Source organism: Erigeron canadensis, chromosome 6 (assembly GCF_010389155.1).
Source record: "Erigeron canadensis isolate Cc75 chromosome 6, C_canadensis_v1, whole genome shotgun sequence".
In the NCBI taxonomy this organism is placed as follows: Eukaryota; Viridiplantae; Streptophyta; class Magnoliopsida; order Asterales; family Asteraceae; genus Erigeron; species Erigeron canadensis.
In genome coordinates, this window is record NC_057766.1 from 38,001,970 (window position 1) to 38,064,623 (window position 62,654).

Consider the following 62,654-nt stretch of genomic DNA (forward strand, 5'->3'; position numbering starts at 1 on the left):
GCAAAAGCGAGTCAGCTCTTGGGATTAGTCTGCTCGCAAAGCGAGTGAGACACCCAAGGTTATCAAAAAAACCAATAACGATACACATGGATTGAAGAACTGTCCTAGAATCAGAGATGATAATCCAGAGTATCTCGACGAGAACAAACTATATAAAAGGAAAAAAAGCCCCTTACCAACAAAAAGACAGAAAGCATAGGTGACTCATAATTAACGAAAAATATTGACGTATATGAAAGAGTAAAGATTTACTTGCAGATGTTAAGTTGTTCTTGAGAAAACTGAGTGTAAATCTATAAAAAAATCTACACAAATGAAAGGGAGAAAGCAGAAAAAAGACAGAAAGGAAAGACATAATCATACTCTTGGAGAAGACATGTAGAAACTGGGGGAGTGAAGAAGACACATAAAAGTTGGAAACTAACAGCCCAAGACTACTTATGTCCTCATGGACCCTTTAAAAGACACAGCAAGACATGTTACTTCTATTCATGAAGTTTCATATACAGAAAAATGCCTACATAGTACATACGCATAAATACAAGAAAGTCAGTGAATTTACTTAAAATTAATTCATATTCCAATTAATTTACAAAGAGTAGAAAAGTTACTTGTCATCACTGCGACTATATGCATTGTTTCAATAAAAGATCAATAAGAAATGCATAAAAAGGGACTCAAGCAATAGCACGTTGTCCATCGCCATTCTCCCCTATATTTCTTCAAAGAGGCCACACTTTTAATGATCATGTCTAATAAAATGAATCCAAATAAACTACTGAACGGATTCCCTAAGCATCCAATTCTACTATGGATTTGAATTGACTCATCAGCCTCAATCAGTTTAAAAATTAGTTTGGATTGAGACAAATTGAAGTGCAAAAGCATAATTGGAGTAATATATAACTAAATTGATTATAAAGAAATTGAAAAATTGCTTGTGCATCTTTTAACTAGAATACAAACCAAAGTATGATGAAAAGAGTGACGCTACACTCAGAAAAGATTTACAAAAAGACTCTTACAAAATAATGTCATGAAGTAAAATTATTATGTAAACAGTCAACTTCTTTTGCCACATTATATTGTAAGTGTAGAATTCTCAGAGCTAAAGGTCACCGAGGGCAACAATGACATGTACAAAGTCAGGGGAATAAATTTCAGATGATAAGTAGGATCCACTGGATGTACTCCAGGTATGCAATTAGGATTAAGTTACTAAACATATGTCATCTTTGGAAAAACGATAGGACCAGGTGACAATGCAGACAAGTGTTACATACAGGTGGCTAGTGGTATATTATCTTTTATTTAGAAATTCTAGAGTTCTACATACAGTAGGAAGAGTTAGTATTGACTGCAAGTTCTTTTAGATATACCGATCCAATCAAAGTGAACATCTAATACATCTTTACTGCAGTAAAATAAAAATAAAAAACTATTGCTTTTCACATAGTTGAAGATAAAAATAGCTGGAACCAGAGAGAACCTTCTGAATCTGTCTCTTTGTGAAACTTTAAAGTTTCCATGTCTAAACAATATATGCAGCGCTGTCTGGCGAGTAACGGTTCGATTACAAATTAGTGTTGTTGGCTTGCAGAAAGCTAGATAAAACTTTGCTTTCTCCTTCCTCTTTTTGCTACCAAAAATCTGGCATGCATAAAGTGAGGCTTTCCGTATCTGTTGACAAACATATAGGTTGACCCCATATCAATAATGGTGGAATTAATAGAAAGCCTGTATCTAGCAGTTATTACCGTTACAAATACAAAACAGGAAGAAAAAAAACTGACCTTCATCAACTAGATTCACGAAGACGACTGAATTCTTCAATCAATGTTTCATTTTTGTTTCACTTATGTTCTTCATCAACTCGACTTTATCTGCCCAGGCCACTCGCATTTTATGCTGAAGCTGTCACTGAATATATCAACCATCAATGGATATTTCTCAATTTAAAGGTTGGAAGAACATTTTAGCCCAACAGTGGATAGAAATCTATTTAGCAAATTCTTTGCATCTGCAGAAATACTGGCATCATGTGGTCTATTAAGAAACTCTATAGCCCTGGTCGTGTCATTCGCTTTGAGAAATCCCTGCACCATAATCTTATAAGTAATCTCATCAGCGAGGCAGCCATTTGCTTTCATTTCTCGAAACAACATATCTGCTTTACTAAGATCACCCATTTTACACAACCCATCAATCATGACGTTGTATGTACGGACATTAGGTTTCAAGCTTCTAGCAGCTACACTAAGAAAGATCCCATATGCGGCATCAGTTTTGCCAGATTTGCACATACCATCAATAAGACAATTGCATGTAACAATATCAGGGGTAACACCCTCACCATCCAGCATGTTGAACAACATTATAGCCTCGTCTAACTTTTTATATTTACAAAGGGCATCTAATATAGTATTGTAAGTGAAAATATCTGGATCCAGACCATTAAATTTCATTTCGGGAGGAAGCAAACGGGCCTCATCAAGTCGACCCACATGACACAAACCACTAATAAGGGTGTTATACGTCACGAGATTAGGAGGAATACCTTTCTCAGACATTTTGCGAAAAAGACTTAGCATATCATCTCCTTTATTGTTTTCAGAGTACCCCTTGATTAAGATGTTGTAACTGATAACTGAAGGCTTGCAACCTTGATCAGTCATAGAATCAAAAAACTTTAGGGCTTCATCTAGTTTTCTATTCTTACAGAGGGCATCTAATATAGTATTGTAAGTGAACATATCTGGATTCAGACCATGAGATTTCATTTTAGAAGGAAGCAAACAGGCCTCATCAAGTTGGCCCACATGACACAAACCACTGATAAAGCTGTTGTATGTCACGAGATTAGGCTCAAGACCTTTCTCAGGCATTTCACTAAAAATACTCAAAGCTTCATCGATTCTTCCATTTTCAGAGTACCCATTGATTAAGATGTTGTAACTGATAACCGAAGGTGTACAACAGTGGTCAAACATAGAATCAAACAACTTCCTAGCAACATCTACTTTTCCAAGAAAACAGTAACCATTTATCAGTGCATTGTATGTTACAGTATTAGGTTTCACACCTCTGCGGATCATCAATGACAGCAAACTTTCAGCTTCAATTATCCTCCCTTCCTTACATAATGCATCCAATAAAACCGTAAACGTATGTACATTTGGTGAGATATCCTGAGCAAGCATCTCACTCAACAATCTCAATGCTTCTTCCCACGACCTTATATTACACAAACCATCAATTAAGCAAGTATAAGTCACAACGTTAGGCACAACGCCTTTCCAAATCATTTCATCAAAAAAGTTCAAAGCTTCCACAATCTGTTTATCTTTACAAAGGCTATCTATGACAGTACTATACTGAATAATCCCCGGAGAACAATCAAACATTTCCATCTTCTTAAACAACATGACACCACCACGAGTATCTCCCGATTTACAAAGACCATTTATCAACGTTCCATACGTAACCACACTAGGTTCAAACCCATATCCCAATAGCCTATCAAACAACTTAACCGCCTCATAAACCTTATCATTACTACATAATCCCCTAATAAGTGTATTAAAAGTAGCACAATCCGGTTCGTAACCAAGTTTAACAACTTTCCCTAACACCCCGAACCCGATATCCACTCTTTTCAAATGACAAAAACAATTTATGGCAATATTGAAAACATAGATTGAAGAATCCAAAATAGGGTTGACTCCCAACAAGTCAAACTTTTTAATCAATGACAATGCAGAATCAAAATGTTTAATTTTAACAATAAAGTTTAAAACTTTAGTGAATTCCGGAAAAGGGGGGACAGGGTTTCTATACACCATACGATTAAAAGTATAAATAGCATCTTCCAATTTTTTCAAATCAGTAATTTTCTTGAAATTTTGATTATGGGTATTGGAATGATAGTAAGAAACAGAGGAATGAGAGTAATTGGAGAAAAGGGGTGCTGTAAAAAACTTACAGGAATCAAGGAAGGTAAAAAGAAGGGGGTAAATTCGAACACCGTTAAAGGAGTGCTTCAACAAGATCATATTCTATAAACCCTGATGGCATGGCCTCTTAAACCCTAGCCTTATCAAAAACCCTAAATGTTAGCAAGTCCTGATTCTCAAGGGAACGCTTCATTGGTTGCCGCGGGTTTTTGAAAGTGTTTTAGGGCAAGTCATTGGTTATAATCAATTTTCTCTATTTATCTCAAATGTTTCCTTTTCTTTTTTTCTTCTAAAACACGTTTGGTAAAAAGATTGAAAAGGTAAAGAAATGAAATGGAAAAAAAAATGAATTTTCTCGTACAGCAGAAACCAATTTTTGTGTTTGATAAGAAAATCTGAAAAATGTGATTCTAACATATATTAAACTAGCGTTGTACCCGCGCGATGCAGCGGGGAATAAGAAAAAAAACGTCGGTGGTTTGTGGGGAGGCGGCGATGAAAAAGAAAAAAAAATAAGCCGGCGGCAGTGGATGGTGGTTTGATGATGGTTTTTGGGGCGGTGGTGGATGGTGTTTATGGGGGATAACGTATATAGAAGGTGGATTGCGGCGGTGGATGGTTGTGTTTGGGGCGGTGGTGGATGGTGTTTATGGGGGAGAAAATCAGAGAAGGGGGAGGGAGAGAAAATTAGAAATCGGATGAACGTATGTGTGTGTAATGAGCATGATGGAGAAAAAATAAGGTAGTGTAAATTAGAAGGACATAAAAAACATTTTAAAGGATAATTACAAGACATAGGTTATGTTTGTCAGGAGTTTTTCAAAAGCTTTTAAAGAGCTTTAGCTTTTAGTTTTAAACCAAAAGCTCCTACAATTTTAAAAGCTTCGTTTGGATGTACAAGCTGTAGCTTTTATTTTAATACCAAAAACTTGAATACCAAACGCTAACACAAAGAACATTCTAATTACAAGAGCTTTTAACCTTCAAAGTTACACAACTATCTCTTAATCTTAATTAATACGAGTACAACTCTCTTTTCTTCGTAATGCTTTAGTTACCCGCCTATATACAAATAAAGAAATCATATTCAAGCAAGAATCTCTGATGCTTTTCTATTAGTTCCGGTAAGTACACGAAAATTTCGTAACTTTATTTTTGTGGTTTTTATTTACAAATCCTGTGCATGTTTTATGTTTGTTTTTACCTTTTGACATTTTTATAATAATGCCATTTTATAATAATGCCATATATACATACATATATATATATAACTTTATATGTGGTGAAATTTTTTTTATATGTTTGTGTCTTTTTTTTGTCATTTTATACTTTTAATTTACAGCTACAGCTAGTGTACCAAACATTTCTAAAAAGCAAAACTCATGCTAACAGCTTTGATGAAAAGCTACAGCTTACAGCTCTAACTAAAAGCTACAACTTACAGCTACCGCTACCAGCTACAGCTATTTTTGTCAAACATACCCATAAACTCGAACCCGACATTGAATTTAACATCCCAAGAGTTACCAATATACTTATGTAAACACATGATTAACCAATGTACTGCAAAAATATAAAATACCAAACTTTGATGGTAAAAATACTAAAATGAAAATTAAATAGGGGATAATTAAAAAAATGTTAGAAAGTTTGGTTCAAAAACTGTATTATTTATCCAAGTTAATGAAAAAAATGCATATGTTATATGCTACGTTCGGGTGATGACATGATGACATTCTAGTAGACCGTTTTGATCCAAAATTGTTGTTAGCAAATAAAGAGGTTTTTATCTTTCAAATGTATTTAGTAGATAAAGGCCTATGAAGTTACAAGATACAAGGAGGTGATTAGAGAGCCGGACAAAGAAGTAGGAACTGCATCAAGAGCTACCAGCGCCGCTCACTTCAAGCCAGTGCCGCTAGCCTATACCCAACGCCGCTGGAAGGCCCATTCAGCGCCGCTGGGTGGCCCAGATCAGCAACTGACTTATTTCACTATTTAAGTCGAACTAACCCTCAAAACCATAAGAGAGAGCCGATTCAGCAGCCCTAGCCGCCCATATTCAACCCTAGGTCGACTTTGCATATTCCAAGGAGGTTTTGGAACTTCCAACACCTTTCAATCTTCATCCTCAGTCTAGATCTACTCTTTTATTTTACTTTTAGTTGGTAAACAATGTCTTTCATCTTTTCAAACTTTTTTATTCTTTTAATAATGTCAGGCTAGTAGGCTGAATACTTGTTTGGATCAATGTGATCATGTAGACGTTTATTGTTTTACTTTGTTTGTTACATACTGTTGGAGTGTGTTTTACTGTCTATCGTAGATCCATGTTTTACTAGTTCTTCACATTATTATCAGTTCTATATCTGAATATATTAGTTTAATTCTGATGGTTGTCTATGATCATACACTAGGACTAATATGCTAGGATGGAAAACACTAGTCGATCTATAACTAGTTGTAAAAGTTGATTCACTTGTAACCGAGGGATCCATAACCATAGTAAATAGGATGAGTAGAACATGATACTTAACAATGTCAGACGCGATCTTTTGACTTGGAAATGAGCAGTGTGATCACCGGAGATAATTATTATCTGATCATGACTTAAGAGCCAGGTAACTAAAAGATTATTGGTAACACAAACTTTAGGTCATTAAAGCTTAAACAATGAATTTAACAAGAATTTGTTTATAGGGTAGTGTGAGTCTAGCGACAACACTAGTAATTAGGCAAAGTGAATCTAACGAGAGTTTGAGCCGTCATTAAGTTTCCAACAGCCTAGCAAATTGGTATAATAGTATTTGGTCATACCATGAGATCGGAGATGCCAAACAAGTATTTTAATTTAATTATCGTTATTAGATTTTTCCAATATTTACGTTGTTTCTTTATAAACGGCCTGCCCCGGTAACACCGGATTTGCATTTTATTTTTAATTAGTTATTAGGGAATCGTGACAACCCTAACAACTAATAGAATTACATGCATTGATAGATTAGGTAAAGAAACTCGTCTCTGCGAACGATCATGTAACTCATCACTTAAACTATACTATACTGACCGGGTTCTCTACTCGTAAGTGTGTGTGTGTTTTTTCAGATAATTACTTGTACAACAATTTTATAAATTTAAAAGCAAAAATAAAATCACCATCAGGTATTTGTGGGGAAAGGCCACCCGGTCTCGATTAAGAGGGACATCATTTTAGATCAACCTTGAATAAATTAGAAGGGCCTAGATTTTATATTTTCAGAGTGACAGACGGTAAAACGCAAAAAATAAAACCTAAATTTCGAAAATTAAAATATATTTTTACAAAATAGATGATGTCTTTCAAAAGTAAAATGGGAATAATCGAACAGATATAATTTATTATAAATACTTGCTAAGTAATTCTAAAATATAAAACTAACCATACAGATTAATAAACAATGAAATGTTGATTAAAGGAATCAAATTCCTACAGATTAATAATGTCAAAACCCAACGAAATCATGAAAACCATTCGGTCTATCATAATTTTGTTCGATTTTTTCGCCCATATTAAAATAACTTGTAAGGTTATTTTTTTTACCAATCAAAATAGAATTGTGAAAACATTTTAATTAGGTAGTAATATATATTTATTGCTACTATTTATGTTAAAACATATTTTCGTACAAGTAAAATGTTGCTTTTGTTAGAAAACAAAAAACAAATATTAATATTTATAAGAACGTAACTATAATATCTACTTGAAATACCAATAATATCTTTAATAATTTACAACATATACCCTTAAATCTTAAATAACCATACACTCATTTTACATCAATAACTTATACTAATTGTCACCACCACCGATCCCCGTATCCACCACCTCCACCTATCCACCCCATCACCATCCGTCACCCCACCGGATCACACAAGTACCTATCTAGCACTAATAAGTTAAATGGACCTTTAAATTCAAAAATTGCGACGCTTGTAGAAACTAAAAAGTACATTAAAGCTAAATATAAGTTGTTTTAAGTTTTAGATTTCTTTTATAAATGATGAAGTAATACTGCTGACCTTAAATTTGCCCTTTTTTTAAAAAAAGAAACTTAAAATTTTTCATGTCCAACAAGATTGAAACTCTTGAAATTTTGTAGCATCATCTTGATGGTTTACGAGTATTTCTCATGTCCTAAGATTCAAATCTCAAAGAAATTAATTATCAGGCCGGTAAACTAGATCAGCACGTAGGACAATTGGACAAAAGTCTTCGTTGATCATTGAAGTCACGTTAGCCATCAGACGCAAGTGTTTACAGATTTTGTGGGAAGATCGATGACAATAAAGATAACTCACAAGATGATGAGGTTCTTGTTGAGGGTGGTGGGGGTCCAAAAGCCACCGGAGGGGCAGATGAAATAATGAAATGAACCACTCCTTCATTTCACGAGATGTCGCTAGCATTGGTTTACTGTCCATCTATCAACCAATTACTTTTATTCATTTTTTATAAATAAATAGAGCTAAAGAATAATGAATGGTTTATCATCATCATCCAATAGAATTCAACAAACACATGCATTTAATATGATTAATTATTATGCGTCATTTTGGTATACTTGTACTTTTTACCTATACGCGCTCCATCAGCCTAACGGCTTTTCACGGCCTTCATTTTCATCACATGCAACCGTATTTAATTCGGCTCTAAGCGAGTCGAGTTTCTAACGGGCCACTCGATTTTGATCTTGTCTAAACTGAGTTCGAGTATAGTAGTTTTTGAACTCTAGTCGAACTCGTACACAAACTCACTACAAGTACTTGATTAGTTTCACAAGTCGAGCTTAATCATGAACTAATATTTTGTTCGGCCAGTTCAGAAGCTTGTTTCGTGATTCAAGTCGAACAAGTTATTTGAGCTTCACGGGTCACATGAACCCTTGGTTAAAGTGAGTTTTATGGATATATTAGTTTATTCGCGTTTTTTTAATAAAGATCATTCGAGCTCGAGTAATTAGACAATTTTATCGAGTTTGAGGCCTTGTAATGTTTGTTAAATAGAAATAATAAGAAAATATATACAAGTATCGAACTCTAGCCCAACCAATAACAAAATACTACCATGTAGCGTCTCTAATACTAATTAATTGGTTTGGTATTATTACAGGGTTAAAGCAACCATTATATATTCTTATAATTGTTGGTATTATATTGTTGTTACTGTAACAAGAATTAAGTCTTCCCGGCAACTGTCCACCAATTGAATAAATTTAAACCACCAATCTGAAGCACGCTTTATCATTGATGGTCCTTCGTCTTTACAACTGTGACATAGCTAAAAGTTACATGATGAATTAATTTATAATTTTAGTTTTGAACATCTTCTATATATACATCGATCACCTATTACCATATATATGTAAGTATCATCATCATCATAAAGAGTTTTGTAGTACTCAATTATTGCCAACAAAATTATTCATGGCTAGTTGTACAATTTATGGTGTTTTACTCAACATAATTATATTGGTTTCGGTATTGGGAACTTATTTTCCTAGGGCCAACGCTCGTGCCTTTTTTGTGTTTGGAGACTCGCTAGTCGATAGTGGAAACAACAATTACTTGGTTACATCTGCTCGGGCCGATTCACCTCCTTATGGCATTGACTATCCTACACATAGACCAACGGGCCGTTTCTCCAATGGCCTCAACTTGCCTGATATTATAAGTAGAGTTCCTGATATACATTTTTACGGGCATATAGTATAATCTATTTATATATATGTATATGTATGCATCTATTTTAGTTTGATATTGATCGACTTTATACGTGTGATGCTAGGTGAGCAAATGGGGGCAGAGCCCACAATACCTTACTTGAACCCACAACTTAGGGGACAACGGCTACTTGTTGGTGCTAATTTTGCTTCTGCAGGAATTGGAATACTTAATGACACTGGAGCTCAATTTGTATAAATACTTTTTAACATATATATACATACTCTTTTCTTTCATGAAGCTACAATTGCAACATTTTAAAACAAGATAACCAATGTTTTCAGGTGAATATTATTCGAATGCCCTTGCAATTTGAATACTTTAGGGAGTACCAACAACGAGTAAGCGCACTTATAGGAGAGAGCCAGACTAAAAAACTTGTAAAGAACGCGCTCGTTCTCATGACTCTTGGTGGCAATGACTTTGTCAATAATTACTACTTGGTTCCCTATTCGGCACGGTCTAGACAGTATTCCATCCAAAATTATGTCCCTTTCATCATATCAGAATACAAAAAGATTTTAATGGTATGCAAACATACAAAAAAAATTCGATTTTAAGTATATAACTTAAATTTCCTAAACCAAAACCTTAACACTTCATCATGTGAATGCAGAAACTATACAATATGGGAGCTCGTAGGGTTCTTGTAACAGGAACCGGCCCTTTGGGGTGTGCTCCAGCCGAACTGGCTCAGCACAGCCGGAACGGTGAATGTGCACCTGAACTTCAAAGGGCTGCAGAATTGTATAACCCACAACTAAGCCAAATGCTGAATGATCTCAATAGCAAAATAGGCAGTCATGTATTCATTGATGTAAACTCAAAGCAGATGCACTCGGACTTCATTAGTGATCCAGGAGCTTTTGGTACATAATCCTCTTTTCTTTTCAGGGCAATTTTTTTTTTCTTTGGTTCTATCATCTTGAAAACTTGATTGATGTGCAATTTAGCTCAAGATACCTCGGTGCATTTTTGCAGGGTTTGTGTCATCAAAGATAGCATGTTGTGGGCAAGGACCATATAATGGGCTCGGTCTATGCACTCGACTGTCAAACTTGTGTAATAACAGAGATTTGTATGCGTTTTGGGATGCATTCCATCCGTCAGAAAGAGCCACCAGGATGATCGTTGACCAAATGATGACTGGATCAACCGACTACATGTATCCCATGAATCTAAGCACCATTTTGGCCTTAGATGCTCAGAATGAGTTATGAGTGACCATTTATATATTTCAATAACAACATTTGTTATATATTGTTCATCTAGTACGTTTACAGTTTTCATTATTTTGTCTAGTAATTAAACTAAATTATATAAGTGCACATTAGCTTCTACTTTTTTATGTATAATTGTCTTTAATCATAAGATATAAAATCTAATGATTACATTTATGATTTATCCGCTTTTTATATAACAATAACGAGTTTTTAATCTGTTTATTGTACTTCATATCAGATACATCTTTTTGGCTACATTCGAATCAAACTACATAGCAACCTAATTAGGAAAATCAACCATACGGAAAGGCACATTTAGATTAATAGAGAACACCTCAAAACAAATAGAAAGTGATGATCTGTTTGAATTGATAAATTTCTAAGAAGCATTGAAAGCCAGGAACCATTTAGTGTTGTAAGTTCTCTTTCAGTCCTTTTGGTTGAGGCATGTGCCAGTTACTTTAGTACTAAAATGGTTTTCAAGGACTTTGTAATCACTCCATACAGATATTGGGATCACCAACATAGTATTGCTCATTGCTTTTGGGCATTACATGTGCCATGAATTGTTAGCTGACACTCGAAACAACTATAGTAGTAGTAATGATCCAAGGCCCGTGCCTAAATGACTGTGTCACTAACTACATAACCAAATTCACCTTCCAAATTAAATATCATAACTCTGTCCAACTTGCTTCACGCCTTAAAGTCACGCTTAATTTGGGTAACATGTGAAAATACATTCAAGTCTAATTAAACAGCTTTTTTTTTTTTTTTCTTCTTTTGCTACTTTTGGTTTGGTATCAATTCAGCTGTTCTTGTTGCTGTTTTAAAGTTCTGCTGATTATTCAGCAAGTTTGAGCAATTCTTTGTAGTGTTTCATTGATTTTTTTGTTATTGTTACACTGATGTTTTGTCGATTATTCCTACAGTTGTGTTGTTGCATTTTTGCTACAGTCTGCAACATTGATCAATGATTAAATTAATTTTTTCGCCTCCTCTAACTTAAACTCTTGGAGCCGTCACTGTATGTATGAATCTATCCAAATGCTAAACATTAAACAACTAAGACTCGGCAACCTCCTTGCGAATGTTACCAAATAACTGAATTCATCCGAATGCGCTCTAAACAGTAAATAACTATCTCCATAAACTCTAACCAATGACTCTAAAATGAAATATAACCCAGACATATCAAAATACATTTATACTTACTCATTTTTGTTGTACTGAATATACAGTAAATGGAATCTTACTTGATCTGATCACCACAATGAAAGTCATTTCAATAACAATGTCAGTTTTAGAATGTTGATGTAACTACTTTTTACACTCCTGAACTTCACCACTGGAAAACTAAAACTGAGGTGGAAACTTAAATTAACTTTAGTGAAATTATACACCATCATAAAGAGTAATATACTATAAATGAGTATATAATGACCTCTTGTCAATAAATCAACCGTCCAATTCAATAGTATTCAACTACTTTCATTTACCACCATTTGAGTACACTATTATTGGTCCTCATTTATCCCCACAATTTACTTTACCCTTAGACTTCCATAGCTCCATGCATTAACCTTTTTCATATAATGACAACTCTATAAAACCCTCCATCATTTCTTTCCTTCACAAACCAGCCATTTGTTTTCAGTATCTCTAAATTTAACTTACTCATGGCTGCCTCATTAATCTTTTTTACCATATTTTTAGCATTGGGAGAGTTTGCTCCTCAAGCCGAATCTGCACCTCGTGCATTTTTTGTGTTTGGAGACTCGTTGGTTGATAGTGGCAATAACAACTTCTTGGCTACTACTGCCCGAGCCGATGCACCACCTTATGGTATTGACCACCCAAGCCATCGAGCTACTGGACGTTTCTCAAATGGCTACAACATTCCTGACCTCATCAGTTGAGTTTGTTTATTTTATTTTATAAATACCCGTCTTTAACCATCACATTGACTTGAGTTTAACTGCTTAATTAATTACCACAGGTCAGCGCATAGGGTCTGAGCCTACATTGCCATACTTGAGTCCAGAACTCAATGGGCAAAAGCTTCTCATTGGTGCCAACTTTGCATCCGCGGGCATTGGGATTCTGAATGACACCGGGATCCAATTTGTACATTTTCTAATACTCCCGTTGTCCCATTTTAGATGTCCTAGTTTGACTTTTGAGTCTTTTTCTTTTAACTTTGACCATAAATATTTTTGTTTGTGTTATATAACAATTGATATAAAATATATGAATGGATTGAGTCTATAATATACTTTTCATTGATATAAAATTCATCAACTATTATATAGTACAAACACAAATATTTAAGGTCAAAGTCAAAACAAAAAGACTTTGAAATTCAACTTTTTCCATACATTCCTGTTAACCAACTAGTATCGTGTAATGTTTTCTGTAGGTGAACATAATTCGGGCTCCAATGCAACTCGAGTACTTTAAACAATACCAACAACGAGTTAGTGCACTTATCGGACCAGCAAAAACTAAGGAGCTTGTAAACAATGCGCTCGTTCTCATTACACTTGGAGGAAATGATTTTGTTAATAACTATTACTTAGTCCCATTATCTGCACGTTCCCGTCAATACAGTCTTCAAGATTACGTTCCTTTTATCATATCGGAGTACAAAAAGATTTTGTTGGTACGTGTTCAAATTTCTAATCATCCACAAATAAAGATGCAAATGTGGAATATTTGATTTGTTCACATTTTCATTGAATGCAGAGGCTCTATCACTTGGGAGCGCGCAGGGTACTTGTAACTGGTACGGGTCCATTAGGGTGTGTGCCTGCAGAACTGGCTCAACATAGTCAAAACGGCGAATGTGCAACTGAGCTTCAAAAGGCGGCATCTTTGTACAACCCACAATTAGACGATATGCTTATGGGTCTTAATAAAGAACTCGGTAAACATGTGTTTGTTGGTGTAAACACAAGGAAGATGCACAATGATTTCATGAGCAATCCAGGGGCATATGGTCAGTCACTCAACAAATAACTTATTAAAAACAATAAAAATAGTAACAAATATACAAAACAATGGAAAAAAAAAACTTTTGATATAACTAATACTAGCATGTTATCATGTTTTTATGGAAATAACAATTAACGTTTGTTGGATGATAATTTGTGTGTTGTAGGATTTGTTACTGCAAAAGTAGCATGTTGCGGACAAGGGCCATACAACGGGATTGGGCTATGTACCCCGATGTCAAACTTATGCCCAAACAGAGATATTTACGCGTTTTGGGATGCATTCCATCCATCAGAAAAGGCAGGTAGGCTTATCGTAGATCAGATTATGGTTGGAGCAAGCGAGTACATGAATCCCATGAATCTTAGTACCATTTTGGCCTTAGATTCAGATAATTTGTAGCTTTTAATTTGTGTGTGTGTGTGTTAAGGATTGAGTATCCTAATTAATGTTTGAATTTTTTGGAGTGGACGTCTCATGATCTGAGATGAGGATGTGTGGCGTTTTGATTATATTTCAGATGTAATAAATTATGATTTCAAGATTAATGGCTATAGTTGATATTTATATCGATATTTCACTTTCTATCGATTTGTACTTGTGTTTATAAGTAATAAAGTTGCCAGAAAAACAGCATAGGTGCCTTGGCCCTTGTGGACCATATATGCACCACCACCCAAACAAGTGAAATTAAAGTGACATATTGAGACAAATTAATGACAATGAAGACATAGAAACAAATATACAATGATATACAGTATATGTTTATATGACAACACAATCCAGAATAATACTGATGCCCCCCAATTAAGACTAGGGACTGTGTTTGAGCGAGCAACCCAACCAAATATCATGCAGACCAATATTAACCTTTCATTCAACACCATGAGACTGCTATGATCCAACTTTTATGGCTCTTAAAGAACTACAAAATTAAGTTTCAAATTAATTTCGTGTCACCGAACTATATATATAACCATTTTAATTTGGATACATGATACAATAAAAATATATAACCATCCAATAGTAATTTTTTGTTTTTAAGTGTCTTTTGATAAATTAACATCCGATAGGCCCTCCCAATAAGGGAAACGGACGTCCTTTATAAAAATTTCTCTGATTAAGTGGCTATGGTATAGGCAGTTGGTTACTTCCTTTTTGCAGTAATCCACGTACACTAGTTTTTTTTTTAGTTCACATTTTGCTTTTGGGCATGGAGTTTAATTTGGTTCACTTCATTCTTCACCACACACTCATGTTGGGACGTACCTTGATAATGATATTGTCTTTTATTTCTATCTTTTATCATAACTTTCCTTTAGTCCGTCCATTTAAAACCTGTCCATCCATTTCATGTGCTAGCTATTCGTTGTGGACTCAAATCCATTAGACCTAGCTCGGCACACACGTGCACTAAGTTGATCCGTTCATTTCATACACACCCGTTTAAACTCAAACCTCAAATTAAATCTGCTACAAACACGAACACACATATATATTTTGTGCGTCTACAAATTAATTACTCGGCAATTAAACAAAAGAGTGATATCAAAGAGATCGAGTTTTAGTTTTTGGAAACAAAAAGGATAGATGGCGATTTCATTCTTGCCAACAATCATTTTTCCACCACCATCTTCGTTGTTTGTTACAACAATGTCGATATTAACCTGTGTGTCGCTAGCAAATGCAGGCTACATGGAAGCCAAAGGCAAACACATGAAGTATTCTAAGTTCTTTAATGTTATGGCGTCGAAGCAACCATCATCTAATAATAAGCAGGAAATTAAGTTGTCTAGTAGAAACGGGATGCTATTACTCTATACACCAGCATTCCTCGTGGGTCTTGTTGCCTTTGCGTTTTTCAACAATCAAGATCTTAGATTCGTGATGCTTATTTCCACTCTCACTGTTCATTTCTTCAAGAGGATTCTTGAGGTATAATGTCTTTCTCACTTTCTTTAGTTATAGTGAAGTTGCATATATGATCGACATAACGATAATTTGAACCATTGTTCGTTTTTTTTTTTTTAATAATAGAACTGCTACTTCGTCAAAATGATAACATGGAACCATTTGATATATGCTACTTTAATTGCTAACTTTGTGTATCTACTACCAATTCCCTATGAAATAGGTGCTAATTAAGGACAATGAGTAAGAATAGATACACATAGACTTAAAAGTGATATATATGCATGAGTTTTAGCTAAAATAAAACAAGTATTAAAGTAAGACAAATAAAACAATAGTTTTTCTTCACTGAAAATCACCAGATATCATGAAAATCAGCGTGCATCAATTACCTCGTGAATCTTCATGCATCAACTTAACCATGATCTAAGGGTCAAGATCTTGTTTTAATTGTTTTATTTTAATACTTGTTTTACAGTTCGCAACTCGTATATGCATATTAATTATTGCTAGTATTATTTTGAAAAGTAAAGATTGGACATTAGACATGTTTTTATAAAAAAAAACTAAGTGACATACACATACTAAGATGTTAAATGTATTATGAACAGATAATTATATCTTCTTTGGTTTTGTTTGTTTGTAGGTCCTATTAGTTCACAAGTATAGTGGCTTCATGGCACTTGAAACCGCAATACCTATCAGTCTAAGCTATACCCTCTCTACCGCGACCTTGATTTATGCCCAATACTTATCTCAAGCATTTCCCGAGCCTACATTAGATCTCAAAAACGTTGGAACTGTGTTGTTTTTTGTCGGAATAATGGGAAACAGTTACCATCACTTGATTCTTTCTAATTTAAGAAAGGAAGGTGATAAAGAGTACAAAATTCCAAGAGGAGGATTATTTGATTTGGTCATATGCCCACACTATCTCTTCGAGATTGTTGAATTCATGGGAGTCTCTTGCATTTCTCAAGCAACCTTTTCGATTTCTTTCACTCTTGGTACGATATTCTACTTGACGGGAAGGAGTTACGCCACAAGAGAATGGTACAGTGCCAAGTTCGGGGAGAAGTTTCCCAATGATGTCAAGGCTTTAATTCCATACATATTTTAAATAATGTACGTCTCTAGCAGCGAATTTAAACAAGCTAGCTATATATATATATATAGTTATTCTTATTGTTGAATTCAATCAGAACGTACGGTATTAGTTTTTCATTATGTGAAGAATTGTGAAACACTTAAAGACCGAAGTAGTAAGCCCAACGACAATCATTCTTATCTCCACGCGATTATGAGTCTCATCAGTATATGCCCCCAATTAGAAAAAGGGAGTCGATTCGAATGCAACACGTCCTCTTTGCGTTTTTGAGATTCCCAACACCCCCTTACGATTTTGTGGGTATATAAAAAAAACACTCAAAATAATATTAGAAATTATTTTCAATAAAAACTCCGTTATATATTAAGTATCCTAGTTTGAGGTTTTGAGTCTTTTTCTTTTAACTTTGACCGTAATTTTTTTGTTTGTGTTATATAACACTTGATATAACATATATGAATTGATTGAGCTTTAAATGCATGTACTTTTTATTGATATATCTTTCATCAACTAATATATAACATAAACAAAGATATTTACAGTCAAAGTCGAATAAAAAAATCGACCAGTCAAAATAGGACAATTAAGATGAGACGGAAGAAGTAATTGAAAAAAGGACATAGGTGCGTGCAACTTGCAAGACGATCTAAATTTGGACCTTATTTAAAGCCCAATAGTTTGGCCCATCAATGCAGAGTTTTTATTTAACTTTAATTTGGTACACTGAGGGCCTGTTCATCCCTAATTACAAGATCTATACCTGGAAAATATTGTCTATCCCTAATTACTATGAATTAATCAGATAGCTTTATGTACATTACAATCTAATAATAAGGGTTACCATGTGTGTACACTCTAAAACGTAAATATTAAAGGTCAACCGTAACATATAAATTTTTGATAAAACATTTTCAAACTCTCCAATATTGTTATTTTATATTCAATCGAGGCCTTGAGGGTTGTTTCAATTTAATATTAAAGTCGAAGGACTTAATTATAATGCCAGTTCAATCATCCGATTCATTGTCCTATAACGCTGGACTTGATGTAATATGCGTTAGAGCACCAACATTATGGCCAGATTTATCCCTTAACGGTAAGGCATCAGCTATATATTCAGCTTTACGGCATTACGGCATTACCTATATATGGTCAAAGTGGGGAAGCTAATGTGTACGTACAATTAATAAACTTGAAAGGGCAAATTTGAATGTGCTCTTTTCACAGAACTGTTCTAACTATTATTTTCCCTAAAAATAGTTGGTCGATCAGAAGTTTTTTTTTTTTTTAAAAAGGTTAAGTTTGGTCTTATGTTTAGTGTTATGTAGGCTGACGTGACAATATAAGACAGACATATTTTTGATAAAAGTAAGTTTTGGGTTCGATGTATGGGTCTTGGAAGGTGACATATACATTGTTCTAGCTACTAGCTTAATTTGTAGGACTTACTTGGCTAACAATAATAACTTAATTTTACATGGTGTTCCAGCAATTCAAAGTAACTTTCTACCTATAAGGCTAACTAGAACATTAAGTTTTTCTATAAGAGTTAGGCAAACCTACCAAACATAGTCATACGTACAGTGATTAATTAATATACGGCATTACATACTCGACCACATATATGCCGCTCGATCATGACTTCAATGTATACGCATTTTTTTTTTTTATCAAAACACAACAATATATATAATTGAAATCATAGTAAAAACTACTCCCCAAAAAACATAGATTTAAATGGTGATTTCCTACTTCTTACGAGTAGTATTTCCACCACCACCCTCCTTGTTAGTCAATGCAGTTTCCATTGTAACCTTGTTGTGTCTTATTGCCGGTGGATACATGGAAATTGGGGGGAAAAGCAAGCAGTATGCCAAGTTTTTCGATCCAAATACTAATAAAATTTCCAAGGTAGAAGAAAATCGTAAGCTGTTGCGTAGTAGACATGGAATGCTCATATTCTATACACCTTCGTTCATCGTAGGTCTTGTTGCTTTTGCCATTTTTCCATATCAAAATCTTCGATTCTTGATACTTTTATATGTCCTTAACATTCATTTCTTTAAAAGGATCCTTGAGGTATGATGATACGTCGATTAACATATATTGTTTTAGAGTATGCAATCTAATATCATTATATAAATAAAGAGAGTTGTGTGAATCCCATGCCACCTAACATGGGGGAGTGTGAGGAAGGTTATGATATTTGGGTGGCGATTCCCTGCTGGTAACCGTATTATGTATACGGTTTTACGCCATCCAATCCTATGAGGGTAGTGATTATGTTAACAATGATTTGAGGGACGATAGTCCAATTGTTTTCTCTGTTGTTTGAATGGAGTAAGCTTGCTCTCTTGTTTGAATGAATTCTTTCATCCTCGTCTGTCACTATTTATAGTGAATATCCAGAATCTTTTGGATAGATTTTATTCCTTTGGAAAGATTTTATTACGATTTTATTCCTTTTGGATAGATATTATTCCTTTAGAAAGATTTTATTCCTTTTAGATATATTTTATTTCTTTAGAAAGATTTTATTATGATTTTATTCCTTTTTGATAGATATTATTCCTTTAGAAAGATTTTATTCTTTTTGGATAGATTTTATTCCTTTTGGATAGATATTATTCCTTTAGAAAGATTTTATTCCTTTTGGATAGATATTATTCTTTTTGGATATATATTATTATTTTTGATATCGTATTATACTATTTTATCGTATGTATACTATTAAAGTACATTTCTTATTTATGTACGTAGCTTCTAGCTACATGTTCTATCTAATATTTCACAACTAGCTAATTTTGATACTCCGTATTTATAAATGTACTTTCGATTTGCAGGTTGTATTTATTCACAAATTTAGTGGTTTCATGATGCGCAATGTTGCAATAACAATTGGTTTAAGCTACACTGTGTCCACCGCCACAATGATCTACGCCCAATATCTATCTCGGGAATCTCCTGAGCCTTGTGTTGATCTCAAATATGTTGGTGAGGGTATGTTCTTAATTGGAATAATTGGGAACTTTTACCATCATTATATTCTTTCTAAACTAAGAAAGAATGGAAACAAAGAGTATAAAATCCCGACAGGAGCATTATTTGATTTGGTAATCTGTCCACACTATTTCTTTGAGATTGTGGAGTTCATAGGAGTTTCTTGCATTTCCCAGACCATGTTTTCGTTTTGTTTTACTCTCGGCACAATATTTCTCTTGATCGGGCGAAGCCATGCTACACGAAAATGGTACATTTTAAAGTTTGGAGAAACGTTTCGCAAGGACATCAAGGCAATAGTTCCGTACTTCTTCTAGATGCGTGCATAACATGTAGGGCTGTCAATGGGTTCGAGTTCGGGTTGACATGTTGATGGGTTGAAAAACTTTGACCCTAACCCAACCCACTAAAAGTTTTAGGTCAGAAATTTCAACCCTGGCCTACAACCCGCCAACCCATGACCCAACCCATATGACCTGATAAGCAAATATATATATATATATATATATAATGGAATAAATCAATCAATATAAAGCTCTCTATCATTGATGTGTACTTACCGTCTCACCCAACATCAGTTAACATCTCATAAAATTTTAAATCCTCCTATTATTTTAGAAGCGAAGTTGCAACATATTAGATATATAGAAAATTAGAATGAGGTATATAGATAAGTAGATTATGGAGTATAAGATATTATATATAAATCAATTATTTTTAAGATACCGGGTTGGCAGGTCGACCTGACAACCCAACCCTGAACCAACCTGAAAAAATTCAGGTTGACGGGTTGGTGGGTCGAAAATCTCCAACCGTAACCTGACTTTTTTCGGATAGGCTTTCGGGTTGGGTCAAGATTTACAGCCTTAATAACATGTGTGGATGCAATGAAATGCTCCTCTTGTGTAACCCAACAATAATGTTAGTGGGGGATTAGCTACTAAACATGTCGTTTTCTTTTGTTATTACTAACAACAAGTTATTTTAATATATATAAAAAAGTAACTGATCTAACTTTCAATATATATAATATATAGATCAATCACAATTTTCAATTTCATCATCAATTTACATTTTTAAACTTTTTTTAAAATAATAGTTTTATTAATATAAAATACATAACATATAAAACACATGTTTATTCTATCCAACTAATTAAATAATAAAATATATCTTTTTAATAAATAAAAAACCAACATTATATTGCTTACAATTAGTCTTCATCCAGTTATACAAATTTAATTATCAAATTATCAATGATTATATTTTTAATAAATATATAATATATATCATATAAGAACTATATAATCCAAAACTTTCATAAAAAACAAATAATACAACAAAATCTGCAAGAAGTTACTTTAATTATATTATTAACAAAACTGTTATGTACTACAGCAAGCCTTGACACAATATTGATAGATGAACAAGTTAAACGTTTTTGTCAATGTTCCAGTATTACATTTTTTTACTTTGATTGGATCACATACATTTGATATATATTTAATATTTCATAAACACTCGTGTATTTGACAAGAGGCTAAATCTAGTTAGATAGTATTTAGCATTCGAGACACCAAAGTAACATCCAATTAGACAATAAGGGAAGCTCAAACCACGTATGCTTGTTCTAAAAAAGTAATGGTATATATATAGATCCCAAATATGAATAAAAACTTCAAACTTAATATATTATGTATTTGACATACTCTTATAATAAAAAGTTAAGTTAGTAACCTAAAAAATTGCACAAACTCCTAAAAAACTTCTTAAATCATTTTTTACTATTGATAACTTTTTACATAATTATCATAGTTTAATTATTTAGATATAATTCTAGATTTTACAGTTATGTGAAAACATAAATTTTGATCCGTTATATAATTATGTGAAGACATAAATTTTATGACCACATGTACATGAATAGTGTTATGAATATATGTATGTAAATATTTAATGAGCATATGTAAGCAATTATATGAATATGTATAAATAAATATATACAAATAATAAATAATTTTTTAAAATCCTAATATAACATTTCCCTTGCCATATATACTCAGATATATAATTTTTTGTTTTCCATGTACAACATTTGTATTTTTGTTACATATAATAGGATATTCTTAGAAGATTGTTAAGGCAACAAGACTTACCGATTTATTTCGTTTTTCAAATATCCTTTCTCAAAGAAGATAACATACATGTTGGGCCCAGCAACCAGCCCACTTGAGATTTCAAGATCCAATGGAAGCCTTTGACTAATGATTCAATTTATTTCTCTGAAGCCAATAGAGGTGTGTGCCCGCCCCACCAAGTCATAACTCTCGTTACAAATATCTTTAACATGTATGGACCTGTTCTCATTTATGTGGGATGGTCTGTTATAAATAACGACAGCATTATTGCCACTTTCAATCTTTGATGTATCTAAGTTTATTTAATAGTCGAGGCGTAAAGCCCAGAAGCAATCGCTAATTGTCAATACACTTTAAAAGATGGAAAATGACTTTTTGCAAGCCAGCGGAGTTTTGACGTTACTAAGCTATCCTCTACGGATAGACTTGCATTAATGTCGTTTATTTAATTTGTTCGATATGCACGTATCATCACCATAACATACCAAAATACATCATCCACTAAGTGATCGATTAAAATAAACTCTTTTTTTCCTAACAGATTATCGGGGTGTTCATATTGCGGTCTAAACCGAGAAAACTGGAAAACCAACCCGAAGTTGGACCGAAACCGAAGCTTACGGTCCAGTCCTCGGTCCTATAAAATCATCTAATTCAGTTCTCAGTCCGGTCCATGTATAAACCGAGAAATTGCATGTGTTCAAATGGTATTCTAAATTCCTTTTGATTCACTCTTTTAGAATAACCGAAATCTTTTATCATATTTTATCTTAGATTCCTAGTATCCTAAATTCGTAGACACGAATGCATATTGTAATGCTTTGCCACATACACGCTTTAATATGAGTACGCATTACTTTGATTACATCTCTAATACAATTGATTTACTCATATATGACATGTAACATATTCATCACTCATTTTATTTTGGATCATGAATACCTCTTTAATGGAATTGATTTTGCTTTAAAATAAGGAATGTGATCAATTTTCGTTGGATGTTAAAAGCTAAATCTTGCGTAGACTTTTAGTAAAAAATGTTCGTAAACAATTTAATGTTTTGAAGTTTGCACATATATTTTCTCGGTCCCGGTCCAACACTTCAAACCCGAAAACCGACCACGAACCGAACATGAACCAAACCGAGTTAGTTGGTCCGGTTCTCGGTCCTATATTTTCTTATAATCGGTTTTCGGTCCGGTCCTGAGTTGGTCCGGTTCGGTCCGGTTCTTGGATCATGAACACCCCTTGCATGAATTATAACTTGAAATTGAAAGTCTTCTAGTTTAACAAGCAATAATAATAATAAAAAAAAAGTTAACTGTGTGATGATTCCTATGTATCGTTTTGGTACTATACTCATGGCGCACACCGCGTAGAATGCACGTCTGACGACTCACCGGCCAATCTCATACATGGATCACAAGATATAGTTTATCCGTTTTATTTTGACAATTTGAACTTGTGACTAAAAATGGTGGTCATGATGATTTATATCGAACAAAAGTACATTAAAGTGCAAGTCAGTCATATTATATATATAGTACGTCCACATAGGAGTATGGAGATAAGATCAGAGCTCCATGGTGATTGGTAATTAAAGTCTTTTGATCAAACACCGATCGAGTCCTTGAAATATATATATAATTAAGTATGTTGAGTGTTGACTACTAAATTATGAAGTCTTTTATCTGTCTTTCAAAGTTTATTGACACGGGGCTGCCTTTGGACTTTGGCGTTGAGACTCATTAATTCCTATATGATATGATATGGCGGGAGTCGCGGGACACCTACAGAATTTATCTACAAATTGTATCATTGGGTCGTGTACTTCCAGATTCTGAGTGGGCCGGATATTTCGTAGTGGGCCCAATATTTAGTCCAAGGGGTCAACTTCCGACATCAACTTAGGGATGGGGACAAATTAGCTTTAACCATTAGCTTAATTATTGGAGGTTTTTGTCCCATTATTCAATACTTACTTGTTATCGATATATTTTGGTACTAAATTTAGAGTAATATAAAATTTATACTAGTAGATTTGTCGTTATAAAAAAAAGTGAGACTGAGTACATTATACTCGTAGCTAATTAGATAGTTTATATTGAAACCGGTCCGCTAGAGCTGGTGTTTTCTTCACAATGAAAAAGACCAAGGTAAGGTAATTGCAAATTATAGTCGGTCACTTGTTTAATGTCGGTAACAAAAATTACGTACATTTGTAGTGATGATTGAAACTCTTAGTTTGCTCACAAACATTTTAACCAAGACTAAATTCAAGTTAAACAAAGGAGATCAAACCCATGTGTGTATATATATATAAATATAAATATAAATAGAAAAGTGAGTATATGGGGCTGTTAACTTGGGTGAAAAACTCTACACATGCCAATATTTTAATATTTTGAATAAATATTTGATCCCCATGATTTTTATGGTTTAAAAAAAAGTATGTAAGAGATTTTTTCACCCAACTTAAGTGGCTAACAGCCTCATATTCCCTTCCCCTGTATATATATATATGTTTGACTTTATAATTCAATAGTGTGTTTGACGTGACGTATGGGGCAGGTTCGGGGTGGGTAGTGTTAAACCCGAACCCAATAAGAAAAGTGATACCCGAACCCGACCCGATACCCATTGGGGATCTTATCGGGGCACCCTATTGGGTCAGAAGGTTCAAAACTGACCCAAAACCGATACCCGTTATTGAACCCGAAACCCGACCTATTTATTGTTACTAACATGTTCCGTATGTGTTTCAGCAACTTAACTAAAAAACATTCACCATGTAATTAGTGATTCCTTATTCAAGAACCATGGCTATAGTACATGAGTGTAGTGGCTAAATGCATTTGACAGTCGGCAGTGATTAATGTTAATAACTTCTTTGAAGTTTTTAAAAACTATATGATATATAATATTTCGGGCCGGGTCGGGATAGGCATGCCCCAATCCCTTTCCAAATTGAGTATCGGGTTTTCTTATCGGTTTTAGATTTTGGGTTTCCCCGTCGGGTTTGGGCTTAATTGCCATGCCTACTTACTCCATTAATATGGATGCGAAATATATACCCATTTAACGATACATAAATTAAAAGTTTATCAAAAACATTAATGTAAAATGTGTCGATTTTTACAATGTAATAATTCATAAAATTAGAAGAAACGTTAACATATTACAATAAATTACTTGATATTAAGAAGACCAAAAGGCAGCTTACTTGATATTAACATCATATAATAGGAGCCATTTCAAAATAATAACAAAAAGTAATAAAAACTTCATGCATGTCGTCGTCGATCGCCATATATTTAGAGATCACGTACAGCTTAATTCTATGCGATATTTATACTTATAATAGATACGAGTAATAGATAGTGGTTAATATAATATTAATCAATAATAATCACGCCTGCATAAATGCGACTAATTAAAATAAGTGCGGAATTATGGCCTTGACATCCTTGGGAAACTTTTCGCCAAACTTTGAAACATACCATTTTCGGGTTGCATGGCTCCGACCCATCAAGAGGAATATGGTACCCAGAGTGTAACAAAACATACTCATCGTTTGAGCAATGCACAAAACTCCTATGAACCCGACGATCTCAAACAAATAGTGCGGACATATAACCAAATCAAACAACCCGCCTTTTGGGATCTTATACGCTTTGTCACCATTCTTTCTTAGATTAGAAAGAATATAATGATGGTAAAAATTTCCAACGATTCCAACCAAGAACATGGCAAGTCCAATGTATTTGAGATCCATACAAGGCTCGGGAAATTCCATTGATAGATATTGAGCATAAATCACTGTAGAAATCGACACCGCATAGCTTAAACCAATCGTTGTTGCAGCGTCAAGCATCATTGAACCGCTAAATTTGTGAACAAACATAACCTGCGTACACAAACCAAACGTGTACATTTATTTAATTTATGATCGATATATCGATACATGCATTATATAAATGAAACTAGCTAACTAGGAAAAGAAAAAATGTGTACATGCATATACCTCAACGATCCTTTTGAAGAAATGAATGGTGATAGCGTATAAAACCATAAGAAATCGAAGATTTTGATGTGGAAATATGGCGAGGGAAGCAATAGCGACAACGTAGGATGGTGTATAGAAAAGGAGCATCCCATTTTTACTTTTCAGATGAAAGTTTTTATCATCTTTTGGGTTTTTTGAAGCATTGGAATCACAAAACTTTGCATACTGCTTGTTTTTGCCACTCATCTCCATATATCCGGCAGCAGTAAGAGACAACAAGTTTATAATCGACATTATTGTCACCAACAAAGAAGATGCTGTGGGAAATAAGAACATGGAGCTGGAAGTGATCACCATTTTTCTTTTTCTTTGTTTTATGATTTTCTTTTTTGATATGAATTTTATGGTTCGATCAAGTGTTATATATAGTAATGGAGGGAAAGCATATGGTAGGGTTCTTGAGAAGTTTTCTAATTAACCATTTTCTTCTTATTAAAATCGTCAACCTTACCATGCATTATTGGAAATTAATAACAATTGAACGTATCATGATTGTTGGGTTATAATTAATCGGGTTTGTCATTGGGTTCGTTATGGGTCTCAGGTCCAATATATGGGTCAACGGATACGAAACGAGTTTTAGAACCTAGGGGGTTTTACATGGTTGTAACATAGATTCATAGACTTGAGTTAGATTGAATTTTTTTTTAAACAAGCATATGAAAAAATTACGTTTGGACATATATATATAAATTATATATTATTCAAGATTTTGTACGTAAGCTTATTATAATGTAAGCATTTTGAAACCAAATATCAATAGATGGATTGAAATTTGAAAACGTAAGACTTTAAGGTTTGGTGTTTAAATCTTAAGGTGAGCAAAATGTTCTCAAAGATGAACTCTTAAAAATGAGTTTCTTTTAAGTTTAAAGTTACGTATACGAAATAACATGCTGTTGGGATTAAATTTGCCGTTCAAAAAAAGCATTTTGAAGCATTTAAAGTGAATTACTTATACATAGACACACGTGATTTTTATGCCTAGATCTGTCATTGCTTGGAGCTAGTTCAGTACGGGTTAATCTAGTTAAATGGGTCATCAAGTCATAATAAGTGGCCTGGCTGAATTTTTGTTGAACAACAATGTTAATTGTTAATAGTGGTTATTTATCTTCAATTAAGTTAGTAATTATACGTTAAAGTTGAGATTTGAACCCAAAGTCTCCAAAGAAGCAGAGTCTCTCGTTTCTCTTTGAACCACTAGACTGAAAAATAGTAAAAATGCATTGGCGAGGTCTCGATTGAATACGGGACGTAGTAATTGACCGAGTACTAATGTGTGTAACTTATCAAAGTGGATGCTCGATTAATCTTTTTTATATATAAAGCTAGAATCCAATCCTAAAATTTAGCTAAAATAAAGCTTAGTTGGCACAAGCCTTAATCCTTTAATTCATTTATTTGATTAAAACTAATCTATTTATGACGTATGCAATCCTTACTAATATTTATTAATATTAGGTTATACAATTAAATAATCAAAAGAAATAGACTGAAGTGTTGAACTTTTCATCTCTCTATTATTATTTTCTTATATAAATTTCATTCCTTTACATCCCCGGTAAAATTGATCTCTTTTCCATTGAATATAGGGATTAGAATATTAGAATGTAAACAACTTTACACGAATTGTTATAGTATGTATTGAACTTCAATACTATGCATTGTAAGTAATAAACTTTCAAATTTTGTGTATTGTATATATTTGAGTATATGTATCAATCATATAATTTGCCACTTGTAAATTTTTGATTGGCCGAATACATACAATGCACAGAATTTGAAAGTTCATTACATACGATGTACAAGATTGAAATTCGATACACACTATGATAATTCATGTAAAGTTGTTTACATTATAAGGTACTAATATCTTGAATATACATATTAATGTTCAATTTTCAGATAATCTATTATCTTATTTGGTATCTATGTGACTGGTGAAGTAATATCTCGACCATGCATCTAAGTTTTTATCTTATCTATATACAATAATTTTATATAATATATTATTATTATTATAATATATATAAACCAATTTATCTTTTGGTATTACTGTATATCGCGTTGACAGTCATCATGCCAGTCTAATTCAGATCATTGACAAAACACAAAACCAACGGTATGTTGGTACATGATTATTTACGAACGGGAAATGATTAATCTGCCTAATTAAATTTTTTAAAAATTCTCCGAAATATAAGATTATGATATATGGCAAAATCAATAGTTGTAATTAAAAAGAAGAATCAGTAAGGTACACATATCATGATTTGAAGGTTTTTAAAGGATTTTGTAGGAAGATGTTTAGGAAGATTAATCATTTTCCTTTACAAAAATGTATATTATTTGTATTTTTTATTCTTTAGAATAAGTAAATAGTAAGAAAAAGATGACTAATTTCATATTTATCAAATTTGCATACAAAGTTTCCTCCTGCTTTTGAGAGGACTTTCTATTTGTCTTCCTTATATATTGCAACAAACTTTTAGGGTATGTTATTATAGATGTATAGGCAGTGTTGACGTGTTTTACACGTTTAGTATTTACATCACAACTCATATAACTATAAGCAATTATCATAATATTACCCGGGTAGTCACCACCCGGGTCCTTAAGCTAGTGCGAAAGTATATTGAAAACGTGCAAGGTGGTTTGACCGAGTTATGTTGTGCGTAACTTATGAGATTTGACAGTGGACTACTAAAAAATAGGAGCTCATGGGTTAGAAATAGGAGCTGATGGTTTATATATAGGCTTAATTTTATCTTCTTCGTAACTTATCAAAGGGTTAAAAAATTTGAACCGGTCCTTTCATATCAATGCTGCATACCGATTCATGCCAAAAGCAAGAGGATGTTTTTATCTTTTTTACTTTTTTGATTTTTTTTAATAAAGGTTATGAATAATACATAATATAATTAAACTTAAAATTAGAAATAGTTTTCAATCATCATCCTCGTGTATATAGTAACATCAGTAGCCTCAAGATTATTTAGCAAAATCCTTGATGGGTGAGCAAAGTAATCCGTTGTTTACTCCGTATTTATTATTATGCATTATTATTATTATGAGATTTTCTCTAGTGTCATCATCACACAAATTGTTGTGGGTCAGGCGGCTAAACTAATTAGTTTGAATTTCAATCGTCAATTTGTAGCGTGGATATAATAATACATCATATCAATAAATGCATCATGAAATACTAAATACGTGCCCTTTTGACCAAGCAACATAAAATATATTGCCGTTTCCTTTTAACAAAATTTGGAGCATGTTCACCAACAGTTAACAAAGTTGATTGATTTATAGGGATGCAATTCAGTCAAGTCAAACCAAAAGATGGTGGCAATTCGATTTTCCTAAGAACACATAAAAAATAAAAAAATCAAATCAAATACAACATTACCGAAATATAATGACCAAAGCAGAAAACTTACGCAAACCATCAAATTTCAACGTATATGAACTTCAAAGTTTATAAAAGTGGTAATTTTTGTTCGTTATACAAATTAGAGAGCTTTTGTTCATTCACCCACAATCGATCAACAACGATAACCCATTAAATTTCAATGTAAGCCGAACTCGGTTCAACAAATATGCAAGGAATCAATGCAGGATTAGATTTAAGCATTGATAATAATCTTAAACTGTTTGATAAAATGCTTCAGATGCAGCCTGTGCCTTCATTGTCTTACTTCACACAACTAGTTGTAGCCATTCTGAGAATGAAACAATACGAGGCAGCGATAATAGTGATTAAAAATTTGAATCTTTGAAAATTCTTGATCTTTGATGTTCATATATTTTTGATCAACTGTTACTGTGATTTGAATAGGATCGATTTGGGTTTTTCTGTTTTTGGTCGAATCTTGAAACTTGGTTGTGAACTTTGAAGTTGTGTTGTTTACTACTTTGATTAAGGGTTTGATTGGTGCCTTGGAAGGAACCAGACGGGATTGGCAGTGGAGTTATTTAAGAAGATGGTGAGTATAGAGATTCAAGTCATTCAACCAAATTCGTTTACATGTGGGACGATAATTAACGGGTTATGCAGAACGGAGAATACTAATGATGCAAGGATGGAAAGATTACAGAAGCTGTTTGTTTGAGCAGTTGTTTGGTGGAGTCTTGAAACCTAATGTGGTGATCAACAACTCAATGATATGCGGTGTGTGTAATGCTAACAGGATGAAAGAGGGCATGGAGTTGTTTGAAAAGATGGTTGGGCCGGATGTAAAACATACATTATCTTGGTAGCTAGATGCACTTTGTAAAGATCGGGGGTTCGATAAAGCTGCCAAAATGGTTGATTTGATGAGTAAGAGATGAAGGCTGATGTAGTCACTTATGGCACATTGGTTGATGGGTACTGTTTGCAAGGTACACTGCGTGAGGCAGAGAAGATAGTTGAGTTTAAGAGCAGCAATGGGTGTAAACCAAACGTGCATAATATAACATTATGATCAACGGATATTGCAAAAAACGGAGGGTAGATGACACTCTGAAGTCTGAAGGTGTTTACTAAACTTTCTCAGCTAGACATGGTTGCTATTACAGTTATATTACATACACTACCTTGATCCATGGGGTTCTGTCTTAAGTGTCAGCCTTCTGTTGCACTGGACCTCTTGAAGAAAATGCAAGCATTTCGGCAGCACCAGATATCGTCACATACTCGATTCTGTTAGACGGTCTGTTTAAAAATAATCATCTTAAGGAAGCAATGGGTTTGTTTGAGAAGATGAAAGATTTCAAGATTGATCTTGATGTTGTGGTTTACAGTATCCTCATTGACGGCTTGTGCACAGCCAAGAAACTTGAATCTGCAAAAACCATTTTTCACAGCCTTTCAAGTAATGAAATAAAACAAAACATTCGTATATACAATAATTTGCTAGATCCATGGCAATCAGAGTTTCTTCATGAAATGATTGGCAAGGGGTTTTCAGCTGATGCATCAACAGTTGAGATTTTATTGGATATGTCAAATGAGAAAAGTTTGGATCAATCAGTAATAAATGACATTACAAGGATATCTCATCTCTAACTTCGTATAACTAGAGTTACAATGTAGAACATCTGAAATGAAGTAAAGGCAAATGAAAGTTGAAGTTTAGAGACACAAACTATACTTCTATACAATATTAACCCAAAATCTTATGCATGCTCTAAGGTACACTCGAATGGAAGATGGGAAATATAACCTAAACTACATCACCCTGAAGAGGATGCTACACAAGAAAGAGCATGTGCTTCTATATGATATGCTACCTTTTTCACAAAGAATTACACATCTACCAGAGCGATGATTATGCTTGCATTCTCTTGCTGCTAGGTTCATGTGGTTTAATTGATGCTTCCCCAGAAAGCTACAGTGCATTTGCAAGGTAATAACTCGGCCAACTTGCAGCAGCTTCAGCTGACATTATTCTCTCACTTAGTTGTAAATTCTAACCGGTTTCTCAAATGTGTGACGGTTCTGCAAAAAACCAGGGTATAAATAATCATTTGGCTAGCATTCGATTCTATAACTTGCATGTTCCAATTTTCACATTTAGTTAATATTGATTGCAACAATACATAATTTACTTTTTATGTCACTGTAAAATCAAAACATGTATAGCTGCACTGTTTCTTTGTTGAAAAAACTATAATGAATAGTTAATTTGAAATAATCTGTGCAATACTATGTTATGGTATCACAGAATGTGTACCTGATTTGCAGCATATGCCCTCTTGGGTGTATTGTCAGAGTGCTCCAATCCCAAATATTGTTCCCAGGCCCCATAAACATCTCTTCTCTGCAACCAAAAGGGCCACATAAATCAAGTTAAGACATTCAAACACTAGAATATGCATAACAAGGTCTTCTGTAACTACTGTCTTAAGTAGAAAAAATAACTCTCTGCGCACCTGAAATCGGGTGGAGACAATATCCGAGTCCTGGAGATATGTCGGACGGCCCAAAGATAAAAATGCAAACTTCCACTGGTACATTCCACAAATTCCAAATATGAAGTATCAAGTTAAAAACCAAAAAAAAAAAATAACAATAATAAATTATGCATTCTTAGAAAAAATATAACACCTTTGAAAACTCCTCGTCTGGAACCTGTAACTTCTTCTGTATCCGTACTTTCACTTCAGCTAACGTCTCACCCTCACGAATGACCAAGAAGAATGGTTCCCCGAAGTTTTGGACCTGCTGTACGAATCAACATGATATCAACTTTTTAGTATTACGATAACAAAATGTGCAACAGCTAATAATATTATTGGCCGTCGTTAATGCAAACTTACCTGGTTTTGAGCCGTGTCTTTTGTAAAATGGTAAACATGAATCAAGCGATCCTGAGGACCCAGATCCTTTTCTTCATCTGGAACCTGTGTCAGAAGACCAAAATCGTAATATTAACACAGAACACCATCCGACACCTAAAACTCTGAACACATCACTTGGGATTGAATGGACAAAATAATAATAACTAGAGAACATGAGCGAACTAATAAAGTGATACAAGTAACAATAGTTATCTACAGAAGTGCTAATCGTAGGCATAACATTCACAGCGGCCAAACGTGGATATGGTACATCATATAATACATACCTCCTCAGCACGTAATGTCCAGTATTGATCATTGATATTCTCTATTTTCTCATTCAGAGGGAAAATCTGTGCATATGGAAACAAGTTTAGTAGCAAAGTTAATCACGGGCACTACAAAGATGAATAGGGAGTCAAAGTGGATGATAGAACTTCGAATCATCAGATACCTTGTAGATTTTGTGATAGAAAACCTCAAGTAATCGAAGCTCTGCATCTCGATTAGATAACTCAACCTGTTACACAACACTTAAAACAATCAATGATAGAACTTCAAGAAAAGAGGGAACATTAGCATATGATAATAGTGATTAGCATCCGATCCATCCATAACTTATTTTGCAGTGCAATAATAACTAATATAGTTGTGAATCATACCTTTGTCTTGAGATCATTGATCACATCCCCCACAGTGCTTTGCTTTGGCAATCTGATAGTATGTATTACCACCTAACGATAGTTAACAGAACGTGTCAGTAAGAATAGATAAATTCCAGCATAATAGAAAAGAGAGCTATAACTCAGCACTTACTTCATCTTTAGTAGCATGATGAAATGCAACTTTCAGAGTTTTCAGGCCTTGCAATTCTGGCAAAGGGATATCCAGTACTTCATAATACAAAATATCTGAAGTCTGCAGCAAAAAAACAAAATCACAACACACATGTTTCAATTCATCATCGACTAGACAACAAGCTAAAATAAGATATAAAAGTGGCAATAAAAACCTGATTATAGTGGGCCAGCATATCTGAGAGATGTTCAACACCACGATACTTAATTGGCTGTGGTTTAGGTTGCTGAGAGTAGCAGTTGTGAGATGTAAGCCTAATTTTAGATGGATCATTTAAATTTAGATGGCGGGCAAGTCTTTCTACAACATCATCATAATTGTTCAGTTTTGACCTGCAGTACATAAAGGTAAAGTAACCCATTTCAGCTAAAACAGTTTTCAGAGTGATGAATTTAAAGATCACAACATAACAATGCTCACAATTCCAGAGAGAACTCATCCTCCTTGGGCTTCTCCAGTGAACGAAATCGTACAACCTGTGAGCCATCCACCATTAAGTAATGATATAAAATGAATTGTAAAGTTATGTTTGTCGATACACACACAATCCCAAGAAAAAAACAAGCGTATACAAAAGGAAGCAGAAGTCCCAAACAATATCATGGTGTATGCCTTTGTAAGTATACCTGTCGATTGTGCACATACTCCAGAAAAGACGGAACATCAGGATAGCGACATGTTTCTGTATTTTCGACCTTGAGAGATTTCTGAAGACAAATGATGTCCCCGTCTTCAAGCTATAAAGCCATACAAGAAACAGGCTTTCGATTAGATAAATTACTTGATTAAATAAAAGAAACCATATTAGGTTTTCAAAGGATAAAAAACTGATAACTACAAAAAAGCTGCCACTGAATTAGGATACCTGACTACCCCGGAAAGTTAGCTTCTTGTCAATGTGTTCACACATAACATTGGGTTCAAACTTAATTTCCTGGATACAAGAGAGAATATGAAGGCATGAGTACATAAACATTCAATATAAAAGAAATAAAACGTGAAAGCAAACCTCAAATAATTCGATTTCTTCATCAGGTGCAAAGCCTGCCAGCTCATTCAGCCTTGCCAATATTTCGATTGGCTTTCCAGTACCCTTCACAAAAAGCCGCCCTACATACCTGGGAATCGAGAGTAAGATGTTAACCAGCTGTATACTGACAGAATAATAGGAAGCATATAGTAACTTATAGCACAGATAGGCAAAAATGCCTGACTAAAGAGAAGATAATAGAGAATCTCACCGAAGTTCCTCCTTCAATGGATCATAGACTTTAAAGAAAAGTAAAATCTCTTCCTTAGTCTTCTCAGGTGGAGGAATTGGGCGTAGATCCTAAATTGATAAAGAAATCATTATGCTTGCGAGACAAAGAATGTAGATTACAGAACTAGGTGTTGAATGAATATCATAAACCAGTAGCTCAAAAAAGAAGACATCAATGAAGTATACCGGTCCATGTTCTACTTCCAGAAACAACTTAAGCTCAGCATTGTTTGCCTTATTCGATACCTCTTTCAAGTGTCCAACCTAAAACACAATAAATTCGGCACGTCAATCATCAACAATATTATTTATTATCTGCACAGATTCCTAATTCTGTATATATCCCAAAGGAGAGACTAAAAGCTAATAACTGAAGAGCAAAACGCGAAATGACATGACCAATTAGTCAAGAATATAATTAGCCAGGAGAAACAGCATTGTAAAACACACGGGAAAGATGCATCACATAGATGGATAGAAAAACATCATTAACAAGTACATACAGACTGAGCTTCTTCTAGAGGCGTCAAGGGACGATTTGGTCGATAAGTGTGATTTTGGCGCTTTGCCCATAGCCAGAAACGTTGGTTTTGCACTGGTATACCCAATTCCTTAGCTACATCTTCCTGAAAATGAATTTGAGATGGGATACAATATAATAAGTATCAAGACTAAATATGCATGACAATAAGAAAAAGGCAAGGTGCCAATCTAAGCCGCCCCATCCTCCCACAAAGGCAAATGAAATGCAGCTAGTAAAGAAGCTAAGCCAAAGAAAAGGAAAATAGAAAGCAACTAAATACCTTACCTTGAAAAGGGTAAAAGATGTCTGTTTCTGGATGCGGAAGCTACGAACTTTGTCATGATCCACTAAATCAAAATATATATCTTTCCCTATCTGTTCACGAAGGTCCTCATCTCGAGCAACCTAAGAATGGTAAATAACACCACAAGTCAAATATGACTCCTTAAAGACTGCAGTAATTCAAGAAAGTCTTTGTAAGTTTTGACCTTAATAATCGTATATAAATGTGCCTCTGCTTTCTCCTTCCTTTTTTGCTCTTTTTCTTCTTGCTCTTTCTTCAACCGTATCTGAAGAATGATAAAGCAAGTTTAATATTGTTTTTTGAGTACGAGGGAAGAAAAGAAGATCTGTGTCAAAAGGTCAAGTATTTTACTCTCAGGTGCTCCGCTATATCTTTCTCGTCCACATTACATATTATTTTATCCTTGTCACTTTCACGTATATACACAAGCATATATGCATTTGAATACTTTGTAAATTTGAACGGGGAGTTATTGAACCCAGGATTTGCTTGAGGTAGCTGTCAGGCAAGAGTAAAAAAGGGTCGATTAACTTCAACAGGTCAATCAAATACCAACTATGATATTATGTGTATGTGTGTGCGTATGTGTATATATATATATATATATATATCATAACAAGCGATATATTGAAGCACCTCCTCCTCGCCCCCATACTGTTCATCCAATGCCCTCTTCAAGTCTTCTTTGGTCACACGTTCATCATCAAACTTAAACCTATAGCCAAATCAACTTCAGTAATGTGACGAACATGTGAAACATACTAGTGGAATTAGCAAGTGCAAAATAGAAGTGAATATGTGTAACAACCCGTCCCACATTGGTATGAGATAAAAACTTTGAGGCCCTTATAGACTCAAAGTTGTAGGCTACCAGTATCCTTTAACCATACTTTTAGTTGAACCTAAAGGAAAACCTAATAGTCCATTGCTTTCAGCTTTGGGGATAAAACCCAAGACTACGGTGGACAACAGCACAAGTTCACAAAGAAACACTAAAAAGGATAAGAGTTCACACCATTGATCAGAAAGTGTCGGTCGGATATAGGCATAATAATGTCCGCCATGTACCCCACCGCTGTGAACCAATACACTGCACAAAAAATGACGTTAGACCAAGTATCATCAGAGCATTACTACAAGATAACGCAGAGCATATATATGAAGGAAGGACATACGGAAATGTTTATTTCCATCAACAACAATCTACAATATTGCACTTTAGGAGCTACAGTCCTACAGTGAATGGGTAATCAATAGTAGTCAATAAAAGCCTTACTTATCAATATTATTATGTATACTTCTTTTTCTGTGTGGGGGAGTTCAATTAGTATGCCAGAAACAGAAAACAGAGCTAGACAATATTCAAATTATGAAAAAGTAAGGGCTGTTGCCTCAAAACAACTGTAGATGTAACTGCAACAGAAAATGGATTATGAAGATACGAGCTGAGCCTGGCACTTGGTTTAAGCAGCCAAATTGCTTTCAGGCATCCGTTGTGAAGCACAAAATTTCCTCGAAAATGAAGCATACAAAAGCAGCTTTCAAGATTATGCTTCTGCTCAAGAACACATTTGAGATGCATCTTTGAGCAACAAGATTATAATCCAATCCCAATTGATACCCTAAACATAAAAATCTATATCTATGGCATTCTACTTCTCGAAACTGTCAAACGCGGAAAATAACTAGGGTGTACATAGTTTAACAATTTTAGTTACCTCCACAATGTTATGATACACTTTACTTTTAACATATAAGACTATATGGTTATCAATATACATACCTGAGTTACCCAATTACTATAGCAATATATTTTAAGTCAGATATTTTCGGATTTGTACAATTTTCATTAAATAAGTTAGAAATAACGGAAATTTGAAAAGTATAATAATCTCCTGGCTTACCAGTAGCTTAACTTTTTCGTTTTTCCTATAGCTAACTATACTTGAAAGGCAGTATCTAATATCTATTTGTGAGTTATAGGCTTACAGCCCATAGGCCTGATTTAAGACAAAAAATAATAAATAAACTACTGCCATTTCTAACATGTGTGTCTTCAAAACCTTTCTCCCAAAAAGAACTCAGAATTATATCTTTCCATAAAAACAATGATTGTAATGAACTATCTAATTAATAATAAAACTAGACAATATAATATAACTGAGTAATCAGCAGCCTTTATGGTAATTCTTGCATTAAGAAAAAGGGACTTCTGCACCACCTTCTCTAATTTTATGCTAATCGTCGCTGACTGACAAAACAGTATATGCTTTTTAAAACTGCTTTAAAAAAATTCTTTTGGGTTACAAGTTGATACATATGCTTTTAACTTTTCAAGCAACTCCATATAGGCTACCAGTCCCATCACATAGAGCAAACAATTAAGTATAGAAAAGGGGTTGACAGTTTACTTTTGAACTCATAATAAAATATGCAACCAGATAGCAGTACCTGTGAAGAGTGTAAAGATTGCGAACAGTTCTGTCTGCCTGGGGAGATAAATATTTTCCATCTTCTCTATCAAGATCAAGTTGCAGTGGGAACTCATAACGATCATTAATCTGGATAGTCAAATAGGTTTACATAGAAAAATGCAGATAAGATGACTGGCTGAGGGATAGCCTCTGCTATAACAATCTTTGTATTAAACAAACAAAATAGTTTGCAGTGAATAACTTAATACAAGTATCATAAGTGTAAGTGAGAAGTAGATTCATACCAAACTTCACAAGTGTAATACTATTTTTTTTTACTGATCCTATTTTTTTAAGATATACAGTGTTATAAAACTCGGCTGACTCGGCCAAGAACTCGCACTCGGGTCGAGAAGTGGCTCCTCCATGAGTCGGAATTCGGCAGGATTGGACTAAAAACCAGTTAAGATTCAAGACTCGGGTCAACTTTGGTTAGAGTCAACTTTGTTCTTTTCTTTAAAAGGAAAAAACTTTTAAGAGAATCCTAACAGGTTTAAGTTTATGTTGCTAAACAATTAAGTTTAAACTTTGAACTATTATGTTAATGTTTCTAAACTATCACATTTTAAGTTTAAAATTTATAACATATGATTTCAAAAATTATAATATTTCTATACAAGAACCCAATCTGGATACCCCCGATTCCGATACGAATTTCCAAAAACTCCCCCCCCCCCCCCGATCCAATCCTTAGTCATGAGTTCCCTAACGTTGAAGATATGTATGGTTGCTTCATTAGTCTCTATTGGTCTATTTATTAATAGGCCTATAAATGAAGTTAAAAAGAAATGGGATTGGAAGGGTTGAGTGATACAATACAAGCAAGAGGCGAAGCAAAAGAATCCACACACTGGGCCATCCATAAACATCAATGTTTCATCCATTATTGTATATGTAAATAATAATAACAAGCAACAACCCAAATAAGATGTAATAATCCACTAAAATCCAAAAAATTCCCTAAGAACCACAATACATACTATATCTTATTCATACGGCCGGAGTAAAGTCGTTGCACTATAAAAAGTAAATAACTTATAATTTGATTTTAGACATGTGTCAAAAACCAGAAGAGTCTATGCATCAAGCAGGGGTGAAACAGATAGAGATTCGTATCCTCAATAAAGCCTATGAGCTAATGCATTGAATATAGGGAGCCGAGCAATACAAAACAGACAAGCAAAAATACATATAAGAAGATAAAGCTGTTATCATAACCGGCTGACCTTCACCATCGTGTCACGCATGAAGTCATATTCAAAACGTTTCAACTGGAGTTGGAGAACAGGAGGGAAATCAATAAACAACACACCCTTCTTTGCATCCTGTAAAGATCATATTCACAAGATCAATTGTGAAAATCAACATAACTATACATCAAAATCAATTTAAACAAACAAAATTCCAGCTAAGCATTAAGGTTAAGTTTAATTTAATATCTCAAAGGTAGCACTACATATGAAGAAGACAACTTGTATCAATATCATTTTATACTATCCTGACTCATTAGATTTAAAAGACATTGAAATATACGTGTATTATCTTGCATGAAAGCGTGAAATCTCTCTGCTATTGTTACCTCTCTCAAGCTACAGCTTATTGAAGAGGATGAGCAACAGAGGTGGTTTGTTGGTGCCATGAACTTTAGTTGGGTGACTGAGTAGGTCTACAGGTATGACCGTCACCTTTTCGTGCATACTTTATTTCATAAACAAAACTGTGTACCAAAATATTTTTATTTGTTTGTATTAATCAAAAAGAAAAACGTGTTTTTGCCTTCTGATACCAAAATTAGTCAGCCAGAGTATCTGGCAAAGTAATCGTTCTAGAACTTATAACAAAATAATTGTGAAGCCAACTGTAACATGACCAAATGTCCCAATGACTTAACGCTTCACTAAACCGGATTCTTAAATAACAAAGCAGTATCAGAATATGTGGGACTCAACCTGTAAACCATGTTGTTCAGCATGATATTTGTTGTCACCTTCAAGCCTTTCAACTTCCACATACTTGTCAAAAGAGGCATATACATCTTGACATCCTTTAACATCAAGCTGAAGATCTAAAAATGTACATACGTATGTAAGAACGCAAATATTGATATTGAAATTGTCAATCTTAAGTGAGATGTTTACCATAATAAGACTCCTTTCTTGTTGATTTGTAGTCAACATTTATGCATTCAATATAATTCATATGGTGTCCTTCAAATAACTGCTGAATTGTACCCTCCACAACAGTTCCCTGTGTCAGTAAAACAAAAAAGGACATTTTAGTAGGTAGTATCGAGAAGTAATTAACTTAACTTTAGTAGTAAAACAATACCTTCATTTTGTCTTCCAGCTTCTCACAGAGAACTCGATTGAGTTCTTGAACATCATGCTGCATAAAAGAATCATATGTATCCCAACCAAAAGATTTTGTCAACTCCTTTGTGGCGACGCTTGTGTCACTGTATTGAAGCTTATAGAATAAACTCTGCAAAGCCAAAGGAATGCTCCCTGATGGCATATCATTCTCAGTTGTTGGCATATGATACACAGCCTAGTAAAAAACAATAAAAGTAAGTGTCTCCTTCAAATGATATACGTAAGCATTGACTGACGTAGTAAGATCACCAACCTTCCTAAAATAAGGAATGTGATATAATGTCTGTAGCAGGGAGTTCATATAGCAAGTAGCTCCTTGATTTTTAAGGCCGACAAAACCAGTCTCCTTTTTTGAATCATGTGACCAGTAATCGACAACCTTCCGGACTGCCACATCAGCTTCAACTATACATGTATCATTCAGAAGATAGCCTCTACTGGGATCATATAACTCACTTAGAGGCATAAATGAAGTGAAACCCCAATCACTCTCTCGTTGATTGAACTGGTGTTGTGTATCTGCAGATTGAATATATGTCCAAATATCACAAACCCATATGATGAAAAACCACAAAAACAAGAGACAGATAGAACCAAATGAAAACAGTTGAGATGATGATCTATGTTCTTGTCAAATCAAAATGATAAACCCAAAAATATATTGAACACTTCAACAAGCCAGAGTGATAACTGACAGGAACAGTCCATTTTATCATATCTTTTGGCGCAGATACGATATACTCTATGTTTTAGATGGTCACATCTTTAAGCCCTAATCAAGAAAACAAGATAGTGTGTACGCGCTGCGAAGAAGCTACCTGATGTTTCAAACCCACCGTTTAGATAGTCTTATCTTACCTTATACTATAAAATATACTAAAGTCAGTAGCCCCTCCATTCCAAAATATTGATAGTATGATATTTCATAGCCAATTAGCTGGGTCCAAACTGCAGAACCCAAGTTTCAGTGTTCTATTATCTACAAAGTTGGTACCATGGTAGTGTTATTGTGAAAGAGATGGAACGATAGACGCCAAAGAGAGGAAAGATATTGAGTCAACATGGAAGTAAATTAAACTGGAAGTAAATTAAAGTTAATAAGAGAAAATTTAAATGTAAATGTGTTGTATGATTTTAGATGGCACTTAAACTTGGTCAATATGAAAGAATCATAAGTCATAACCATTTCAGGCTCATCGAAAAATTAAATATACTGTTGTCATATTAGCATCATAAATAGACCTCATAAGTCATAAATCACATAATTTTTTGACATTATTATTAGTAGCCGTTAACTCCAGAAATATCATAAACAAACAATTTTTGCTGATATGTGAACCCAACCATGTGCTTTAGACCTTTCCCGGAATCAACTAGCAAAGACAATTTTCTAAAATGTGGACCCTCAGGATCTACAAAAGGCATATGCTTATCATCGGTAAATGCAGAAAGCAAGCTCAGTCTTCCCGCTCAAGCTCGTATATCTATAACATCAATATGAACTTTTAGCATATTGTGAGGGTAGAGAATAGAAGTTCAGTACAGCTTCGAGTAAATCAGAGCATAGTTCGCCATATTGTTGCAGACAAGGAGTGTGAAACCAAAGAACTTCAAAGGTAGGAAATTGATTGCATATCTAAAACTACTTGGCAAAAATTCCTCAATAATTTAAACGAAAATACCAATGCTTCCTTTTCCCTTTTCCTATCACTCCTAGGTATACTTCTCTCACCCAAATGAGTAAAAATTTTTACAGTTGCCATTATCCATTATTACTCGGTGTCTCTTAATAGTACTGATGAGAGGAGGCAACACAAGGATCTTCTATGATTCAACTTCTTCACATACATGTCTTAGACATGACAGTTATGGTCATTAAGATCCTTAACGTAAAGCTTGTGAATTTATGACATAAAAAAATTATGTCTTAACTCCTATTCTAGACTCTTTTACAAGTTGCAAACAGAGCTTCATATGGTTCTGGTCACTACCAAAAAAATTTATCAAAGGGCAAGACATTCACATACATCTCCGACTACCGAATATTCCTTTTGAAATATGTCACAAAAATTGCAGGAAGGGTCTTTTCAACTTCCCAATTACTCTGTACTTAGAAAACTCTTTATACAATATACATGAGGAGGAAATGATTGACTTGGCCTCTCAAAACAGATCACTGTTATGTTGCACAAAAGATGGATAGTATCAGAAGATTGAATCATGAAGAAGAAGCTAGTTGATTGTGGGAATGAATCACGAAAGAGAAACTAGTTGTTTGTGGGACTGAAACACCAGGGGGAGACTAGTTGATTGTGCCGTCATAAGTACCAAGTACCTGGCATGATGATACTGGGTATCCAACAAATATTTTTTAGTTCTTTTAATTCGGGATGTACAAAAATCACATATCCCATGCTAATCAAAAATCCACATCCTTTTTCGGTTAATCCAACTTCTGCTTGAATGTTACTTGGGCAACCGTAATGCATTATGCCCGATATCAAAATCATGTTTGTATTAGCATCAATTTTATAGGATCATCACAATCCATAATTTATAACAAGCCTGCATAGAGAAAGAAGATAAAAAGAAGTTTAGAAAAGGCTTACCTTTTCTAATTGTGAACTTATTATGAATTTGATTAACCACTGCTAAGCTGAATTGAGCATATCTACTCCAACCATAAGGCAGAGATGACGAATCAGCGACATCAAGATACATAGACAGATGGTCAACATTGTTTCCTTTCGGAAATATAAGAACTCGCCTGCCCACACAAAACACAACGCAAACAAAATATTAGAAACCACATAGCCACAATCATGTCATAACGTAAACTCCCAACCGAAAAGAAGAGCAAAACGAATAAACATACCATTTATAACCACCGACAAAGAACACATCAGAGTACAGCTTCTTCGAATTCACTCTGGAGAAATTTTCAATAGTCCATGTAAACCGTGCTGATGGTGGATCGTCGACAGTAGGTGCTTCAACAGCACTAGCAGCTTCTGCTGGAGCAACTAGCAAAAACGGATGTCACTCGTGTTAATAAACTTCGTAAAATCATAACATAACAATAGTTCACTCATAAGGTATATATTTACAAACTGTCAGATAATCGAAATAATGTAACGGGCGATCAGAGTACCTTCCATAGGTTGAGGGCCTTCCACGGGAGCGAAATCGGAATGTGGAACTAGCATCTCTTCCTCTTCTGCCTGCAAAATTTAATTAATTCAACAAATGAATAATATGAATGGAATGGATCTAATTACAATTATAACCTAATTAACAAGTTTAAGGATCAATAAAAATTCGAAACCCTAGAGATTGAATTTTTTTTTAATAATAAATTAACTAAACATCATAGTTTAGTAAGATCACAGCTAGATAAAGTGAGTATGATGGATCAATAGATAGTAAAATAAATAAATAGTTGATATATAGATACAGCATATACGTATATGTGTGTGTGTGTGGTGTTGTGGCGATGATAAGTGAGAAAGATGTGGTGTGTGTGTGAGAGATAAAAAAAAAAAAGAATGATAATAATTGATTTAATTAAATATAATTACATCAATGGGAGGGGGAGTCATGAGAGTCATCGGCGGAGATTGGTGGTGAGAGAATCGGCGGTGGAAAATATGGAGACGCGGGTGAAAGGTCTGTATAGATTGTAGAAGACGTGGGTCGATTGATTTTTGAACCTATAAAGTGGGCTTGGTTTTTGGGTTGGATCGGGTATTTAAATGGGTTATTTCATCGACTAGAAGGTTGAACCCGCGTATTATTGCGGTGTCTTTTTTCAACAGGCAATCTATATAGATGGTACCCGCACAATGTGATAATGGCAGCGGGTGATGATGGTAACGATGTGACTATTAAGTTAAAATTAATTGATGTAATAAATGGTAGTGTAATTATATTATGTTTAGGAGATGTATTTTTTATAAATAATTTTATTAAAAGTATTATAGAGATACGAGAACAAGTACCCGCGCATTACGGCGGTAATATGGTGAGGGTCATAGGTAGGTGATATGTGATAGGTCATAGGAGGTGATATGTGATAGAGTGTCATAGCCAAATGTCTTAGCCGTATGGGCTCCGCCCTCGGATTTAAAAATTCGTCGAAAGTATATCGAATGACATCTCTAATGAAAGAGCATGAAATTTTGAGTACAACCATATAATTTTTATAATTTATCGATGTACGGTTTTTGAGATAAAATATTTTCAAAGAATTAGAGGAATAAAATGATTTTGGATGAGAGAAAAAATTGTAAGCATTGATGTATAGTACATCTTGTATTAACATTTGTACATTGTTGAAATTGAAACTTGAGAGTTGAAACCTTAATTGTTTTATAATATAGTATAGATTAGATGAAAATATTTAAATTAATGAATAAAAGAGATAGATATTTTGGATAAATATGGTTGAAATTATTTTAAGGATATCTTGGGTAGATTTAGTGTTTGAGTTAGGAATGTGTTAAAAATTAAGGGTATTTTGGAAAAAAAAAATTAAGGATATATTGGGTAGATTTAGTGTGTGAACTAAGAATGTGTTAAAAATTAAGAGTATTTTTTCTTAAACTTTCAACCTTTAAAAAACCAAAAATACTTCTATCATTTATTAACTAATTTAAAATCTTCATCTACTATACCTATAATACATTTAACATCAATTAATTTACATTCACCAACAGCGTTGTCCCCATCGCCTCCCCCACCACCGTCACCAACACCACCTTCGCCAACACTACCCCCACCAACGCCGCATTGTGCGGGCATAAGTCTAGTAAAAAAAAGAGATATTGTTTGTGACATAATATAGGGTAAAGATTCTCTCAAGTTAAATTAAATCAATATCAATTTTTGGATTAAAATCAATAAACAAAATTTAAAGATTATCTTTGAATTTTGTCCTTTAATTTTAATTAAAGAATCAAGATTTCTCCAACTTAACTAAGTTGGGGAACTTGAGGGAATCCCCACCCATATAACTAGAAATGTAAGCACAAATTTTGAATAACCATCATCTATATAACCGACATTTTATGAACCGTGTCGGACATCGCTTGGGTTGATAAGCTAGTTTGGATTACATAAACAATGGCCTTTGAAAAGTCTAAAACATGATTATTAGATAGCTAAATACAAAGATAAAAATTCTATAATATTTTATAAAGTAAATTCAGTGTTGGTCAATGAAACACTATTGAATACGTCATGCATTAATTAGTTTATTTATTTTTTGAAAACTTACTTTTCAAATGTTTAATTTTATAATATTTATATTGTAAACCTATATTTAACCTTTTCAGCAATATTATTTTCATATTTGACTAAAACTAAAACTATGTCATATAAATGCTCCAAGCCTTTCAAGTTCTATATTTATATTTTATAAGTCCAGTTTTATAAAACTGTTTTATAAGTCAAGTTCTATATTGTTTTAACTAGCTAATTAAACCCGGGTTTAACCCGGATCATCTAATTGAAAACTTTACAAATAGAAATACATAATTATCTATATTATTTGTTCATACACCTTTTGTTTAAAAAACTCCAACAATAACACTTTGTTTAGATATTGAAAATATGAGGTTAAAAGAGTAACATATAAAAACATGAATTTAGTTAAACCTTATTAATAGGGAGATGACATCACATTAACAAAATTAGTATATATCACGGATTCATGTAATAAAATATTGAGAAGCCATGTAAGCAAAAGATGATGTCATAACAATTTTACTTTATTAATATAAAAGATATGTATTTTTTTTTATAAACAATAGTGATTTTTTTTTTTAAAACAAAAAAGATAATTCACACTACCCAGGTATTACGATCCTCATTTGAGATGCTAAAGGCCCATCAACATCAAAATTGGGCTTACAAGTGCCCACTTCCATTTGCATCCATAACAAAACAACTGACAGCCCATTCCAATATCTGTTTGTCGAGCAAAAATATGAAGAAGACGAGTATGATCCACATTGCCAGACAACTAATAACGCCATCGTTATCATGTCGGAATTTCTCTTCTCCTTCCAACAACAAACTATTCGTTGCAGGTAATTACATCATGCAAACTATTATACTGATATACGTACTAACGTACATGATTGTTTTACATGTCCTAAAATTTATATTTTATTTAAATGATCGTTTTTTGTGATGCCGGTTTTGAAGGCTTGTCATGGTCAGTGGGTGAAAAATCATTGACAGAAGCATTCTCTTCGTTCGGTGAGGTATCCGAAGGTAAATGCATTAAACTGTTGAAATATTGAACTTTTTTTCCTTTTGATTGCCAGGTGTTTGATGAAATGTCTCATTGAGAAACCGCGTATTAAGAAACTAATTCTTACTACTAGGTTTAGAGTAAAGAATTACAGGGATGATTTGGGTTGATGGGTAACCGTAGATTTAGTTCAACACTTTCCACATTGCCTTGATTGTATATAACATGTCGTTGGGTTCTAATATTAGCTATCACTGTTCTCAGTGCTTGAGTGATGAAGAAAAATCATAGCTTTGACCAGAAGTTCACTTGCGCTATAAAGCGAACTTATGAGATAGGGCCTTATTGATTAGAAAGTTAAGTACTAATTCTCACAAATACTAGAGAATAGACTTGGCCTGTATTTTTTTTTTTAAAACCCTTGCTTATATATACATACATATAGATATAGATACAAAATGGGGTCTTAAACTCTTAAAGTATTGGGTGCCTAAAAACCTATCTTGAGCAACTTTACCACTGGGACACTCCGGGTGTTTCATGACTAATATTTGTTTTATTGAACACGTGCACTTGGATCCCCATACTCTTTTTGTATATATGTTTTTTCAATTCAATTTTCTGAATTTATGCAAAACGAGCATGAAGTTGCTTGTGGTGTAAGTGTGTAACATATGGCATATTGTACGCAGTAAGGATCATGTATGATAAAGATAGTGGTAGGTCAAGAGGTTTTGGATTTGTAAATTTCTCAAAAGAAGATGACGCTAGTTTAGCTAAAGACGCTATGGATGGGAAGGTTAGCAAATACCCTTTTATAAATGGCCCAATATCTTGAAATGAAATATCATTCAACATGGTTTTTTAAGTTTCAGACTTTTTTGGGGCGGCCATTGAGGGTTAACTTTGCGCTGGAAAAGGTCAATAGCGAACCTGTAACCACCTGCAATACTAACAGCAGAACTACTATTGGTAGGATCCGCTGAGACAACATATTAGCAAGCTACGGGTATGCATGTTCTTTATGGTGTAGGTTATGAATTAATGTTGCCTTGATTACAGTTGGTCTATATTATAGATTTATATTCATGTCTTGTTTAATGCTTCCAATTTTCATTCTTAACCATAACAATATATATATATATATATATAAATGTTTACTAATCAGCACCCATTAACGCTTAATGGCTATATTAGTAACTGGGTTCCTTTATATGATTATAAATTTGACCACAAAACATCAAAAAGTTTAAAAATAAGTTCCCAGCTAAAATAGATATAGATCGAATGATAGCACTAAATTAAAGTCCATAGCATATCTTATAGTACCACAATAAATAAGTTATAATATGAAGTATGGACAATACCTCCTCAACAACAACCTGAAAGAAAAGTTCATCGAGTTAAGGATTGCTTTCCTTTGGCTAGTCATTAGTTACACAGCAAAAAGAATATAGACTAATGTAGCCAAGATCTTACTTCATGTAGGTTAGGCAGAGAGGTATCCTTCAATACTTTATAATACATAATATCTTAAGTCTGCAACAAAAGAAATTAACAAGTAGATTAAAATACCTGATATTGTAATAGGTAAAGGGCATGAATTTATCATGGGCGATAGGTATATTAAACAAACTAAACATACTCCAGATAAGGTAAAACACTGGGATACCTCTGTGTCTCCAAGCTACAGAGGTCATTCAAACCCGAAATACGCTCGCAATCAGATAATGTCAAATTGAGATTAAAAAAAAGTGTTGCCAGTTGCCACTGGCTTTAAACTTACAAGACAAATATACCCGGCGATGCCAAAACGTTAGTTTCTTGTTAACATTGCCACACATTACACTGGTTCAAACTTCAAACTAGTTCCCTGAATGTAAGGTTGAATGTGAAGGCAACAACCTACATATAAGAAGAAGAAAAATTCCATAAATGAAACAATACATGGATATAAACAGCCTCAGATAGTTCAATTTCTTCATGAGTTGCGAAACCAGGCAGTTCATTCAACATCACCAGCATATCTGTAGGATTCACAATTTAGTAATGTCACTTTAAGCTGAAATGACCATGAAGAATCGCGATGACAATATATCCAGGCATCCATAAATATTCGTTCGGATTATCGGATCCGTTTGCTACCATAATGATGAAACAACTCCATGGTTTGGCAAGGTCAAATAAACAATCATATGAGTGTTGGAATTTTGGCATAATGACATATTATCCGTCTGTCATTTTAGATCTTTACAAGTTTTATTTTTTTTATATACTCGAACTTAATGGTGAAGAGAACAAATAAAAAGTACACGGGAACAATAAATTTATCAAGATTATATATAAAAATTTTATTATAATTAGTATTAAATTTTTTTTTTCGAACATCAATATTATTATTATTATTATTACTTGTTGTTTACACTATTCTAATTATTACATAATAATACAAATAGCAAGACAAAAAGAACATTTATAATATCTCCTTGTCTTGAATGGTCAGTCTCAACTCTCAACTCTCAATCATGAGAACATAAAACAAAAATAATATTGTAGCATAGGCGTGGAATCAAAGACCTACCTAATGCATATATGATAAGTTTACGACTAGTAACATTACAAAATCCGACCACACCACCTAAAGGTGTTTGCTAGAAAAGTATTCTTACAAAACCGTTCATTATGTAATATAATGTATAAAAGAATTCATACATATATAATTGTCCTCTTGTATAGGGTAATACTCCAGTGAGAACACTCTTAAAATAAGAACGGTGAGAACACTTAAAAACATCATTTTGAAGCATTAAAATTCCATAAAACTAACATAGTACATAACTAATTATTATTATTATTTAAGTGTTTAACAACACATTGATCCATCAAAATCAAAAAAATCACGTTTTTTTGTTGGATGCATAATTTTGATGAATATGCATCCAAGATGGATGCACAAAACAAAAAACATGATTTTCTCGATTTTGACACACCAATGTGTTGTTAAATACTTAAATAATGATAATTAGTTATACACTATGTTAGTTTTATGGACTTTTAATGCATTAAAATGTAGTTTTTAAGTGTTCTCACCATGTTCTTATTTTAAGGTTGTTCTTAAATAATGATAATTAGTTATGCACTACATTAGTTTTATGGACTTTTAATGCTTCAAAATGATGTTTTTAAGTGTTTTCACCATTCTTATTTTAAGAGTGTTCTTACCGATATATTTACTCTTTCATAAAACAAACTACCATTTCTCACTTTTAAACTTTTTATCTTTAAAAAACCTAAATTGCCTTTAACTTTCAATACTTTCTCAACCCACACTACATCTACCTAAAATACCCTTAATATATTTTCAACCTCTATGTACTCAAACTAATGTACCATCCCCTTTATTCACTTTTAATAATCTCACTCAATATACATCTAATACTCTTAGTGAAATTATTTACAACATACAGCGGTAACGTCCACGTACGGATCTATGAGAAGGGCGGTGGACAGATATGGCCTTGTTGTACTTTTCATTCGAAACTAATGAATGTCGGGTTGGGGTTTGATGGACCTTTCTTATTATAGGCCAAAAGAATATCTAAGGACTTATTCCCTCATTCTCATCAAATTGGGGGGCTAAATCAGAGAGACAAGGCAACCGAGGATAGTGACTTTCTCCTGTAATGAATAGAATAGGCCCGAGAGCTGAATGGAGAGAGTTTCCTATTCCATATTCCCGGTTGACCAATTCGCGCAGTATCCAATCCAGAATATAGCACACCGAGATCGCCACCGCCACCACCATATATCACTGTCACTACAATGCGCGAGTACCCTTCTAGTATTACCACTATTGATATTAATTTTTGTTTGCAAATGTATCAATGCGTTTGTGTGTCCGTGTTGAACCATATGAGACACTAAAATCAATGTAAATATACAAAAAGATACTCAAATATTAACAGTAAACATCACTCTAAGTCTCATTTACATGAGACACTAAAATCAGTGTAATATATAAAAAGATACTCAAATATTAACAGTAAACATCACTCTAAGTCTCAATTACATTATAAAACATTTATGAAAATGGTATTATTATTTAAAAACTACAGTATTAGGGTTACGCTTTCCATAACAAATAAAAACAATGTTGGTTAATTTACCATCAACATTTAGAAATAAACATAATTTATAATGCCCTTATGTACAAAAGGTTCAGAAACGACCACAAGGTACCCTTCTCTAGGTCAGATGAGTTGTTTGTGAGTTAAGTGGGTTAACTGGTTGACAAATTAAATAGGTTGGTTTTGAGTCAAGTGAGTCAACTACTCGGTATAAATTAAATTATTCGTGTTGGCGGGTTGACCTAGCAACCCAAGAAGCCAATATGGACCGAACTTGAAAAAGAAAAAACAGGTTCTTGGGTTTACGGGTTAGCGTATCGAAAATAACCAAACCAAACCTCATTACTTTCATGACAGTTTTAGGTTACGTTATGAGTTTGGATCGACAATCATATTATATACTGCAATATAGATAGATCGATATAGATGTTGAAGTTATTACATTTAAAGTTATTTAGTACTCGTATATCATTATTTGGTTTATATTTCATGAGAAAATGTAAAATATGTTTCATAAACTCTAAGACCAGCTTTGTTGCATTTTACCCGGTTACCGACCGGATATTAAGCTAATTTGTTATAATCGTGATCACCTGTATAACCCATTTAATCTATATATTTTTCTGTGGATTGATAAAACAATGTGGGTTTTGGCCTTTTGGGTTTCTTTGATTTTATATGCATATCTTCACATAATCTTAATATATCATTGTGGTGGGAATCATTTGTGTGATAAATAAAGTAATAATTGAACATAACAATAATGCTTTGGAGCGTATCTTCTATAATAATGGCACTGGTTAGTCTAAGATGTTTCCCTTCATCTTCTTGGCATTGAGATCCCAAAGGGGAGGACTAAGTGTGGTACGACATTAGAAGTGTGTTTGGTAAACTAGCTTAAAGCGGGAGCTAGTAATTGAAACTAAAAGTTGTAATTTCTTTTAGAGATGGGAGATACTCGTACAACTTATATTTTTGTAGAAATGTTTGACAAAGTGGTTATAACTCAAAGTTCAAAAATGTAAAGGGATACAATAAAAAGACATACCAATAGGGCAACAGTGTAAGATTATAAATTCTTTAAATGTGCCTTTGTAATCTAGCGAATTTTAAGCTCGAGTTAATTTTATAGGCTACTTGCAGTAACTTATTATTCAGAAACTTATTTTCAAATAAGCTCTATAAAAGTTGTCATCCAAATAAAATCAAAGCCTAAACTTGTAAAAAAAAAATAAAAATCCTCAAACCAAATAAGCTCCTATAAGTTTGCATCTAAACATATAGAATTCTTATTCTTAACCCTTTTTTTTTCAACATAATTATCAGATTTACTATATATCAAAGTATTTATCGATATGTTTAAAGGCTAGTAATGATGAAAACTAAATTTAATGTAATACCGGGCATCTGAGTAGTGTAGATGACAATTTATTATTATTATTTTTTAGAACAGCAAGGGCCGGGTCACGGGTATCCAGACCGGTTATCGTTGACCTAAGACCCGTTTTCCTCCCCCTGCTCGTCCCACCCGGTAAATGCTCCACGAAGGCCCAGGAAACCTAAAATCTATAAATCTCACGCCCGAGAATATTGAACCTGAGACTTCACGTACAAACGTCCGGGTGTCCAACCACTGAGGTAAAGTGATTTATACAAACGAGGTATTCTATTTTTGGAATCTCTTAATCACTTAAAAGATTTATCACATACATCTTTTATCTACTAAATTACCTTCATTAACTTCTTAAATTACATGAATTACTTTACATCAATTATGTATCTTATTCGTCCCCGTTACCACTACAAGTCATCACCGTCACCACCGACACACCGTCTACACCGCCGCATTGCGTGGTATTTGTCTGATATATAAAGAACAGGCCAGGCAAGTTCCTAACAATAACCAAAAAAATAAAAAACTATATAAATTGTTGCTATTTAATACTAGTTTGTTAGGAGTTGCATTTTCTGATAAATGCTAGGACAAATGATACAATATAAATACGGGCATATTAAATTACTCAGAAAAAAGCTTCGTGAAAGCTTCTACTACGTAATTCCAACCGATTAGTTGATAGCTGGAGGCTTAATTAAAGGACTGCACCTAAATTTGATCTAAACCGACTGCATTTGGGGTTGATTTGACTCATTTTTACGAAGTAAGCGTTTGTATAAATCACGTTAATTAATCAATCGTAGTAATATTTCACAAGAAGTAGCGAGTATAGAGTGCCAAAGCTAAAATAAAGAGGGTCGTTGCTTGATCGAGATATGCCAATTAAAATTTTTATGTTGATTAACTTTTGAAAATATACACTTAAATAAGAAGTTGCGAGTGTAAGACTTGGAAAGTGTCCAGTCTCTTGTTTTTGGTATTTTTAAATCGAAATGACTTCTATAGCAAAGCTACAAGTCATACGTGGTTTTATGTATACTACTGAACTTTGTTATTATTAAATGATTATCTAAAGCCCATAGTGCACAGCTTTATACGGAGTATAAAAAAACAAATCCATCCAATTTATAATACGACCAAATAGCAGACCAATAAAATAACTGGTCAATAAAATTATGAAAAACAATCCTCACTCTATAGTATATTAGAATATCACTACCTAAGCAAATTTCTAATATATGTATACTTGTTTCATCCACTGTTTGCCTTGAGAAAGAAAGAACACATGTTAATATGTTAGTATATTACTTCATCGCCAACTTTATGATGTCACCAAGCACATATTTTCCATTTAAAAAAACGGTGATCATTTTGCATACGACCTTTTCCTTCTTTTTACACTACCTTAGTCTCCAACATCATATTCATATAGATACGGTACATGTAAACGTGAAATATATTGATCAATGTCGTTGGACCGATCAAAATTATAACTAAATACCACTAATTAGCTAGGGCAAGTAGAGTATCGTATCCACAGGGAATCAAGGGAAAGTGTTAAACAAGTTACAAGAATTACTTGAACTAGACATAAACTTAAAACGATTTGATTGGTTGATTTTGATTAAAACTACAATTGATCATAAACTTAACAAAATACTTCAATTAAATAAACGGGATCATTCTCATGCTTTAGGTTATGTTTTCAAAAGTATAACCTAACTTATGTTCGTTGGAAATCACATAGACATGATTCGTTATAGTCTTGGATTGAATGAACGTTAAGAACTAAATTAATCGGTTGTGATGATTCACGATAACGAAAACCGGGGAATTGACACAACTAGATTTTCTATTCATTAACAAAATTACAAGTTCATAAGAGATTCTTCCAATAATAATTGATTAACAAGAATTTGAAATCAAAAGATAGATGGAATTCATTCAAGTCATAAACTAGTAATCATTCAAACAATCCAAACAACATTAGATGTTAAAACACAATTAAGAATTAAACATCTAATCCAACATGAACATAAGAAAAGTTGAATACAATTGTCTTACATAATTGTTCACATGAGAATGATCAAAAGAGAATTAGCCTAAAATCTTCATCATTGATAACATCATTGATTCTTCAATTAGGGCTTGAATCTCCATGGAATTGTGATTTGATGATAATCTTGGGGTGTTGTGTGTGTTAGGAAACTGCCCAGGTATGTGAAAATATGAATTGGTAACTTTCAAAGTTGTCCATGAGGGAGTTATAAACTGAAAATTAATAAAAACCCTTTAAATTCGGAATTTTGATGCAGCTATGATCGTCCCAAACTGCCTCCTGGCCGTCTGAGACTGCCCTCCAGAAATGGCAATTTTCCAGATTTTTACCTTGACACTTCTTGACTTTGCTTGACTTGTTTATGATCCATTTAACTTCAATTTGTCACCAAAGACCTGAAACACTTAAACAAACATAAAAACGCCCTAATCGTCTATTAACATTCACAAAACATGTTCGTGTTCATATCTTAAAGTAGTACGGATTAGGCGTTTATCATATATCAATCATCTGTATGATATGTGTGTGAGACAACATTTAAAAACTTTACATTCAACTGCATATTAGATTTTCTCAATGAAATAAGGTTTTATTATTAACGGCCCAAAATTAATAAATTATATTTAATTCAGATGTACATGTTATAACAAAGACAATCGTGATTATTTCAAACCTTTTCGTGACCAGTCTTAAATTCTTTATCGAACTTCAAACTCAAGGTATATTGTAAAAAGACATGATGTTGATTACTAAACACCGATATCAAATGATATAATTTTCAAAAGGAAAATATAAAATGCTGTTAACATCATTCTTGCTACTCTCATAAAACACCTCCCCTTGAATTTCTCACATTAAAAATAAATAATCATCCCTTTAAATGTGAGGGGAACAACAGCTAACTAATAAACTAAATGATGTTAACACCATATTAGCTAACCCTTTTTTTTAAAAATTTATTTCTACTTCAACTAGTATTTACGGATCCCAAGAATAGAAAATTAGATAACCATGAATAATAATGAATCACTTTTAAATTTAGAATCTTACTTTACCTTTACAATAAGTTAATTGATCAAAATTAACTAAATTAAGTAAATTCTGTTTATGGATAATAATGCCGTAATGGTGGTTATTGGACAAAGATGACTTTAGAGACAAGGCAATCAAAGAAAATTAACATTCACTATTACGATTTCACATGAAAATCTGACAACACATAATACACACACAAACACACACCCACCGACGAAAACATTTTCATTTTAACAACACCCACTATTTTCAACAACCGTACAAGTCAACATCTACTTATAAAAACATATAAAAACACACACTAACACACACCTACAAACTCGCATTTCGAGCCTCGACCCGCCATATTCGCCGACACTATTTTATTTTCCTTTGATGGCGTCGATTCAAAACTATCTCACCTTCACTATCTTCTTCCTTCTATTCATTGTAAATATATTTGTCGCTGCATTGCACGAAAAACCAACGGGCCAGATAAACTCTAACTCCGTGTTAGTAGCGCTTCTTGATTCTCGATATACCGAGCTTGCTGAGCTGGTCGAGAAAGCGCTACTATTGCAAACGTTAGAAGAAGCGGTTGCGGTGCATAATGTTACTATATTTGCACCTAGAAATGAAGCTCTGGAACGTGATCTTGACCCGGGGTTCAAACAGTTTTTACTTGAACCCCGGAATTTAAGATCACTCCAGGAGCTTCTGCTTCATCATATTGTGCCTAGTAGAGTTAGTGTCATACAATGGCCTAAGGAAAAGACATCGCATAATACGTTATCTGGCGATCAATTACATCTATCAATTTTGGATTCCGCGAGGTTTGTTGGTTCGGCTGAGGTTGTTCGTGTTGAAGATGTTGTGCGTAATGATGGAATTATACATGGGATCGGGCGGTTGTTGATCCCGAAATCGGTTCAACGGGATTTTAATACACGTAGAAGTTTGCGAGCTATTTCTGCTGTTAAACCGGAAGGGGCTCCAGAAGTGGATCCCAGGACGAATAGATTGAAAAAACCGGCACCCCCTGTTCCTGTTGGTTCACCACCAATTCTTCCAATCTATTCGGCCATGGCTCCCGGGCCTTCTTTGGCCCCGGCTCCCGCCCCCGGACCTGGTGGCCCACGCCATCATTTTGATGGCGAGAGCCAGGTCAAGGACTTTATTCAGACCCTTCTACAATACGGCGGGTAAATTGCTTATTTACCTTACAAAATTTATCACTAATATCGGCCTAAGTAATTAATTAAAAAAAATAAATTAAAATAATCAACCATTCAATTGTCCAATTATGCATCATATATTGGTTAATTTAGTTGTTTGATAATTTAGGTATAATGAGATGGCTGACATTTTGGTAAACTTAACAAATTTGGCAACGGAAATGGGGAAATTGGTATCACAAGGATATGTATTGACAGTTTTGGCGCCCAATGACGAAGCTATGGCAAAGTTGACCACCGATCAACTGGCCGAGCCTGGGGCGCCAGAAAGGATCATGTACTACCATATTGTACCAGAGTACCAAACCGAAGAAAGTATGTACAATGCAGTTAGAAGATTTGGTAAAATTCAATATGACACACTTCACGTGCCACACAAGGTTATGGCTCAAGAAGCCGATGGATCAGTAAAATTCGGGAATGGAGAAGAAACAGCTTATTTGTTCGATCCAGATATATATACTGATGGAAGAATATCGGTTCAAGGGATTGATGGAGTGTTATTTCCATCTTCGGTGCAGAGTGCAAAAACGGTTGATCCTGTTAAGGTCGTGCCCAAATCGCGCAGAGGTACGTTAATTAGTAAATTACAAACTACTTTTATGCATACTTAACCAGACATTGAACTTTAGATTAGCTATTAATTAGCTAACTGTCACTGATATATTTACATATGTTAGCCAAACATAAAGAATTAGTCGTGCACCAGGGTAGTTAATATGGGCTGTCGGTGAGTTAAATAATATGGTCAACAAGGATAAATTCGTCATTATGTTAAGTAACACAGCTTATAAGTTCACATATCATAATCAGGGTCCATCTATGATCTAATATATGATTTGTTTGTCCTTACAAAGAAAAGAATATATATAGTATATATTTTTGTATTATATAAGAGATGGTCTATAGCTGCCCACGTTTTTGTAAACAGAGGTATAATATGACTTTATTGGTGAACTTGAAATATAAGGTATATGGTTTGTCTTTAATTAAACACCTTTATTGATCAACAAAATTGTCAATGTAGCAATTTGGTGTCTATATTAAATGTAGTATTCTTACAAACAAACGTATGTTATTAACGTGACTTTATTAACACATCTATCTGTTTATAACGTGACTTGAATTTACAACCTATAGGTAGATAGATAATTACCACTAGTCGATAAAAATGGAATATTTATGTGTAGAGTAGAGGGGGACAGTTAGGGGGTCCATATCATTGAATGTTTGGCATGCTTACAAGTGAGCATCGTGCGTCTACTTGCATATGTATAGAAAATACTTATAAGCATGCATACATAGCTGGAGCAAAAAATGTCAAGTCCACAATGATATTTTAAATTATGAAGTTTTATATGTAGTGTAATGTCTTATCATGTTGACATTTTCCAATTATTTGCTGTCAGCATAAAAGAATTCAGTCTTAACATATAATATTGCCATTTCTGTTTTTTGTTTTTGTTTTCTCATATGTGCCTATTGGTTTATTATATAGTACTGTATTTCGCAACTTTTAATTATGGGAAAGCAAGTCAATTTATGTTTTGTTTCCAAAGTTTATATCACTTTTTGAGCAATCTTAGTTACATGTCAATATATCAATGAACGACAATGATCATCGTGATTAAGGTTGGAACTTAGAAAGATAAGAAGTTAAGTCGTTAGTCGTAACCACGAAATAACCATGGTATATGACTATGTGTAACAATCTATATAATATTAGAACTGCTTGACCCACTCTTTATTTGATTAGTTGGAATGCCGAATTCTATTCTATTAGTATTAGTTTATAATCAGAAAGGTGATATGTCGCTATTAATGAACAATTACGAGATATGAAGTTGCTTTCAGGGAAATATTTAATTACAGGTGGACTCACTCTTAATGACATGATTACAAAATAAAAATGTTACTCATATTTACCGGGTCATGTTTTAAATGACATGGCCACATGGGGTAGTTATTTTAGCAAAGTTTAATGAATAGTAACATGCCAATTTGTAGTTAAAACTACTTATTCAATTCTGAGGTCCTTTGGCTAGTAAAGATCACGTATTGTAAATTTATAAATTAGTATTAACTAAATTGATGTTAATTGCAGGAAAGTTGATGGAGGTAGCATGTAATGTGCTTATGAGCATTGGGCAAGATTTAAGGTTCACCACATGTCATCACATTTGATCATCCAAAACTGCATTTGCAAGAAAAGGTTCACATCTTACTCATATGATACTCTTTTCAATGTTGTCAAATAAAGTTTAACCAAGTAATTCATTTATGTATTCTTATATAGTATTTTTGTTTTATTTTACAGCAGGCCAGTAGCTTAAAGACAAAGAAACCTTCAAGGGGATAAAAGAATGTTGTTAGTGGGAAGGATTCTCAAAAGATGTGGCTTTTGGATTGTCATTAGTGTTGTTTTTGTGTGTAATGTAATGTGGTAAAAAGGGGTAAAAATGTTAATATGGTTGGGAGATACCAATCAAATTTTTGGGGTCAGTAAATAGTTGGAATAAAGATAAAGAGGAGGTGTGCATTGCTGGCAGAACAAAATGGGAGATGAATTGTTCTGTATGTGTGTGTTTTTTACGTGTGGGTTGGTCAAAGAACAACCTACACCACTTGGTAATGGGACCAATCCAATAAATATAACACCCCTCACAAATTTCTTACAAAAGTTTTTCGTAATGAAAAGATAGATTAAATTAAATTAACCCATGTCAATATTTTGAAATCTTTTTTCCATTTGGTTAATGATTAAGAACAATATGAACAATTATCAAATCTATATCTATACAAACATTATAAAACATAAATTTATATTTTTTTTCAATTAAATAATTGGAAATGTTCCTCACTTTTATTCATTATCTTAAAAATCTCTACTTAAAATGCTTATAACTTATCATTGTAATATATATAATACCTTTAATTGAAATTAATTTACAACGTCAATCGTTAATTTAAATAAATATACTATCTCTTTTATATCAATAACTTAAACTAATTGCCGTCATTACCACTTGTCAATGTCTGCATCACATGGATACTCTTCTAGTATTCATCAAGTATAAATATTTGCAAAAGATTATCTTGTAATTTTCTAATAAGAACTATATTAATTACGCCATGATAAATCTTTGTCGTCAATACTTTTGTCTGACGAATGCCTCTTTTCTCTTCTCTCTTCTTTGAAGTCTACAACAAACAAGTGGGAGAGGCAGGATTCGAACCTATATAGAAAAACTTCAACAGATTTACAGTCTGTCGCTTTTGACCACTCGACCACTCTCTGTTTAAATTTAATAAGTGTCTGTAGACGCAAAGTAGTTTGTTTTAATGTATGTTTATAAGTTCTCGCTTCAATTATTTTATGAAACACATTATTATATTATAATAAAAATACTCATTACTTGTTCAAGCTACAAGCTGGTTTTACCAAATATAGACAGTTTGTCACCAAAACACAATAGATATAGAATGTTTTGGCACATATATACGGAGTATTAAGGAAAAAGAGGATTCGGAACGTACCTAAAAACCAATAGCGAAAGCGGAAGTGGTAGGGTTTCGGTTTGATCACCGTTTATATCATCGGTTGGAGAAAAAAGTCACAAACGGAAAGCTATAATTGTTCAAAAACTAAGGTTCCCTTTATCTTGTTTTGCCTCCAATGTACACAAACCGGACACGAGTAATATCATATCTCTATGAAGATTTCTCTAGAATATTAGTATCTATCTATTTGTGTGTCGTTTCTTTTTTCATTTAGTGAGAAAATACATGTAAGTCCACACCAGTGGAGGATTTTGACATGTGCTATATAGGCCAGCGCATAGGGCCTCTACTTTTAAGGACCTCCGATTTTTAAAAATGATCAGTTATATGTTAGTATAAATATTATAAAATTGATACTTCAGAGATTTATGGATATTAAAAATATGATTTATTGCATAGAGTTGTTGACGATTTCGGTAACCACGGTCGCAATGTCACGATTGAGGGTTAATGGATTGGCAATGATAGAAATTGAGAATAATATATAGTATTGATCATCAAATATTTTGCTTCAAAGACGGCAGGAAGAAGAACAAATGAACAATTTTCAACAAATATTGAAAAAAATGGTAAATTTAACTACTTTTATGACAAAAACATTTTTTATAATGAATATCTAAAATCAATTATAACCTTTTTATCACACTTAGGCTATACGGAGTGGGGCGGATCTCCCCCCATTTCGCCCAAAAACTTGTCTGGAACACCACCCCCCTCATCCGATTGCGCCCCTCCCCCCCTTCTGGCGAATTATTTTCCTCGCCCACTTTCCCTTTGACTTTTTTGTTTTTTTTTCCGTGCCATCCTCCTCCCAACGGATAGTTTTCAACTTTTTTATTTTTTTTTCTTTTCTTTCCACTTGGAATGTGACAAGTGTCACAACTCCCCCCAACATCAAACTTGCCTCACTCCCTTCTTTTTCCACCAAAACTCTCTTGCTTACATACGCCACATGGCTTTTATCCCCCCCTCTTTCTCCAACTAGGCCCACTCCTTTTAGCTTTATAACAATTTTCGTTAATCGTTATATGGGGCCCCTTTTTAAAATTTGATATTGCACAGGGACTTTAAATTTCACTTGCCGGCCCTAGTCCACACTTACATAGCCATCTCATTTGAAACTACCAAAGCTACTAAATGGTCTCCATTAATTCATGCATAATACGTATGGACTAGCCACTAAGATATTATGAGTATTGATCATCAAGTTAATAAGTAATAACTAATTAACAATACATTACGTCATTCTTTTAGTTAGCGGGCAGATTGAATTCGGGTGAAATCGAATCCAAGTTCTAACATTGACCCTATATACTAAAAACTAACTGCTTTTTTACAACTTTTTTTGCACTATGTACTACATACTCATCTCTTTGCATTTGTTACAACCTCTTATACTATCAACCCTTTACAGCTTTCTAGATTTTACTCTCATCTCTTCTACTTCTTTCTTTTAAGGATAAACATAAATATATATACTTACCTTGCTTGCTCCCACTGTTTTCTTACCTTCTTTTTTTCTTTCGGAAACCATCATCTACAATCTAATTAACTTCGAGGTAATTAGTTGTTATTATCATCTATCTATCTGTTTTTCTCTTACGTATGTTTGCTTCTTTTATTAGTTCTCTATTACAGTAACAATAAGGGGGAAAACAACTTTTTACAAAATTATTGTATGCTTACCTAATAAGCGTCATTGTTGCATCTTTATCATGATTTTTACTTACACAACTACTTAATTTGATGGCTGACTTGAGTTTTTGGTGTTTTTTTCAAATACATATTTTATTAGGTTATCATATGTTCTATGTATCTGATAAATATTAATTAATTTTCTTCAACTAAAACTCAAATTTAGGTTTACAGAAGACTCAAGTTAATTGTCTATTATACATAAATTAAGTTATTGTGAGTAACAATACAGCTTAAAGTATGCTTTCCTTCTTAACATTATTTATCACAAATTAGCAGTATGTTTGTTTCTACTTTATACTAACTAATAGTTGCATTCTTTTCTCAGCTCAACCTTCTGCGTCTTTCAGTTCTTTACATCCAAATTTTCGGACCCTAAAAGGTGCGCAATCAATACGTTTACTTTTACTATTCCTTTTTCCTGTTATAAGTTAGCTTACTTGCAATATTCTTATATTTAAATTGCGATAAAAGTACTGCTATTGTGTATACCTTCACTGTCATTATAACTTAAAAATGTCATCTGTATGTAAACGTAAACGTGACTTAAATTATTCACGGATACCGCTCGATACATCTTTTTATATGGACCTTGGAGATTGTAATTATATCTGCGAGTACTGTGGTGCACTTTTTTTGGTATGAAGAACGTTGCCCAACACATCTACCAGTAGACATGTAACATATAATCAGTGTTGTAAAGGAGGCACTATCAAGTTGCCTCTTTCAATGACGTATAATCGTACTATTACCGCCCTTTTTACGAGATCTGATTTTCTCAATCCGTCCGTGCTTATAACTCTATGTTCGCTATGACATCGTTCGGGGCAAAAGTTGACGAAAATATCAACGACGGTTCGGCTCCATATGTATTCAGAGTTGAAGAACAAATATGTCATCGGATTGGGTCATTATGTCCCCCAGCAAACGAAAAACCTCGATTCTTACAAATGTATATCTACGATACCGAAAACGAAACGTCCAACAGATTGGCGGCCTTCAATGACAGTGCTCGGTCTCAGTTATCTCCTCATATTGT

The 62,654-nt window shown here is 33.7% G+C and overlaps 9 protein-coding genes across 12 annotated transcripts in view; 6 read left to right on the forward strand and 3 right to left on the reverse strand.

Moving 5' to 3' along the window:
- LOC122604823 (pentatricopeptide repeat-containing protein At1g63400-like) overlaps positions 1-4,052 on the reverse strand; it is a 5,904-nt gene extending 1,852 nt beyond the window's left edge. Inside the window, exons 1-2 of the mRNA XM_043777687.1 lie at positions 1,794-4,052; positions 1,490-1,680 (exon numbers count right to left, since the gene is read on the reverse strand). Of these exons, the coding sequence (XP_043633622.1) occupies positions 1,956-4,052 (2,097 nt within the window). The 3' untranslated portion in view covers positions 1,490-1,680; positions 1,794-1,955. The remainder of the gene's footprint in view (positions 1-1,489; positions 1,681-1,793) is intronic.
- A 5,290-nt stretch (positions 4,053-9,342) lies between these two features.
- LOC122603609 (GDSL esterase/lipase At5g33370-like) lies at positions 9,343-11,152 on the forward strand. The gene is made up of 5 exons (XM_043776361.1): positions 9,343-9,663; positions 9,778-9,905; positions 9,998-10,240; positions 10,330-10,582; positions 10,695-11,152. Exons 1-5 carry the CDS (start codon positions 9,417-9,419, stop codon positions 10,931-10,933), a joined length of 1,110 nt encoding a protein of 369 aa, XP_043632296.1. The 5' UTR covers positions 9,343-9,416; the 3' UTR covers positions 10,934-11,152.
- Positions 11,153-12,546: 1,394 nt separating this feature from the next.
- On the forward strand, positions 12,547-14,503 carry LOC122604824 (GDSL esterase/lipase At5g33370-like; the record flags this gene model as incomplete). The annotated part of the gene is made up of 5 exons (XM_043777688.1): positions 12,547-12,850; positions 12,936-13,063; positions 13,356-13,598; positions 13,682-13,934; positions 14,097-14,503. Coding segments are annotated over 5 exons (1,164 nt in total), but the record flags the coding sequence as incomplete, so codon positions are not given.
- Positions 14,504-15,283: 780 nt separating this feature from the next.
- On the forward strand, positions 15,284-23,790 carry LOC122602595 (steroid 5-alpha-reductase DET2-like). Of its 2 annotated transcripts, XM_043775194.1 has the most exons (3): positions 15,284-15,865; positions 16,488-16,919; positions 23,550-23,790. In XM_043775194.1, exons 1-3 carry the CDS (start codon positions 15,521-15,523, stop codon positions 23,553-23,555), a joined length of 783 nt encoding a protein of 260 aa, XP_043631129.1. In that variant the 5' UTR covers positions 15,284-15,520; the 3' UTR covers positions 23,556-23,790. The 2 variants fall into 2 exon arrangements, with proteins under 2 accessions (XP_043631129.1, XP_043631128.1); XM_043775193.1 differs by lacking the exon at positions 23,550-23,790 and having other exon boundaries at positions 15,285-15,865; positions 16,488-17,068.
- On the forward strand, positions 18,615-20,512 carry LOC122602596 (very-long-chain enoyl-CoA reductase-like). Of its 2 annotated transcripts, none has more exons than XM_043775196.1 (2): positions 18,615-19,028; positions 19,793-20,512. In XM_043775196.1, exons 1-2 carry the CDS (start codon positions 18,687-18,689, stop codon positions 20,264-20,266), a joined length of 816 nt encoding a protein of 271 aa, XP_043631131.1. In that variant the 5' UTR covers positions 18,615-18,686; the 3' UTR covers positions 20,267-20,512. The 2 variants fall into 2 exon arrangements, with proteins under 2 accessions (XP_043631131.1, XP_043631130.1); XM_043775195.1 differs by having other exon boundaries at positions 18,615-18,929.
- A 1,473-nt stretch (positions 23,791-25,263) lies between the features above and the next one.
- On the reverse strand, positions 25,264-26,497 carry LOC122604994 (very-long-chain enoyl-CoA reductase-like). Its single transcript, XM_043777854.1, has 2 exons — positions 26,112-26,497; positions 25,264-25,994 (listed from the first exon to the last, which is right to left on the reverse strand). Exons 1-2 carry the CDS (start codon positions 26,448-26,450, stop codon positions 25,521-25,523), a joined length of 813 nt encoding a protein of 270 aa, XP_043633789.1. The 5' UTR covers positions 26,451-26,497; the 3' UTR covers positions 25,264-25,520.
- A 4,615-nt stretch (positions 26,498-31,112) lies between these two features.
- LOC122602605 (ubiquitin C-terminal hydrolase 13-like) lies at positions 31,113-43,962 on the reverse strand. 2 transcript variants are annotated; one of them, XM_043775205.1, is made up of 32 exons: positions 43,851-43,962; positions 43,424-43,493; positions 43,148-43,295; positions 42,882-43,039; positions 40,526-40,791; positions 40,229-40,447; positions 40,039-40,147; positions 39,850-39,965; positions 39,127-39,225; positions 37,878-37,987; positions 36,442-36,516; positions 36,063-36,141; positions 35,778-35,924; positions 35,611-35,691; positions 35,408-35,527; positions 35,103-35,225; positions 34,786-34,863; positions 34,580-34,668; positions 34,348-34,456; positions 34,204-34,272; positions 33,965-34,075; positions 33,759-33,814; positions 33,493-33,670; positions 33,297-33,398; positions 33,143-33,214; positions 32,935-33,000; positions 32,768-32,833; positions 32,460-32,543; positions 32,248-32,361; positions 32,073-32,147; positions 31,874-31,960; positions 31,113-31,638 (listed from the first exon to the last, which is right to left on the reverse strand). In XM_043775205.1, exons 1-32 carry the CDS (start codon positions 43,878-43,880, stop codon positions 31,597-31,599), a joined length of 3,348 nt encoding a protein of 1,115 aa, XP_043631140.1. In that variant the 5' UTR covers positions 43,881-43,962; the 3' UTR covers positions 31,113-31,596. The 2 variants fall into 2 exon arrangements, with proteins under 2 accessions (XP_043631140.1, XP_043631139.1); XM_043775204.1 differs by having other exon boundaries at positions 32,248-32,364.
- A 2,237-nt stretch (positions 43,963-46,199) lies between these two features.
- On the forward strand, positions 46,200-47,638 carry LOC122606017 (glycine-rich RNA-binding protein 4, mitochondrial-like). Its single transcript, XM_043778987.1, has 4 exons — positions 46,200-46,361; positions 46,480-46,548; positions 47,221-47,327; positions 47,404-47,638. Exons 1-4 carry the CDS (start codon positions 46,259-46,261, stop codon positions 47,512-47,514), a joined length of 390 nt encoding a protein of 129 aa, XP_043634922.1. The 5' UTR covers positions 46,200-46,258; the 3' UTR covers positions 47,515-47,638.
- Positions 47,639-55,460: 7,822 nt separating this feature from the next.
- LOC122603216 (fasciclin-like arabinogalactan protein 16) lies at positions 55,461-59,072 on the forward strand. Its single transcript, XM_043775863.1, has 4 exons — positions 55,461-56,326; positions 56,469-56,929; positions 58,464-58,571; positions 58,677-59,072. The coding sequence occupies exons 1-3, from the start codon at positions 55,521-55,523 to the stop codon at positions 58,541-58,543; spliced, it is 1,347 nt and encodes a 448-aa protein (XP_043631798.1). The 5' UTR covers positions 55,461-55,520; the 3' UTR covers positions 58,544-58,571; positions 58,677-59,072.
- The last annotated feature ends 3,582 nt before the right edge of the window (positions 59,073-62,654 follow it).

Coding starts and splice junctions, on each gene's coding strand:
- LOC122603216 (XM_043775863.1), top strand. CDS start 55,521: ATGGCGTCGATTCAAAACTATCTCACCTTCACTATCTTCTTCCTTCTA. Junction 56,327..56,468: donor ACCCTTCTACAATACGGCGG/GTAAATTGCTTA, acceptor TTGATAATTTAG/GTATAATGAGATGGCTGACA. Junction 56,930..58,463: donor CGTGCCCAAATCGCGCAGAG/GTACGTTAATTA, acceptor TGTTAATTGCAG/GAAAGTTGATGGAGGTAGCA.
- LOC122606017 (XM_043778987.1), top strand. CDS start 46,259: ATGAAGAAGACGAGTATGATCCACATTGCCAGACAACTAATAACGCCA. Junction 46,362..46,479: donor CAACAAACTATTCGTTGCAG/GTAATTACATCA, acceptor CCGGTTTTGAAG/GCTTGTCATGGTCAGTGGGT. Junction 46,549..47,220: donor GTTCGGTGAGGTATCCGAAG/GTAAATGCATTA, acceptor TATTGTACGCAG/TAAGGATCATGTATGATAAA.
- LOC122604994 (XM_043777854.1), bottom strand. CDS start 26,450: ATGGTGATCACTTCCAGCTCCATGTTCTTATTTCCCACAGCATCTTCT. Junction 25,995..26,111: donor TCTTCAAAAGGATCGTTGAG/GTATATGCATGT, acceptor TTGTGTACGCAG/GTTATGTTTGTTCACAAATT.
- LOC122603609 (XM_043776361.1), top strand. CDS start 9,417: ATGGCTAGTTGTACAATTTATGGTGTTTTACTCAACATAATTATATTG. Junction 10,241..10,329: donor AATACAAAAAGATTTTAATG/GTATGCAAACAT, acceptor ATGTGAATGCAG/AAACTATACAATATGGGAGC. Junction 10,583..10,694: donor TAGTGATCCAGGAGCTTTTG/GTACATAATCCT, acceptor GCATTTTTGCAG/GGTTTGTGTCATCAAAGATA.
- LOC122602605 (XM_043775204.1), bottom strand. CDS start 43,880: ATGACTCTCATGACTCCCCCTCCCATTGAT. Junction 40,448..40,525: donor ACATTCCTTATTTTAGGAAG/GTTGGTGATCTT, acceptor GTTTTTTACTAG/GCTGTGTATCATATGCCAAC. Junction 32,148..32,247: donor CAGACGAGGAGTTTTCAAAG/GTGTTATATTTT, acceptor GGAATGTACCAG/TGGAAGTTTGCATTTTTATC.
- LOC122602595 (XM_043775193.1), top strand. CDS start 15,521: ATGGCGATTTCATTCTTGCCAACAATCATTTTTCCACCACCATCTTCG. Junction 15,866..16,487: donor TCTTCAAGAGGATTCTTGAG/GTATAATGTCTT, acceptor GTTTGTTTGTAG/GTCCTATTAGTTCACAAGTA.
- LOC122602596 (XM_043775196.1), top strand. CDS start 18,687: ATGGTGATTTCCTACTTCTTACGAGTAGTATTTCCACCACCACCCTCC. Junction 19,029..19,792: donor TCTTTAAAAGGATCCTTGAG/GTATGATGATAC, acceptor TTCGATTTGCAG/GTTGTATTTATTCACAAATT.